This window comes from Oryctolagus cuniculus, chromosome 9 (genome assembly GCF_051225735.1).
Source record: "Oryctolagus cuniculus isolate XC-2025 breed Fujian yellow rabbit chromosome 9, ASM5122573v1, whole genome shotgun sequence".
NCBI classification, from domain to species: Eukaryota; Metazoa; Chordata; class Mammalia; order Lagomorpha; family Leporidae; genus Oryctolagus; species Oryctolagus cuniculus.
In genome coordinates, this window is record NC_142875.1 from 92,670,170 (window position 1) to 92,741,319 (window position 71,150).

At 46.1% G+C, this 71,150-nt stretch overlaps 1 protein-coding gene and 1 non-coding gene across 13 annotated transcripts; one reads left to right on the forward strand and one right to left on the reverse strand.

The window, feature by feature from the left end:
• Window positions 1–10,235: 10,235 nt before the first annotated feature.
• Window positions 10,236–51,313, forward strand: FGF9 (fibroblast growth factor 9). 12 transcript variants are annotated; one of them, XM_089303722.1, is made up of 4 exons: window positions 14,372–14,494; window positions 16,878–16,976; window positions 20,494–20,597; window positions 47,910–51,313. In XM_089303722.1, the coding sequence occupies exons 3-4, from the start codon at window positions 20,568–20,570 to the stop codon at window positions 48,153–48,155; spliced, it is 276 nt and encodes a 91-aa protein (XP_089159848.1). In that variant the 5' UTR covers window positions 14,372–14,494; window positions 16,878–16,976; window positions 20,494–20,567; the 3' UTR covers window positions 48,156–51,313. The 12 variants fall into 12 exon arrangements, with proteins under 12 accessions (XP_002712845.1, XP_089159855.1, XP_089159846.1 ...); XM_089303725.1 differs by having other exon boundaries at window positions 16,881–16,976; XM_089303723.1 differs by lacking the exon at window positions 14,372–14,494 and adding an exon at window positions 14,898–15,024.
• A 17,484-nt stretch (window positions 51,314–68,797) lies between these two features.
• On the reverse strand, window positions 68,798–68,919 carry LOC127492216 (small nucleolar RNA SNORA31). Its single transcript, XR_007921376.1, has one exon. It is a non-coding gene; the product is annotated as a small nucleolar RNA SNORA31 (small nucleolar RNA).
• Window positions 68,920–71,150: the final 2,231 nt, after the last annotated feature.

Consider the following 71,150-nt stretch of genomic DNA (forward strand, 5'->3'; position numbering starts at 1 on the left):
CTATGGAAGCCTAAGTTGAAGTATGGAAAAAAATTACAGAAGAAAAATGTTTAACATACACCTAAGTGTAGTCCCAGGAAAAGAGATGAGAGAGAACAGAGACAAAGCAATATTCAAAAACATGACTAAGAATTTTCCAAAGCTGGATGACATTAATTATAGATTTAAGATATTCAGCAAGCTCCTAGCAAAATAAACACGAAGAAAAATGTAACTAGAAACAAGATAATAAAGCTGATGAAAAATCAAATGCTAGCTTAAAATCTTAAAAGCATCCATAGATAAAAGACATATTATGTACAAAGTAGCAACAATATGACTTATAGCTACTCTTCAACCAAAATTACAGAAGCTGGAGGACAATAAAATGACACATTTAAAACTGTAAAATAAAATAAGTGGAGTGGTACTGTGGTTTGAATGTCCCCCCCAAAATTGGTGTTGAAATTTAACTGTCAGTGCATGGAGGGCACCACCCACATGAATGGATTAAGGTTGTTATCTAGGGACTGGATTAACTATAAATGTGATGAATCCAACCTCCTTGTCCTCTCCCTCTCTCATGTGCTGCTTCTATCCTGAGTGAACTTGTTTGCCCTTCTGCCACATGGCACAAAGGCCCTTGCCAGATGCCAGCATTCTTAGACTTCCCAGCTTCTAGAGCATGAATCAAATAAACTTCTGTGGCTTATAATGTTCCCAGTCTTGGATATTGTGTAACAACAGCAAAAAATAGCAATAGTCAACCAGGTATTCTATACCCAGCAAAAATATCATTAAAAGATGAAGTAAACACATTTCAGACAAACAAAAATAGGGAATTTATGGTGAGCAGTCCTCCCTACTAGAGAAACCTTAGAGAGTTCTTTAAAAGAAGAAAAATTGGAAGGAAAATGATTGTAGATGAAAACAGGAAAATGCAGAAAGGAATAAAGGAAAGAGCAAATAAAAATAAAAATAAAGGTAGACTATTCAAAAGCGAAAGATAAAATTCAGACCCCTACCTTGTATGAACATACATGTATGTTCCCAAATAAACTTTAGGATAATGTCTTATATGAAGTACACACTTAATATAATTTTTCTGGATATTTTCTCCTCTTCTAAAGAGATTCTAATCTAGCTAGGAAAGCAACTGTTTAATAAAAGTATGAAATGTCTGTTAGCAGAGAGATAATGGAATTAGATAATCTTACTTGATACTTTTCTTTTTCCCACCCTTCCTTGACCATATTTTATGTATGACTTCTACAAATGTAATATTATTTTATCCTTCTTAATATACTTTATGCTTCTTTTGTTTTTATGTCCTTCTTATGTCTTATGTTTTTAATTCATACTTATTGAAAAAACAGTAACTTGGTAATTGTCCATTGAATCACTAAAATATGTAGAACTAGAAGAATTGAAGTAGACAGATACTCCATTAAACTTAGTGTTCTTATTAATGGTGACAAGTAAGGACAGAGGTGTAAACAAATGGAGAAACAGAGCACATAGGGAGATAACTCAGTGGGAAGCTGAGCAGAAATTAGGCTTACATTGTGAAGTAGATGTAGAGGAATCTGGGAGGAAAAATACAGATAATTAGTGACAGAGTATTGGGAGAGGTGAAGGCTGTTCTTTTAATGGGAGAGACTAAACTTCCAGACAGAGGATTTTCATGGTTATTATTAACTACTACTTAGCATTTATTAATTGCATTGACAGCCAGTGGGTTCTTCTGCAAGAATAATTTTTAACTGCAATGTGCTCATCACACCTAGAATAACACCCAACTCCTTAACAACGGTTCCAAGGCTCAGCAGGATCTGACCCTTGTCCATCTCTCTCGCTTCATTCCGGAGGATCCCACTCCTCACTTACTCTGCCACCACCACTGGTTTCCTTTCTGTTCTGTAGTCAGTTCAAGTTCATTGCCGCCTCTCAGTCTCTGTGCTTGCTGGCCCAGTACCTGGAATTCCCTTTGCTCAGATCTTAGCAAGGCCAGCTCCTTTCTGTCTTCAAGCCTCCGTTTAAGTGTCATTTTCTTGGTAAGCACTGGAAAGCAAAGCTTCTAGTTGCTTCTACAGGACTCTACTTTATTTGTCTTGTGGTATTCACTACTGTCTAGAATTATTTTGTTTACTTGTTTGTTGTGTGTTTCTCTCCACAGAACATAAGCTCCATGGCAGCATGGGCATTGGCAGGAAAAGAAAAGCTAAAATGAGTTAGGCTGCAGTGACCCGAAGAAGGGTGAAAAGTAATGGAAATAAAAGGTGAATAAAGGAGGGGCAGGCACACCAGGAAGCTGGGAGACAGGGCATTGGTAACAGCGGGATGCAGCATTGGGACAACTATAATGGGAAGAAGATCCCAGGGCTTTGTGGGCCACATTTTGTGACAGGAGAAATAGGAAGAGGCAGGAAGGTAAAACGGACAGGATAAAAGCTGGACACAGCTAAGGAAGTGTAAGAGTTACAGTGGCAAAGACGGGAGTAGCAGAATCCTGCCAAGCTTCCCACAAGCCTGATGAGTGTGAAGTTTCACATTTTAGGGATCAATTCACACACTGAGGGGTGTGGGAGGGGGGAGTGGTCCCTAATTTCTGCAGGTGCTTACAAGATCTTTGCATTAGGCACTGTCCTTCTGTGCTTTTCAAACAGAAATGTATAATTATTAAAAGGAATTAAGCTGTTTTTTGTAAGTAAGCAACATATTCAAGAAAGTGTATAGAGTGAAAATTCTCCCTCCAACTCTTTGACCCAAGGTATACAATTTTTTTTTCCCCAAAGGCAACCGATGCCAATGTATTTGCTTTTTGTACATGTATTACTTCTATGTATAAATATGAAATGTTTCCCCATTGGACATAAATGATGGCATACTATATGTACTATTCTGGATTTTAGTTTTTCCTTAACAGTGTTCTTTGGAGATTAGTATATCAGATTCAAAATATCTTCCGTTTTTTTTTTTAACAGATGCATAAGATCCTATTTTATGGATTCCCTATAATGCATTTAAGTGGTCATTTTTGATTGTCACACAGGTTGTTTTCAATCTTTTGCCACAGCATAGCATTTTCTGCACACATGAGTTTCTACATGTATGCACAATAAACAAAATAAATTTCTAGAAGGAAGATTCTTGAGTCTGCAAGTCTATGTATTTGGGCTTTTACCAGATATAACCGAAGTACCTTTCATAAAGCCATGTCAATTAATCTCCACCAGTAATGTGTGAGTGCCTGATTCCTCAAATTCTTTTTTTTTTAAGATTTATTTATTCACTTGGAAGTCAGAGTTACACAGAGAAAGGAGAGGCAGAGAGAGGCAGAGAGAGAAAGAGAGAGAGAGAGAGGAGAGGTCTTCCATCTGATGGTTCACTCCCCAGTTGGTCACAATGGCCAGAGCTGTGCCAATCCGAAGCCAGGAGCCAGGAGCTTCTTCCGGGTCTCCCACGCAGGTGCAGGGGCCCAAGGACTTGGGCCATCTTCTACTGCCTTCCCAGGCCATAGCAGAGAGCTGGATCAGAAGTGGAGCAGCCGGGATGGGATGCTGGTGCTTCAGGCCAGGGTGTTAACCCGCTGCACTAAAGCACCAGCCCCCTGATTCCTCAAATTCTAGCACACAATGTTTTACATCACTTTTTAATACTGTGAAGTTTACAGGTTAAAATGGTATAACAGCATGGCTATATCTTGGGTTTATTTTATCATGAATGGAGTTCAGCATTGACTAATCTTTATGAACCATCTCTATTTTCTTTTCTATAAATGGGGTACTCTGTCGTTCGTATTTCTCTTTTTTCTTTCAATACTTTAAATATTTCATTCTACTCTCTCCCTGCTTGAATGGATTCTGAAAGAGAAGTCTGATGTAATTCTCACCCTTGTTCCTTCATAGGTAAGGGGTCCCCTTCCTCCATCCACTTGGCTTCTTTCAAGATTTTCTCTTTGTCTTTGATTGTGTACAGTTTGAATATGACATGGTAGGCGTAGGGTTTTGGTATTTGTCCTGCTTAATATTTTCTGAGCTTCCTAGATTAGTGTGTTGGAGTCTCTCATTAATGTTGGCAAATTGTCAACCATTATTCTAATTTTCTTCTGTTTTCTTTCTTTCTTTTCTCTCCTTCTGGTATACCCAGTCCACATTTGCTACATCTTTTGTAATTGTTCCATTGTTTTTTGATATGCTGATCCATTTTTAAATTTTTTTAAATTACTCTTTGCATTTCAATTTGAGAAATTTATATTGACAAATCTTCAAACTCATTGACTCTTTCCTAGGCTTTGTCAAAACTACAAACTCATCCAGGGCCGCCTTTATGAATGTTGCAATGGTTTTGATTGCTATATTTCTTTTAGATTATTCCCTCTCTGCATTATCATTTCATCTCTCTGTGTACATTACCCTATTCTTAGATGTTGCTCACTCTTTCCATTAGAGACCTTAACATAAAAAGTATAGTTATCTCAAGTGTTTGGAGTGATAAGTCCAAAAAAAAAAAAAAAAAAAAACAAACAAAAAAAACAGTGTCCTGCCTGAATGTGGCCCTTGTTTGCTTGGTTTCTTCAGACTGTGATTTTTGCCTTTTTAGCATGAACTGTCATTTTTTGTTGAAAGGTGGACATTATATACTGGAAAAATTTACTAAGGTAGAGAACTCTTTAGTGTGAGAGTTCGTGTTTATCGGGTCAGGAGTTAGGCTGTGTTTACTGTTTGCTGTAGCTATAGGTGTCAGAGACTAAAATTTCCTCTGGTGTCCTTAGTGTGTTGGGATTCCCTGGAGACTCCTGATAGGGTCTGAATCTTGCAGTTCTACTGCTCTAATCCTTGTTGTCCAGGAGCCCTATGGATGAGGTGCGAAGGTGTGGAAGGATAGTGTTCTCTGTAATGGTGATTAGAGCTCTTCTGTGAGCCTGGTTGGGCACTTCCTTTCCCCCCACACTGAGGGCTAGAGTTGGGAGGGGGGTTCCCTCCCCCAGCTTGCTCAGGCTTCTTGTGGGCAGGACAATAAAGGCCCTGGGTCTATTTCAAAGTGATTACTTTCCTCCTCCTGCTGGGAGAAGCAGAATTTTCTGTGACTTTCACAGTGAGAATCTGATAGGATCCTGGAAGTCTGGGCGTGTGTGTGTGTGTGTGTGTGTGTGTGTATCTATGAGAATGGGCACCCTAGGAATTCATAACTCTCAAGCTTGTCCACAATGAGTCTCCAGCAATTTTGCTTCAGTGTCCCTCCTTATGCCGGCTCCATCTGTGGCCTCTACACCTCTCTCTGAGTCTGGGTGTCTGCCTGCCTTTCCAGTTCTCAGGGCAGCAGTTTGTCCTGTGATTTTGATTCGCTGGTAAATCTGAGTTCTTGCTCTTCACTTTTCTCAGCTTTTTTTCTTGTGTGGATGAAGTGATGCCCAGACACCAGAAGCTGTATCTTCCTTGCTGATTTGTAGGAGTTCTTATACATAGTAGAACACTTAGTCCTTTATCTTGATATGAGATGAACTTTTTTCCCCCATGTCTTCATCTATCTTTTGAATTTCTAGTTTCTTCCTGTGCAGCTCAAAGACGTTTTGTATTGATACTCTCTTTAAGGTATTTGGATTATGTCATACAATTAGAAAGGCCTTCACAACTCAGATTATAAAGGACTTCTTTCTTTGTTTCTTTCAGTACTCATTATAGCCTTATTTATTACATGCTTGGATTTTAATCTCATGTAAGGTGTGAACAATAAATACTACTTATTTTTCTCCATTTGTCTATTCAGTTGTTTGAAAACTCTTTACTCAAGCTTATTTTTTCTCATTAATTGATTACCATATAGTAAACTTCAATATGTATTTGTGTCTACTTCTGTAATTTCTATTCTGTATTATTCTTTATCCTTTAGTTATATGCTAATATGAACACTTTGTATCATACTACTACTCTAGGAACATTATATGCCTTTCAATTTGCTCAAATCCTTGTATCCCTAGGGAAATTTAAAAATATTTCTTCACCTAGACCTTTCACATTTTCTTGTTAATTCCATTCCTAGGAATCTTCTCTCTCTTTTTTTTCCTTATTATATCTGGGGTCTTTTCCTTCATTATGTTTTTTTTTTTTTTTTTTTTTTTTTTTTTTTTTTTTTTGACAGGCAGAGTGGACAGTGAGAGAGAGAGACAGAGAGAGAAAGGTCTTCCTTTGCCGTTGGTTCACCCTCCAATGGCCGCCGCTGCAGCCGGCGCACCGCGCTGATCCTGGCAGGAGCCAGGAGCCAGGTGCTTTTCCTGGTCTCCCATGGGGTGCAGGGCCCAAGCACCTGGGCCATCCTCCACTGCACTCCCTGGCCATAGCAGAGAGCTGGCCTGGAAGAGGGGCAACCGGGACAGAATCCGGCGCCCCAACCGGGACTAGAACCCGGTGTGCCGGCGCCGCTAGGTGGAGGATTAGCCTATTGAGCCACGGCGCCGGCTCTCATTATGTTTTTTAATTGATTGCTTATATACACTTAATATAACTGTGAATATACCCACAAGAATACTACTCATCATTTATTTCTGTATTGTTAGCTTGTAGAAACATACTATTTACATTTTAAAAATCTCTGCCTGTTATAATAAAGGGCAAGATTGCCCAGGGAGGGGGCCTACAGTCTGTGAAGGGGGCTCTACCAACTTATTAGCACTGTGGCATTGGCATGGCAACTGCATTTCTGTAGTTACAGCTTGTCCATCTGTAAAATGGGATGAAACCGTTTTCACCTCGCCAAGAAGTTTTGAGAACCAGAAAGATGAGGCACAAAAGCCCTTAGCAATGTGCCTGAAACACAGCAAGCACTCAACAGCTGCTGCCTGCACGGGTGCTGTCCCCTCACCAAGGAAACCCAAACCCAGCCCAAGGGCTCAGTGTGGGAGCAGCCACTGGCTTCCCAAACCAAGCCCTACGGCTTGCTCCTCAGGGCGCCTCAACAGAAGCCCTTAGATAGGCTGGAAGGCAGTGCGCTGGCCTGGGGGACAGTGGAGGAAATGCGGATGGAAGGGGAGAACCCCAAATGCACTGGAGGGGAATGAAGGGATTCCATGCTGACTTGCACTTGGGGTCCAGGAAAACGGAAGGAGGAAACGAGAACAAGGAACGAGGCACCCCATCAAAGGCGGCCCCCCCCGAGTTTGTAGAGGGTCTTACAGCTGAGAGGGCACTTAGGCATACGCATACGCATATTGCACACAGATCTCAAACCAATCTTCACAGCAACTGGCTGGGCCCACGAGGAAGGGATGCATAGTCACGCAGGGCGTGGGCAGAGGGCTGGACGCCATGTTGCAGGTTGGCTGCCTCCCATCCCAGCGCGCCTACTTCTTTATAAACCCTCTGGACTTCTCCGGGCATTCATTCCCACCTGTGCCTAGGTACTAAATCGTCAGCAGCCAGTGGGCCAGCAAACACAGGCGAGGGGAAGAAGGGAAAACGAGACGGGTTGAAACGTTTTGATAAGAGGTGGTGGAAGAGAGTCCGGCTGAACACTCTGCAGACAGGAATCCAAGGGGAGGCGCTACACAGGGAAAAGTGTAAAGATGGCGACAGTGTCCTGAGCATCTCACGTGCGCTGCCTCTTTTTTTGTGCATGTTTCCTTTGATCCCTAACAACAGTCTTCCCAGGCAGGTGTTGTTAAGTCAATGACACCACGTGTCTCCAGCAAGCTAGGGCCCCAGCCCTGGGGCTTGGCATCTACAGACTAACTGAAGACTACTTGGGAAACACACCCAGAGGCCTGGCCCAGGGTCGTTCACGGTCAAGGCAGAGCAGGGAAGGAACCTTGAGGACGTCGGCCCCGGCGGGCTGAGTGCGGGAGAAATGTGATGCGGTCAGTGGCCCAAGCAAGGACGTCGCTTCTGCCGCTGTCACGAGGACACAGCCAAGCTAAAGCAGCCAGGCCAGGGGGCAAGCAAGTGGCGGTGGCTCCTGGCAGCCGGAGCTCGGGATGCAGGGGGGAAATGGTAGACTAAGCCAACTGCAGTGGAAAAAGAGACGCCCGAGCAGGAAAAGTGCTCCATCAGCGACTTCTCCCCGTCTCCCTCTGCTGCATCGCTTTTTAAAGCGACAGTCGCGACGCCGCAGGATTCGGAAGCGGAAATGGTCTCTGCTCATTGGATGATGTCTAAATTCAGATCGAAAGAATGTGGTTGGAGACAGCTGGTGGAAACGGTCCAGTGCCGTCCCCAGTGGAAATGCCCACGTGCTGCTCGTCGCTGTCCTCCCCCAGCGTCCCCAGTCTCCATCTCCTCTCTCGCTCGTCTTCCATCCGTGTGTGCTATTTTTCTTCCTTTTGTAACCGACCCGGGCGCCTTGCACCCGCGTGCTCCAGGAACTCCCCCTGCTTATCCCAGCGCAGCCGGCTGCGATGTGATTAATGCGAGCTGCTCGGCGGTTTATGAGAAATGACACTTCCTCCCCAGCTTCTTGTATCTGCCGCCGGGCAGTTAACGCGACCGCCCGCTCCCTGCAGCCGCCGAGGGGACCGCTCCCGGGCTTCGGAAGCCTCGGGAGCAGGGCGCGCAGAGCCGGCCCGCGGACGCCGAGAGAACTCGGGGCTGCGGCTGAGGGGCATGGGAGGGGTCGGGGGAGGGCCAGCCAGCCGCGCGGCAGGGGCACGCCTTCCGTCCCCGGGGGACAGGGGACTGTCTCCGCAGGCCGCCGGCGCTCCCAGCTCTCTCGAAATCTGCAAATTCATTGCTCTCCCTTTCATCTTCCGGCGAAAACCCAGCGTCCAGAGTAGGGCCAGCCCCCCAGTCTTTCACCTCCAGCCTTTAACCGACTTCAAGGCGGATTCGACTTGGGCCGCATATAAAGGGCTTTGATTTGCTTTCCCAGCGCAGGGGTCCGGGTCTCTCGGCTTCCGACTTGGCTTCGTACTCGCGCCCCGCAGTCTGGAGCTGCGCTCAAGTCTGGGCAACTTTCACCATCTTGACCCGAGAGTCGGGCCGTGGCTAAGACAATGTGAACAAAGAGGAGCGGAGGCGGGGGGGCGAGAGAGGGGCCGGCGGGTGGGCTGCAGGGCCCGTGTGCGTGCGTGTGTCGGGGGCAGCCGCGCGGGGATCGGGACGCGGGCGCCTTGCCCCCGGCGCAGAGCCCCCCCCAACGCCGGGTTCCTGGCACGACTCGGCCGCGGTAGGGCCCCTGGGCGGCCCCGGCGGCAGGTTTCTTTGTCCCTGCCTCCGGCTGGGCGCGAAGGCCGCCGGCCAAGAGCAGAAACCTGAGCCGGGGACTGGAGCTCGGGCTTCCACGTGCGGCCCCGCGAGGCAGAGCGGGAAGGAGCGGCCGCAGCCCCCGGCGCCCCGCGACCCGTCTCGCGCGCTAGGCTCTCCTGGTTCCGCGGCGGGCTTCGGGACGTGGAAGCAGACATCGGAACTCGCATTTCGGGTCCCGGAGCCAAAGCTGGGCTCGGGAGGCCCCGGGCAGTCCCAGAGAGAGGTGTTGGGGGGGGGGGGGAAGGGGGACAGAGGGAACCCACTGGCGAGCGTTCTCCACCCAGACTCCCTGAAGACGCGCGCGCGGGTCTGTGGCGCGAGTCGAACTCAGGCACCTAGGCGGTTCTCTGGCGCCCCCCGACCGACTGCGCGGCGGTCAGGGGGACCCGGGGGGCGGGGCGGGACCATCACGCAGCCCTGGCTCGGTGGACGCTGCGAATGAGACCGAGACGGTGGCTGCATTGGCGTGTGCGTGCGTGTGTGTGCGTGTCAGTGAGCGAGCGAGACTGCTCACATGCGGCCGTCTTACCTGCAATAGCGTTCGCGCTTCTGTGTCTGGCAAAAGAAGGCAAAAACTGCCTATCCATTCAAGCTCACCAACCAACAGCCCTCCCCTCCAACTCTCCCAACTAAGTTACATTTGGTAATGCCATGCGAGGCTGCAGGGTCCACGTGAAAACTAGTTGCCCAATTTCACTCCAAAGCTCCATCGATAGGCAGCGAGCTGGGTGTTAGGTGCCCGGTGTCCAACCTCCCCAAACCACCCCCACCTCCCGCCCCTGCCCCCGCTGCGGGATTCTGAGCCTCCAGGAGACTCCGGGTCCCCTTCTTCCTGCCTAGCGCATCTTTCACGGACTTTTCTCGCTAGAGCCCGGGTGCCCCGGCCCGTCAGCCCGGCTGGCCCCGCGCGCGGTCCGGCGCGCCGCGCTGGGCCTGCCGCAGAGCGCGGGCGCGGGCGGCAGGGCGGGCGCTAGGACCGCGGGGAGGCCCCGGGCGGCCGCGGCGCTACCTTAAACCCAGCCCAATGCCGCTGCCTGCGCCACTCTGCGCGCCGGCGGGGGCTGCGCAGGAGGAGCGCTCCGCCCGGCTACAACGCTCCGCGGGCCGGCGCGGCAACACCTGTTCGCGACAGCCAGGGCGGCACGCGAGCTCCCGGACGCGGCTCTCCTCGCTCGCCGCTCGCCACCCGGGCTAAAGCCAATGGACCTCTGCCGAGCTGCTGGAGCATTCTGGATACTAGCGTTGGACGCCTAAAGTTTTTCCTTCTTTTTGCTGTATTTTTTATTATTATTATTATTTTGGAGGGGGGACCGGGAGGGGAGATTGGTCGCCGCCGCCGACGAGAGATTTTTTTTTTTTTGCCCCCTTGAAGGATTCCTGCTGATGTCTGCAGTCGGTTAGAGAGTAAAAACAGCGCATGCCTTCCTGGAGTCAGGATCCGTAAATTCTGACGTAGCCCATGCATCTTAAAAATCCCTATAATAACGCCTAGGCATTTAAGTTGCTATGGTCATTCTGATCTCCAAGCAAATGGAGAAACTACGGATTTTTTTTCCTTATTACGGTCGCATGGGATGAAGACCTTCCTGCCTGCTGAGAGCTGGGGATCTATCCGTAGAGATACCTAGAAATGTTTATCAATATGTCAGTGTGTGAGTATGAAGTGGTGGTTTCTTAGACTCTCAGTGGTTTGACCTTGAACCTGTGCCAGTGAAACAGCAGATTACTTTTATTTATGCATTTAATGGATTGAAGAAAAGAACCTTTTTTTTTTCCTTCCCTCCTCTCTGTGCAACTGCAGTCAGGGGAGGGGAGTCGGAATATACCTCGCCTAATATCTCCTGGGTTGGCACCGTCATTATTGTTTATTCTTGTGCTCCGAGAGCCCAGTCCTCCGATGGCTCCCTTAGGTGAAGTTGGGAACTATTTCGGTGTGCAGGATGCGGTACCGTTTGGGAATGTGCCCGTGTTGCCGGTGGACAGCCCGGTTCTGTTAAGTGACCACCTGGGGCAGTCCGAAGCAGGGGGGCTACCCAGGGGACCCGCAGTCACGGACTTGGATCATTTGAAGGGGATTCTCAGGCGGAGGCAGCTATACTGCAGGACTGGATTTCACTTAGAAATCTTCCCCAACGGTACTATCCAGGGAACCAGGAAAGACCACAGCCGATTTGGTAGGTATACCGTTAACCCTTTCGTGTCCACGCGGTGACAGATTCGGATTATTAACTCTCGAGGAGGTGGTGGCCAGAGGAGGGGGGTGCGGGCAGGGCTCTCCACCCCCCACCCCCACCCCCACCCCCTGTCTTTCTTTTTCTCTGTGTGTGTCTTGCCAGCTCAGAAAAAAAAGCCTCCGGAATTGCAGATCTGCTGCTGGCACTGGTGCAAGTCTACACTGAAAGGCCTTTTTTTTTTTTTAAGGGGGGGCATGATTTATGAATATAATACAAGTCCTCAGTTCTTTTGCATCCGACACACGGGAAGGTCGGGTGTAGGAAGTTTCTTTTGAATGGAGGGATTCCACGAGTTTAAAGCTTTAATCATTAACTACTAAGAACTTAAAAATGCATTGAGTTTCCTGAAGGCAGTAGGTGGGTATCTTGTGCGCAAATTGAGGTTGCTTCCCCCTTGCCTTTTTTCCCTCTAGTAAGTATCCTGCTTGAATTGTAAATTAAGCGTATTGTTTATCCCCCCCCCCCCCCCCCGTGAGGGTCTGAAAGCTCCCGTAGGCGAAGATTGCCAACTGATTGTTCTGTGGGGAGGAAGACTCCAGTCCTGAGACTCGGGGAGCGGCAGGGGCAGGGGCAGAGCGCGCCCAGCGGGGGCGGCCGTCCCTCCGGCTACGGAGTCGCAACCTCTGCGTTTCCCTCTGCACAGCGTGCAGCCCGCTGTGGGTTTTCCTGGGCGGCTCTCCGGCGTGAGTGTGTGCGTGCGTGCGCGTGCAAAAGCCGCGAGCTCATTTTAAAGGGCGTTCCGAGGACTTGGTTTCCCGAGGAGGGTATTTGTGACTCAGCGAGCGAGCGCCGGTGACCCTGCCCACTGGGATGCCTGCACGCACGTGCTGGACGGGGCGCCCCTAGCCCGGCCGCGCGGAGCCCACCTGGTCGGGGGTCGGCGGGGGCTGGCGTGTGGGAGGGAAGCTGGGGCACTTTCTCTTAAAAAAAAAAAAAAAGGCCACTTTGGGCAACCAGACTGTTGGAAGGAGTTAACTTGTGAGTGAACCCACCTGACAACACTTAAACCAGGTCGTAAAAAAGCAAGGTCCTGCGGTGGATTTTCTTCCTCACGCTTTCGTGCCAGATGTTGGAACACAACCTAACTGCACGGTTAGCTTCGTGGGGGCTGCGGGTGAGGACGAGGCAGGCCTGGGGTGGGCACAGTCCCAGGTAACACGAGGCCCGGCATTTTCTTCCTAAGGCTCCCGACGGGGGCTGGAACCCAAAGCTTAAGGCAAAAACAGTTGTGGCTCTTCGCTGGTGCTGTTATTCAGCTGGGACAGAACGGCTCCCCCACCACCCCCGGAGTCAACGTGGCTCCTGATGGTTGCCAGGGAAGACTAAACTTTTACCAAAAGTGCTCCGGTCTGGCCGCTTTAAGGGCTCTGCGGCTGCCGTGCCCAGCGTTCAATACCAGCACAACAGGCGGTGGGCGGCCGTGGGTGGGAGAGCGACGAGTGTCCGGGTCCGCAGCGGCCACCCGCGGGGCGTCGACGCTCGGCCGGCCGCGGGGGAGCGGCGTGGGCGGCCGGCCTGGGCGCGCCTTGCGGCCCGGAGCCCCGGCCCTCCCGCGCTCTCGGCCGGCAGGTGCTGGCTCGGCCTCCCGGGCCCCGCGGCGCTCGCGGCGGTCGCTCGGCCGGCTCCGCGCGGTCCTAAACGCGCTCGGGTTGCGGCTCCCTTTCCGCCCGGCTCCCGTGCGCCCTTGGGTGCTGGCGGGGACCTACTGCCGAATCGGGGGCGACGGGCTGGGGGAGACACACTTCTGGCCGCGCTTGGGGAATCCTGAGTTTTCGTCCCCCCCACCCCACCCCGTTTAGTCCCTTCGCTTTCTCTTTGTGTGTGAGTGTGGGTCTGGCGGGGCTGACAGCCGCCGCCCGGGGCAGCGTGGTGGTTTCGCGTTGTGGGAACGGCTGGAGAGGCGCGCGACGCGGCAGGAGAGCCGGTGGCGGGGACCGAGCGCGGGCTGGAGGTCGGACCCCAGAGCTCCGCGTCCCGTCCCGGGCCCCTCCCCCGGTTTTCTGGAGCGCACAGCCAGCTTTCGGAGGTCCACGGGCTCCGCGGGGCCGGGGAGGTGGGTCGGGGACCCCGAGCGCGCAAGGCCGGAGCCGCCGGGGAGGGGGTGGGGGGGACAAAGGGCCGCGGAGGCGGGCGGAGGGGGCGGCGTGCTATTGTTAACCGCTTTTGGAGAGCCGAGCGGCGGCCTGCGGACCAGCTTTCCCGCGACCCCGCCTCGCGTCCGGGAGCTCCCAGGGTGCGCGCCCCAGCTCCAGGGGCGCTACGATGGGCTAGCGCCAGCCTCATTGTGTGAATTGTGGGGTCGGAACCCCGGGCGCAGCACAACTGGACCCCGGCGTGCAGACATTGTGGGATGTTGCGGTCGGGCTTCCTCCACGAACCCCATCATCCACCCCTCACACGCCCCGGGCTTGATTTTTTTTTTTTTTTTTTTTGATGCAGTCACCTTTAGGGTAGGACATTAGCTACCACGCGCAACCGAGTCATCAGAAATTCAGCAACTCTGCCACCCGGGCGAGCCGGCATGCACGGGTCTGTGTGTGGGGGATGCTGGAGGGTGAGGGACGCGTTCTGGGGTCGGTGGACAAGGACTGAGGCAAGGCACAGCGGCTGAGTAGACACCTCAAACAAACACAAAAAGCAAGACCTCTCCCCTCCTGGAGCCTAGAGGTCGGAGAAAGGTGTCACCAAGAAGTGACATGTCTACTTCGGCTCGCCGAGCATCGTAGTGTGTGTGTGTGAGGAAGGGGAAGGCAGCGCGGGGTGGGCAAGGGAGAGGAAGCCCCTGCCCAGGCTGGGGATTGGGGACGAAGAGCCGCGAGCCGGCCGGCCGTGGGGGAAGGGCGCGCCTGGCGCTCCGCGGTGCCACTCACCCTCGCTGGGATGCAGCTGAGTGGGTGGCTGTGCGCAGTGGGGGTGGGGAAGGAGGGTTATTTAAATCTTTCATCCGGCTGCAGTGAGAAGCGGGCCCCGGGGGTGTCAGCAGTGCCGCGGTCTCCCGCTGCTCCCGCTGCGGCAGGTCCCAATATTAGCAACCTCTGCAGCTCGGTGCGTGTGTGCCGGGAGCCTCCTACCCGCGCCCTCCCAGCCCCGCCCTCAGGGCTGCAGCGGCGCTAGGACCGCGCGGCGCGCGCACGCCGAGGGCGGAGGAGCGGGCCGGCTGCGGGAGGGGGCGCGGGGCTGCGGCAGCGCGCCACACCTGGCGCTCGCGCTCGTCGCCCGCCTCACCTTCAGGCCTCCTCCCTCCGCCCGCCGCGGCCTCCCGCTGCTCTCCCCGGCTGCCCGCGGGGGACCGGGTCTTCACCTTCAGTGTCTCTTCCGATTCCCGGGGAAGAGGGTAGCTGCGGGTGGGGGGTGGGGCGGGATGGGTGTACCACCCCTCGGTTGAGACCGAAGGTGCCTGTTCGACCTGAAATGGAATGGCCGAATCAGAGATGCTGGGGGTCGTCCCCGTGCAGCCGCAGGTGACTGCAGCTGCTGGCGAGCGTGGCGGTGACACAGCAGAGGCAGTGCAGGCGACGTGGGGGCGGGGGCGGCCGGCCGAGCCTCCCGCGGGAGCTGCGGCCCTGACAACTTAGGTGGGACCTTGAGGGAGTCCTTTGTCTTTCCTTTTGGTGGGGCGTCGGGGTGGGGTGGGGGGAGGCGTGTGGAGATGTTGGTGGAGCGGAGGGGAAAGGAACTGGGAATTGTGCTTCTGGCTGGTGGAGCGAGACGTTACATCTCATGGATGCTCCTGTATATATATATATATATATTTTTTTTTTTTTTCACTTTTACAGCACTGCATCCTTGCTAGGTCGGGGGAAAAAAGCAAGTAGAAAAATCAGTTGGGAAAAATGGTCATGTGGAGTAATGAGAAAGTGAGCACTGGAGTTGATGCACTATAGCTGGGCAGGGGCTCTGACCCCAGATGAGCACCCCACTAGGGGCTGCCCACCCGAAGGCAGTCAGGCGGCGGAGGGGAGAAATAAATACTGCAGTAGGATTTTTTTTTCAATAAAAGGAGGTTACAAAACTTATTTCGAGGGTTTTGCACTTGAAATTTGGTGGGTTCTATCTCCCATTCAAGTCGTCATTTCGTAAGTGACCTCGGAGGTTTGTTCAAGTTGGGTGGACCCCCGAGTTGCCCCCCAGGAGGCGGTGCCGGAAGCTCTGCGGGAAGGGGCTTACCTCTGCATTTGCAATAGTCGCGGGTCATACATGGCTCGCTGCACCTTCTGCAGAAGTTTGTGTCCTCTGAGCTGAAGAGGGCAGCTCTGTTAAGTGTTGGGGCTCTCTGGTTAGAGGGCTGCCTAAGTGGGTCAAGGGGCGGGGGAGGAACTTCTGTGCTCCTCCCACTTCCCCCGTGGTCCGGATCGACCTTGTTCCTGCCGCCCAGGTGGTGCCCGCCTAGGTGGGCTGCAGGGGAATGGTCCATTTGAGCCGAGCTGGTGGAAGCCGCAGCAGTTTTGGGATGGTGAGGCTGGGGCAAGGACCAAGGTCAGCGAGGTCATTTTTCTGAAGTAGTCTGCTGCGGCCTGGGAATCTTGAACCACATCAGACCCCATGGGGCCCATTGAGCCCCTTCTCATCCTGAGCTAGTGGCTGTTGTGGAAGAGAATTGAGAAATGACACTTGCCACAGCACTGGGCTTTTCATGTCACTCCATCATCACCTGTTACCCTGGCTGCTCTGGGCTGAGGCTGTGTAGGTTGTGGGTGCCTAAGAGGCTACCACGCAACACCTGTTACAACCATTGTTAACATTAGGCATGGCCCCTTTCCTTCTCCCTGTTCTCCCTGTCTACCGCATTTTCCCCTTCCTCTCCTTGACTATTAGACATGCCATTGTCTCTACACAGAAGCCTTCTCCTGGGCTGCCCACCTGTGTAAGTAGATAACGTGGGGCATGTGGGCAGTTGTATTTGTGGGAAGCAGTTGGAAGCATTCGTTTGGCACCAGCTGCGGCCTAGAGAGCTTGATCAACCTGGCTGAGGTTCTAGGGTTCGTTGTGGACAGGTGGTACCAGGAATTTATGATAAGGATGCTGGGCTGGTTGGGGTGGGATCCCGCGGCCAGGTTGCCAGGTCTCCCTGACCTCAGTGCGTCAGGGCCATTCGGGTGTGGGAGAATGGCTATGATTCATACATGCGGGGTTCTCTTTGCCCTTGGGTCACCATGGTGACCTCTTAAGAAGCTGGGCTCATCTCTGGAGATGTCTGTTTTCAAGGAGCTGCAGAAATATGCGTGGTGGTTTGAGGTGATGAAATCTTTTCCACCTAGGGTCACCCGATCATTCCTCTTGCCGGGCTGGCTCCTCTGAGACTTGCTTCTGGTTTCCGGGAAGCGTCCCCTGACTTGCCTTCCCAAACCTGAGCAAACCGCTGGCCTTGGCTGGATGTCACCACATTGTCACTGAGTCAGTCTGTTCATTTGTCCTTCCTCCCTTCCAGTAGTTCCCCTTTCTGGAGGTTTCACTTTCGGAGGTTGCAATTACTCAGTCAACTGTGGTCTAAAAATGCTACGTGGAAAATTCCAGAAGTAAACAATTTGTAAGTTTTAAATAGTTTTTATTATAGTATATTGTAATTGTTCCATCTTTTCCTGAGTTATTGTTAATCTCTTATTGTTGCCTAACCTGCAAATTAAACTTTATGATAGGGGTGTGTGTGTGTGTGTGTGTGTGTAACTTACATATGTAGGTTTGGTGCTACCTGTGGTTTCAGGCATCTGTGGAACTTATGTCCTGTGGATAAGAGGGCGTCTACTGTAGATGGTGAGCAGTTTGAGGGTGTAGGGCCTAGGCTGTTGTTTATTTATTTTTATGCATGGGCTTGGGGTAGAAAAGTCCCTCAAGAATAGCTTGTTGAGAGGGTAGGGGAATGCATGTGAGTTACAGCTGCCGTGTCAGTGTCAGAAAAAGAACCAAGATGCACATCTTACTACTTTCAGTTACACATTATATAAGAATAGGGACTGCAGAAGTTGGCTATGAGAATCTCACAGAAGTCACAGGTCAGCAAAAACAAGGTAAAACCAGCTTGAAGTTGTGGATGATAGTCAAGGAAATAGACAGGAGGGGAGGGTCCAGTTGCTTGAGGGCAGGTTCAACCTCTTGAAATCTCAGTTTCCCCGATTGTACATGGTGGTGGTGATGGTGGGTGTTGAAACACCCTCATGCCCAGGGTTGAGCTGAGGATCAAATGAGAAAAGGCGTCTCATTTGGCACAGAGTGAATGCACAAGTATTTCAGTTCTTCCCGTGGTCATTGTTGTTGTTATTATGGTTGATGTGTAGAACAGCCAAATGGTTTTGAGAAATCACGTACACCCTGCGCTTTGCTGGAGCTGCAAATTCTCGTTATTAGTTCTCAGAGCTGCCGCCTCATTTTCAGGAAAACCAGACTGTCACACATGCCCTCTTGGAGGACACAAGTACCTTTTAGTTTTGCGATTTAAACTATCCCTCATTGACCCGGTAAATGAAATTGTTCAGACCTCCAAGGGGGCAAAATGTTTCCTATAGTTCATTTCCTTATGAAAATTGGATGTGGATTAGCTCCCTACGCTAATTTCAGGATGACGGTGACCTACATTGTGACTGGTGTGCTTTCAGGTAGCCAAGACAAGGTTGAGGTACGTGTGATTCCTGACTGTAATAAGATGCCACGTTTTGATGACCTTGAATCATAGAAATGGCGCAGTGAAACAAAATGGATACATCAGAAGGAGAGTGCACCTTCAGGGAGCTGAATCTGGTGGAAATATCGCTCCATTTCTCCTCCTGTTGGCTCTGTGAAGGACAGAAGGCTAATCCAAAGCTGGCTTGTTTCGGGGGTATTTCCATGTTAGAATCAGATTATCAGGTGCAAAATGTAATTTGTAGTTCTTCTTTATAATTTTTTCTATATAGTATTTCATTTTCTATTAAAACAAGACAGGTTGCATGTCCAGATGGGTACTCTGTAAACAGTAAGCATGAGATAAATGTGTTGCATTTTTTACTTATAAAACAATTAGGGATGTCCCTTTACAAGCAAGGGCTCTTCTCTTTTTGCATCACCGTGGAACAGCATTTCTTCCAGAGCTAATCCTTTGCTTTATTCGATTTATGTAGTTCATATCGTCTTTTGATTGCAGCATAGTCTACTTTGTGAGAGTTGCAAAATTAATTGTTTAAAAATCCATGTAAGTGCTTTTTTATTAGTCGCATGAGACTGACTACAGCACAGTGTTACCCTTAGCTTTTTTTCTAAACTCTTGAAAATAAGTGAATTTTTCACTATTTGAAAATATTTTTAAAGCAAGAACTCCATAGCTGGTATGCATGCACACAGGGGCTGCACAGAGCATAGCACTTTAATTTATTAACAAACATGAAAACAGGGCTGAGCAAAAGTAATATTAGCAGTGTTCTAAATATATTGTGGGATAATCATCTTTGAAACGGCAATATAGTTAGAGAAATTGAAGCTGCTGGTTTGTGGCCATAAAAGTCTGGATTTATGCCCAGCTTAGGTGTTGTTATTCTTAGTGAAGTAAGCAAGGGGAACGAACGTAAGAAAAGAAGCTCATTCTGTTGGTGTGACTTTGGAACGCAGGTAGTGTTCCATACCTTCTGCAAAGCAGCAGTGTTTTCAGAGCGCGCATTTTCCCCTGCAGAATATTGTATTATCTGAATTGCTTCGCTCTCTTTGAGGTTCAGATAAGCACAGCAAAAATCAATACTTTGTTTGAGCAGAAGTGCTTGGGCTGTGTGTGGTTTTCCAGATGGGGTACAATGAATTTATAGAATAGACAGCTGAATAATTATCTGCATAAACCAATCAAAGCTTTAGTTAGCACCTCATACGCTTATTCTGAGAGATGTAAGAGCATTTTCTCAATAGACTTTTATCTTTATGATCTTTGTTCCAAAATGAGTATTTTAATTTTTCTTTGGCGATTTGATTCTCTCAATTCTGGAGGCTAGAAAGTATAAGGTGAAGAGATGCATACACAGATTCTTAATATGTCGTTTACAAAGTGGAAGTGGATTGTTTTGCTCTTAAAATTCTGTTTTAGATGAATTAGAATAAGTGCATTGGCTTGTCTCCTATTACTTCTTTTCTTTTTTTTAAATTTTTGACAGGCAGAGTGGACAGTGAGAGAGAGAGACAGAGAGAAAGGTCTTCCTTTACCGTTGGTTCACCCTCCAGTGGCCGCTGCGGCTGGCATGTTGATCCGAAGCTGGGAGCAGGTGCTTTTCCTGGTCTCCCATGGGGTGCAGGGCCCAAGCACCCGGGCCATCCTCTACTGCCTTCCCTGGCCACAGCAGAGAGCTGTCCTAGAAGAGGGGCAACCGGGACAGAATCCGGCGCCCCGACCGGGACTAGAACCGGGTGTGCCGGCGCCGCAAGGAGGAGGATTAGTCTATTGATCTGCAGCGCCAGCCCTCCTATCACTTCTTAGCATATCTATGTAGATATAAGCTTAAAAATGTTCTTTTTTTGTCTGAGAAGTGGAGAGAGAAAGAGACAAAACAGAGATCTCCCATTTGACAAAGACACACAGAAACACACGTGGCCACGCTCCCATCTGCAGGTTCACTCCCCAGATGCCTACAATAGGCCAGGCAGGAACTCAATCCAGGTCTCCCACATGGGTGGCAGGAACTCAATTACTTGAGCCATCATGGCTACTTCCCAGAGTCTGTGCGGGTGGGAAGCCGGGGCCAGGAGCCAGAGCTGGACTTGAACCCAGGCATTCTGATGTGGGATGTGGGGCATCTTAACTGCATGCTAAAGGCCCTTTCTGGTACTAACTTTTAAATTTTTCAAAATGTTTTGTTTGCTATGTAAGTCATGTTAAGAAGGATTTTTGTATGACTATGATAAAACAGAATTGAGTTGGCCAATCTGTTCTGGTAGGCAGTGGTTTTCAGAGAGAAGACACTTGGTTAACCCCTGTGAGGTTATCACAGTTGGGAGCTGGGTTCAGTGTCACGGCCAAAGTCGCCAGGGATGCTGAGACTCTGATGATAACACCCATGCTCTAAGTTGCTCTCTGTATTCTACCTTTTGTCCTGCAGGCATCCTGGAATTTATCAGTATAGCAGTGGGCCTGGTCAGCATTCGAGGCGTGGACAGTGGACTCTACCTCGGGATGAACGAGAAGGGGGAGCTGTATGGATCAGTAAGTACTGGGAGAGACTTGGCCAAGCTGTGTTGGCTTTCAGCTGCATTTTCTCTGTGTTCAAAAGCGCAGCAGAGAAGCGAGTGTAAGTTTCTCCTTTTTGAGGAAAGCCACTTCATTGTTATTAATGGATGATCAGCTGAGCATCTTCACTAGGCCAAGATTGCTCAGAACATGCTTTATTTATATGCCAAACCGTCCTCATTATCAAGTAAATAAAAATTCACAAGTGTGAAAAATCCCATCTTCTTGCATTGAATAGGAGTTATTTTTGCAATGAATTGAAATGATCTTCCAAGCTTTGCTAAGCATTGTCATTAAAACTGGAAATAGGCCCTGCAGTAAGTCTAAACCCTTTCTCTGAACAACATAAGATTTTCATTATGCAGGGAGGTGGAAATTATTGTCAGATATTTTTGCATGTGAATAAGAATATTAACAGCATTGTAATCTTTTGAAAGTACTGTGAATTTGGTTTTTCCCATCTTCACTAGGTGTGAGGTCCTCGGGGCAGGCAGTGCTGAAGTATTGATTATGCTTCCAGGTGCCAGGCACTGTGTATGCTGAGGGACCTGGCTGAGCTATGACTGAGACCAGGTCCCTGCTCCTGCTCTATGGGCAGGTGCCCGACCTCACATCCTTGCTAGCATGGCATCTGAAACACTGTGTGTGTGGCACACAGGTGGGACTTAATACATTCTTGCTAGATGTGTGAGTATGAATAATAGATTATTAGTTACTGTATACTTCCTTGGATTGTCAGCATCAAAAGCTATAGTAAGGGGCCAGTGCTGTGGTGTAGCGGGTAAAGCTGCCACCTGCAGTGCTGGCATCCCATATGGGTGCCTGTTCGAGTTCTGGCTGCTCCACTTCTGATCCAGCTCTCTGCTATGGCCTGGAAAGGCAGTGAAAGATGGCTCAAGTCCTTGGGCTCCTGCACCCATGTGGGAGGCCTTGGCTCCTGGCTTCGGATTAGCGCAGCTCCGGCCATTGCAGTCAATTAGGGAGTAAACCAGCGGATGGAAGACCTCTCTCTCTGCCTCTCCTTTTCTCTCTGTAACTCTGACTTGCAAATAAATAAAGAAATCTTTTTTTTTTTTAAAAAAGCTCTAGTGAAATTACCCCTTAGTTTTTCATTACAATTATTGGTGGTCAAATGAGAATTTAATCTATGTTATCAGAAATATGACAGCTTTGATTAGAGACTGCCAAAAGTTAAAAATTAAAAGAACCTCAGAATCAAAAAAGTTTTGGAGTCCTAAGTCCACAGAAATGAAAGTAAAAATGTTTTCTAGGTATGTTTCTTTCCTATCTATAGTGAAAATCCTACAGACACATACACACACACATACACATGCATGAGTGTATGTGCAAACATATGTGCTGTAAGGATGCTATCTGTGGTATTAAAATTCTACTCAAAAACTCCAGATGACCATATATCATGGCTTGTGTAATTTGAATACAACACCATTTTTTTTAAAGCATTTATTTATTGAAAGAGTTACAGAACAGGGTGGGGAGAGAGAGGGAGAGATCTTCCATCTGCTGGTTCACTTCCCAAATGGTGGCACAGCCAGGACTTGTCTTCCTAGGGGTATTAGCAGGGAACTTGATTGGAAGTGGAGCAGCCGGGACTCTAACTGGTGCTCATAGGGGAGGCTGGCATAGCTGGCTGCCGGTTAACCCACTATACCACAACGCCAGCCCCTAACATGCCATTTTTAATGGCACAGATTGTGAGTTTTCTGCCTTGGTAAAATATCCTTTAGAGAATAAATTACTTTAAAATATGTTTTTAAGTTTGGCTTTGTAATTACAGCTCTTGGTTTAGGCAAAGTTCTTCAGTTCCTAAATGACTTTGGCCCACACTTTTAACTGCAAAGAATGACACATCAGATACAAATGAAGGGAACTTTTAGGCTTAAGGACTAGAAGATGATATTTTCCTTTTGTCACAAACTGCTTTTTTCACTTTTCGGTGTATGGATTTAATTGAACTTAGTAAAATGCTTTTCTTTGTGTAGAACTGAAGTTCTCAGCTTTGGTGGCTGGAAGGGATTGTGATTTATTAACATTACCCTCCCCCCCAAACTTTTTTTGAGTATGTTTCTCAACATATGCACAATAAGTTATTTAAATATATATCTCTAGAAGTATAGCTCATATATGCTTTATTGTTTTATAAAGCATGCAGGAAGTAAAAATGTTTACATGAATGAGCAAACCCAGGTAGAAGCCATAGTACTTGTTCCCACCCCTGGGATCACCCACAGGCCCCTCTGCAGTGTCCTTCCATTGGCCAGAGGAAGCTGCCAGCCTGATTCAGGGTCTTGTGTGGCTCGTTGGGTGACAAGGAGGGCACGTCTCGTTTTGTGCTCAGTGAAGTTGCCTGTGGCATTGTTGCATGAGCTGAGCCGCCTTTCCCTGTGTGGATGGTCTTAGTGGCTTCCTCAAGCCTGCATCCTTGGCACAGTGCCTAGAGCGAGGGAAAGGCACACTGAATGCCACTGGTGACAGCCAGTGACAGTGATGGGGCTGCGGGAAGTGGTGGCCAGGAGGCAGGAAGTTGGAGAGCACCATCTCGCACGTCTTCTGGGAAGCCAGACTGCCTTGCTCAAGGTTTTTGGAGCACACACGGAATGTGTGGTCAGGCGTGAGTGTCTCCTTGTGTTCCACAATGCCACACAGCTGGCTGACTGTCCCGTTCATGGTCATAGAACCCAGCACGGCAAAGCCAGGGGAAGGCGAGGGAGTGTGGTCTGGCTCTTCCTCCTTGGATGCTGGGAAATGCATGCCTTCCCTTGCAAAGAGCGTCCCTCAGCCTACAGAAAAGAGGGGCGTGTTCCCGCGTGATGTGCTTCTATGGAAACATCTTCCTCTGCTTCCCTGTGCCCAGCGTCTCCCATCTCCTCTGCACTCTGTACACCCGTCGGGGAATTGCCTTCAAAACTCAGACGTGGGGCCACTTCTCCAGCGAGATCCCTTCCGACCCTTGCCTTTGAAGGATAATTCCTGTGTTCCACCGGCACTGTGGATCTGTGCTGCTAATGTAATGTCTCATGCTTCTCTCCCATGTAACCCGAGTCCATCTATTTGCTCTTGGTTTGTGCATGTGGTCAAGTTAATCCCTCTTTCTGGAATACCTCTCTCTACCTGAGGAAGCCACTTGTCGCTTAGGATTCAGTGAAAATATTACTTCTTCTGCAAGGCCTCATCACACCCTAACTGTATGTAGCCTTAGTCGGTCTAGTTAGCATTTCTTATCTTTTCTTCTGGGCCCCGGGGAATTCTGAGTTTATATTTCCGCGATTATAGAAGTCGTAGTGTAATTTGTGTGACAGTCAAATTTTTGTATCTTTCTATTCTCTCATTATCAGGTATGGACTGTGATTTCCTTTTATACTGGCTTATTTATATTTAGAGAGGCAGAGTCTGAGAGGTGGGAGTGCTCCCTATCTGCTGGTTCACTTCCCCAAATGCCCACAGGGACCGGAAGGGAGTAGGGAGACAAAACAAGGAGCCGGCGCCTCAATTCAGGTCTCCCATGTGGGTGTCAGGGATCCAATTTTTTCAGCCATCATCTGCTGCCTCCGAAGGTGTGCATTAGCAGGAAGCTGGAATCAGAAGTGGAGCCGAGACTTGACCTTGGACACTCCTGATATAGGATGTGGGTCTCCCAAGCAGCAGTTTGGCCACTATGATGAATGCCAGCCCCATTTCTTTTTAATATTCTTTATTTTCATTTTCATTCTCCAAAGGCCCACAACAGCTGGGGCTGGGGCAGGCTGAAGCTGGTAGCCAAGAACTCCATCTGGGTCTCCTACATGGACCTTGGGCACTCCTAATGGCAAATACTTAAGCCATTACCTGCTGCTTCCCAGGGTGCATCCAAGCAAGAAGCTGGTTCAGAAGCAGAATGGCAGGGACCTGGATCAGGCACTCCAACAGGGCATGTGGGTGTCCTGAGTGACATTTCAGTGATGGCATCACACACCTGCCCCTCCCACTTTTCTTTTAAATATAGCACCCAACAGTGGCTCTTACACAGAGCTAGTACCAACAAGCACTCTTTGGATAGGAGTGAATTGCAAGTTGTGATTTATATCTACCTTTCCCCCAGCGTGTACGTGTGGTCCTGGCTGTTATCTCCACTTGTGTGCTACTGTGTTTAGGACTGTAGGTGAGGGAAGCCGCACTGTGCTTCCTGTCTCTTGTTCCTGCTCTGTGTGGCCTGAGGGGCACATGGCTGGGTTGCAGAAGAGAGAGTGCAGTGGCCAGAGCATGGTGGAGCTGTCACTGTCTCTGCTCAGCTGGGCACCAGGGCCTCACTCTCTTCATGGGCGAGATGAAGACCTTGAGGCAGGCACCCAGCATCCAGATGGGTCTCCAGAATTCTCGGGTGGATTTTTCAGTCTTCTTCCCAGGCCTCTGCGCCTTGCGTGTGGAATTCTCAGCGCACACACAGTGTTCATAGGGATGTTCACACAATGTTCTTACAGTGTTCATTCGTGCCTCTTTTGTGTGGCGCTGGGAAGAGCTCCCTGGGCAGTGATTATTCCCCTTTGGTCTGAACCTCCTGCAGGCTAAGGGGAGAGGGAGGGCCGGGGCTGGCTCCTCTGGGGCCAGAATCTCACGTTTGCCGCGGGGCTTGCAGTGATCACCCTGGCTGTGGCAGGAGGAATGAGGAGTGACCCAACTGTCTCACTCTCATTGTGCGGGGAAGGAAGGAAATGTCAGGGATTCCACCACTTGAGACACTAGCATGTGTGAAGTTGTTTAAAGCTCCATCACTAAAGGTGGAGATCTGTTGCCAAATGTGAGACAAACCTTGAAAAGATGGATATTCTTATGAAAAAAGGTAAAATCAGAGATTTGGGGAAAATAAGAGTCACTTGTATAATGTTAGGTTAATATGCAAATATAGTAAAAATCCACGTAAATGTGTGTTTTCATTTTGGGACTTTCTTTTTTCATCTATGTAGTGTTGTTTTGTCTTCAAGTTTACTTTGAGTGTAGATCTAAGAGGTCAGAGGTGAATGTGAATGATAACTTCTTTGGGAAAACACAAAGGATTCTAATGTCTTATAAGAATGTAGAACCACGTAAAAACTATGTTGCTAATCTGTATATGATTTGATAAGAACCTAAATGATTCCAGCTCAGTAGTGGAGTTTGATTATTGTGTTCCTGTGTTAATTGATTCCCCGTATCTATTCATTTATTTCACAACTGTTTGTCTCAATTGTGTGTCTAGCACTGTAGCAAGTGTATAACACTGAGACTCATAGGTCCAATTCTGGCAGGAGAAATTATACATAATTCAGTGCAATGTGAAATTCACCATGGTGGAGGAATGTACACATGCAGAGGAGTCCAAATAACTGGGGATGTCGGGTGGAAACATTTAAACTGGGTCTTGAAGGATGAATAGGAGTGGCCAAAAGGAAGTCAGACAGATTAGGGCACCTGGCCCTTGCAGTGTAGACATTAGACTCTTCCTGTGTGCTTGAGGTTTGGAGAGGATATTAGATTCCTCACAAACACACATGTGAGCAAACACATCTAGTGAATTGGAGTATTAGTTTACATTGTCATTTTGTTCTTAATCCAAGTTGTTTGAGTATTCACAAGATACTTTAAAACATCACGAATAATCAGCTATCATAAATATCTCACTAGAAATAAATGTCCTATCTCGAACTAAATAACATATGAATTGATTAGGGTGCAAAGGACAGATTAGTTTGATTAGACTAAAATATCTGAGTATGGAACTAATGGAAACAGTGGACAGACGTGGAGCTTAGATTAGATTTTACAGGACTTGGAGTGATACATAGTTTGGAACTTGATCTAGAAAATTCTACAGGGCCATTGCTTTGGATTGAATGTTGTGTCCCACCTAGGGTTCCTGCTTAGATCCTGACCCTCAGTGTGATGGTGCGGGGAGGTGATCAGTCATGACGGTGGAGCCCTTGTGCAGGGGATTAGTGCCTTCATAAAAAGGACCCCTGAGAGCTCCCTGGCTCTGTTCTCTTTACTGTGAGGACACAAGGGGTGAGCTGTCTGCACCTGGGAGAGGGTCCTCACCAGAACCCTGCCATGCTGTCTCCTGATCGTGGGCCTCCAGATGCTAGAACTGAGAAATACAGTCTGCAGTTGTTCCCAAATAGAATTACAGGAAAAAACTAGTGACCTTCAAGAAGCTTACACTTAATGTCTGTCCCTTTCATTAAGAAAAAAAAATTAAAAAAAGCAGTCACTGAAATTATCATGACATTGGACCATAGAGCCAACAGTGATGCTGAAGTGAGGGCCCTCAGGTGGGCGTGTGCTGGCACCTCTGCTGTGTGTCCCTTTCCAGAACGTACTTTATCCTGCCTGCTGTTGCCTTCGCCATGAAGGTTTTCATAGGCACAGTCTCTTCTCTATAATCTTTCTGTTTGCTGAAAACCTAGCAGTGTACTTTGTGTGTAGTTGGCGTGTGCTAAGTGTTTGTTGACCCAGTTCTCCAGGCCGTACTGAACCACGCACATGCATTGTTCTGTGTTGGAACATCATATACTGTTAGCACTGCCTACTGTGTAGTTGTCTGCTTATGGAGTCACATATTTCCACAGGAGTTATTTCATTCATTCACCAAACGCAAAATGACAGAGGGCAAGTGACTTGCTCCAAGCCTTTGAACTTGCTGATGGGGTGAGGACTCAGGTCTAGTTCTTATAGTTTCAGACTGGTACCTTGGAGCTGTCCCTGGCACCACCCTGCCACAGGGTGCTTGTAAAAAACAGCTGTTCCTACTAGGTTAGGTTATGTATTGAGATACAATGGGGCCTTGGTTAATAGGAATTTGTGTAATCAGTAATCAGGGTATTGTGGGTTACAGTTAGGTTTGCAGTGCAGGTAAACTTTCTTTTAATACAGACTTTAGTTGGGGCAGTTTTTCATACTGGGGAGAGGTATATGAGCCAAAGAAGTTTGTTTTATGGTGTTTGCATATTGTGGGGTGGGTGGAAGGAACCCTGTAGATCACCTGTCTCAGGATTGAGGAGTAAATATATCAACCTCTTTGAAAGGGAAGACCGAAGTAGTGTCTGCCATTCCTCTTAGCTTTAGAGGATTGGTTTTAGGAAACGCCTAAGATACCAAATTCCCTTATATAAAATGGGGTGATATGTTCAGAAAAGCTTTTTTTTTTTTTTAAGATTTATTTATTTGAAAGTCAGAGTTACACAGAGAGAGAGGGAGAGGCAAAAAGCAAGAGAGGTCTTCCATCCGGTGGTTCACTCCCCAATTGGCTGCAATGGCCGGAGCTTTGCTGATCCAAAGCCAGGAGCCAGGAGCTTCTTCTGGGTCTCCCACATGAATGCAGGGGCCCAGGGACTTGGGCCATCTTCTACTGCTTTCCCAGGCCATAGCAGAGAGCTGGATCAGAAGTGGAACAGCTGGGACTTGAACCGGCGTGCATATGGAATGCCGGCACTGCAGGCAGCAGCTTTACCCGATACACCACAGTGGCGGCCCTTCCTGTAGGATTGAATCATTTCTAGATGACATATAATACCTACTACTATCTCAGTACTGTGTAAATAGTTGTTAACATTGATAGGAAATAATGACAAGAAAAAAAGTCTGTGTATATATAATATGAACAGAATACTTTTTGTGAAAAAGTTTTCTTATGATTATTTATTTGAAACCCAGAGTGATGGGGAGAGGGTGAAGGAGGGAAGAAGGGAAGTGAGTAAGGGGGAAGGGAGAAAAAGAAAGAAAGAAGTCTGCTTATTCATTCTCCGGATTCCTGCAGCAACCAGGACTGGGCCAGGCTGAAGCCAGGAGACAGCGGCTCAATCAGGCTCTCCAGCGTGGGGGGCGGGAACTGTGCCATCATCTGCTGCTTCCCAGGTGCATTAGCGGGAAGCTGATTCAGAAGCTCAGACTAGCTGGGTCTGGAACTGGCACTCCTACATGCGAAGCAGGGATCCCAAGCGATGGCTCAGCCTGCTGTGCCACAATGCCCTGCCCATTTTTCTGAAGATTTTCAATGTGTGGCTGGTTAAATCTGTGCATGTAGAACCTATGGATACTGAAGACTGATTGTATCTTGGTTCCTTAGAACTCCATATTGACTTAAATTACTTTTATTATTTTTTTAAAAAAATAGATTTATTTATCTATTTGAAAGACCGACACAGAGAGAGAGATTATCTATCTATCTGTCTGTCTGTCTGTCTGTCTATCTGCTGGTTCACTCCCCAAATGGTAGCAATGGCCAGGGCTGAACTAGGCTGAAGCCAGGAGCAAGGAACTCCATCTGGTCTCCCATGTGGGTAACAGGGGCCCAAGCACTTGGGCCATCTTCTGCTGCTTTCCCAGGTACATTAGCAGGGAGCTGGGTTGGAAGTGGAACAGTTTGGACTTAACAGGTGCTCACGTGAGAAGCTGGAGTCGCAGGCAGTGGCTTAAACTCCTGGGTCACAACACTAGCCCCAATCATGTCACTTAAATATATGCAGACATAAACTACATAGGAATTCTCTGCGTTACACCTCTTTGACAACTGTAACTTACAATATATTTATATTAAAATTCAAACTAAACCATAAGACCAACAGAATCCAAATCAGCACAGTTGGTTCCATGAATAGGTGAGGTCACATGATGGGAGCTAAGACACCACCTTAAGTAAATAGAGCTCCGAGCATGGCGGCCTGGCCTCCTTGGAGCCTGGCATGGCTGTTCTTCAGAGTTTCTTCAGTGAGCCTGTTCTTAGCGTCTTCCTGTTTCAATTACTGTTAAACCAAATGGTGTCACCTGGTCTTCATATGTTTGAACCATACTCTTGATGGACCAAATTGGAGGTTTTTTTCTTTTCCTGTTAGCCCTGATGGTGTTTAAGTGGCACTACTCATGACTGGAAGTAATTTTAAACCCAAATGCAATCATCCCTCAGTACCCTTGGGGGAGATTGGCTTCAGGACCTCCCTCGGATATCAAACTCTGCAGGTGCCCAAGCCCTTCTACAAAATAATGTAGTGTTTGCATGGACCCCATGAGTATCCTCCTTTATACTTTTTTTTTTTTTAAGATTTATTTATTTATTTGAAGGAGAGGCAGAGAGAGAGGTCTTCCATCTGCTGGTTCACTCCCCAATTGGCCACAATGGCCAGAGCTGCGCCGATTTGAAGCCAGGAGCCAGGCGCTTCCTCTAGGTCTCCCAAGCAGGTGCAGGGGCCCAAGGACTTGGGCCATCTTCTACTGCTTTCCCAGGCCACAGCAGAGAGCTGGGTTAGAAGTGGAGCAGCTGGGACTTGAACTGGCGCCCATATACTTGCTTTGCCACAGTGCTGCCCCTTTATATGCTTTCAATCATCTCTAGAATAATAACATCTGATGCAGTATAAATGCTATGCAAATTGTTGTTAACTGTGATGTTTAGGGAATAATGATAAGAAAAATTCTGATTCTGTTCAGTATAGACCTAATCCCCCCCCCGCCCCCCCCGGAACATCGTTTGATCCACGGTTGGTTGAATATACAAGTGCGGAAGGTGTGGACATGCTAGGCTGACTCTCGGCTCTTGAGTGGCAGGGTGTTGCTCTGAGGAGGGTCATCTGGAGGATCCTGAATATCTTCAAAACCATATCTTTAGAATGCAAAGATACAGTGAAGACGTTTTTGTAGAGAACTTGTGGCTTCTTGGATGCGTTTGTGGAGGTCAGTAGTGGGAAACCATGGCAAGCCCTGGGCAGGAGGGAGCTGGGGCATGTGAGGCGAGGGGGTCCCAGCCTGGACTTGTTCTGCAGGGGAGATTCTGAGCCACTTTCAGCGGGCCTGATCACCTGTGTCACTGTACTGGTTCAGGTTGCTTTGCTGGGAGACATTCAGGCATGTCCTGTAAAGAAATGCCTTCAGAGAATGGAATTCATGAAAACAAAGTGGACAGATTTCATTTGTTGCGCAATCTACCTCATATCACACATGCTCTGGAAGTGGGTGGTGTTCATTGATATTTTGGGTAATAAAGTGTGACCTTATATTCCATATGTGCATGGCCAATTTTCAAAGGGTGAAGTGATGATTCTTACATGATATAGTAACAGCTCAATGGGTGTCTTCATACAGTGCCTTTTTTTAGTTTGTTGTTAATTATTTTTAAAACTTTAGAGCTAAGAGAGACAAAGAGCTTCCATCTGCTGGGTCACTCTCCAAACGTCCACAGTGGACAGGGATGTGCCACGCTGAAGCTGGAAGCTGTGAACTCAATCCAAGTCTCCCACCTGGGTGACAGAATCCAGCAACTTGAGCCACCACCACCACCTCCCCACCCCCATCCCTGGCCCCTACTAAGGAGTGCATTAGAAGGAAGTTGAAGTCGGGAGCCAGAGGTGGGAATGGAACCCAGGCCCTGCGATATGTGATGCAGGCCTCCCAACCAGTGTCGTCTTCTTTTTTTTTTTTTTTTTTTTATTTGACAGGTGGAGTTATAGACAGTGAGAGAGAGAGAGGCAGAGAGAAAGGTCTTCCTTCCGTTGGTTCACCCCCCAAATGGCCGCTACGGCCGGCGCCATGCCGATCTGAAGTCAGGAGCCAGGTGCTTCTTCCTGGTTTCCCATGCAGGTGCAAGGGGCCCAAGCACTTGGGCCATCCTCCACTGCCCTCCTGGGCCACAGCAGAGAGCTGGACTGGAAGAGGAGCAACCGGGACCAGAATCTGGCACCCATATGGGATGCCAGCGCCGCAGGCAGAGGATTAACCAAGTGAGCCACGGCGCCGGCCCCCCAACCAGCGTCTTAACTGCTTTGCCAAATGCCTGCCCTGAAACTGAAGGTTGACTTAAGTTCACATAGATAGTGACAAATCAAGATTTGAACATAGGTAACTTAGAAAATCTTGTTCAATATGTATGTTAAGAATGGCCATCTGGGCCGTAGCTGCGGCTCACTAGGCTAATCCTCCAACTGCGGTGCCGGCACCCCGGGTTCTAGTCCCGGTTGGGGCACCGGATTCTGTCCCGGTTGCTCCTCTTCCAGTCCAGTCCTCTGCTGTGGCCCATGAAGGCAGTGGAGGATGGCCCTTCCTCCTCATGGGAGACCAGGAGGAAGCACCTGGCTCCTGGCTTCGGATCGGCGCAGCGCGCCGGCCGTGTTGGCCATTTGAGGGGTGAACCAACGGAAAAAGGAGACCTTTCTCTCTGTTTCTCTCTCTCTCTCTCTCACTGTCCAACTCTGCCTGTCCAAAAAAAAAAAAAAAAAAAGGCCATCTGTTTTTGTGAATAAAAGTTTTTTTTTTTTTTCCAGAATTAACCACACAGTGGAGCAAGATTTTAGTATTTATTTCACAAATATCATTTAAATATTTTGGAGGATTATTTTTTGTTCTGGAAACTTAGCTTTTTTTTTTTTTTTTTTTTAAGTGGTTTATTTGTTTTCTTAGTTTTCTATCCTGCTGGTCATTAGTGGAAAATCATCTCTTTAATAGTGTATTTATTTAATTTTAGTTAACTTTGTCTTGTTGAGTCATATAGCCATCTGCCTTTCTTGACTGTCTAAGGCACATTTAAAACGTCCCAAGTTAGGATGGCTAAAGTCATCAAAATCATAGAACGCATAAGATCTGATTGTCGAGGGGTTGGGAAGGGTTTAGTTTTAATCATGAGTTGCCCAGTAGAGGCATTTCCCCAGGGGCCAGGAGGGTGGTGGATAATGGTTCTGTGCCCATGAAAGGAGCTGCGGCTCACTAGGCTAATCCTCTGCCTTGCGGCGCCAGCACACCGGGTTCTAGTCCCGGTTGGGGTGCTGGATTCTGTCCCGGTTGCCCCTCTTCCAGGCCAGCTCTCTGCTGTGGCCAGGGAGTGCAGTGGAGGATGGCCCAAGTGCTTGGGCCCTGCACCCGCATGGGAGACCAGGAGAAGCGCCTGGCTCCTGCCATTGGATCAGCGCGGTGCGCCGGCCGCAGCGTGCTGGCTGCGGTGGCCATTGAGGGGTGAAGCAATGGAAAAAGGAAGACCTCTCACTCTCTCACACTCTCACTCTCACTCTCTCCACTCTGCCTGGAGCTCTCTGAAACAAGGTCTCAGGTCCTCTGACCCCATGCTGGGTGTCACTCAGATTCCCTGCTCCTCATGGCTATGCTTCCCCAAGACCTCTGCTCCAGTCCCTGCCTGCGCAGCCAGAGCAGGGAGGCAGGAGCGAGCTGCCGCAGGAAGCCCCGAGTCAGCCACTTACTAGAGCTGTTGCATTTCGTGCAGTCCAAGCTCTGGGGAGAAAGTGACTTGGTTACTTCTTCTCAATGGCTGCTGTCTTGCGTGCAGTTGGCGCTTAATGCATATGGAATGAATGATTGTCAGTAGGATCCCAACACATCTGCTTCTTTCAACTGCAAAAAGACGACCAGGCAGACTGACTAATAAGCACCTGCTTTATGATAGGAGAGTTGACTTAGGGTGTTAACTTAGTGGTTTTAAGAGGCCTAAGTCCCATCAGCGTACCTGAGTTCCATTCCCAGCTCTGACTCCTGACTGGGGCTTCTGCTGATGCAGACCCCCTGGAGGCAGCATTGATGGCCCCAGGGTTGCCACCCACAGGAGAGACCAGGGTTGGGTTCCCAGCTTTTGGCTTTGCCACCTCCCCTCCTCCCCCACCATTCAGGCTGTTTTAGACTTTTGGGGTGTGAACTAGTGGATGAGAGATCTCTGTCTCCCCTTGCCTCCCAAGTAAATAAATAAATAATGAAAGCGAAACAAAACCAAAGAACCCCCAGAGTCGACAATGGACAAACCTGTGGCTCCTGATCACTCTGAGTGTAAGGATCCTTTCTGGATAACAAATGCGAGGGAGCCCATGTGATGGTAATTGTGCTTGTCAGTGCCTTTTAATGGAAAGAACTTTGTGGGACAACTCCTGTGACTTCGCCAGTGCTTGGTGTATGGGCCATACATACGCTTGAGAGGTGTGGCGTGGTGGGCTTGTGCCATGGGTGTTGCATTTCTCTGGTTTGCTGGCAGGGCTGATTCCTGCTTCCCTGGGCCCCCAGCCCTGCCGCACACTGGGGAAGTTCATTTTGCCTGCGAGCTGTGGACTGTGAGTTCAACAGGATTCAGCAGGCACCTGCTGCCCTGCTCCTACTTCCTTCTAATTCCAGAAGTCCAGGGAGTTCATGTCTCACCCTGGCCACCCCACCTCTCCTGTGTCGCCTCTTTTTCTGAGTAGACTGTCAGCCACACAGAACCCAAGCTCCCTCTCGACTGGAGTCTCAGTGTCTTAGGCTGATTTTGAATGGCAAAGCTTCCTGCTTCTCTTTTAAGTGGAGCTGTCGCTCTGAGTGCTCGAGTTAATGTTGCTGGACAGCCTGACTCAGAATTAGGGGTCACATCGGAAGCACTCTCTTTACTGGATGTGCCACTCACTTGCACACTCACTTGCTCACATATTCTGTTCACACCCTCCATCCCTCTCCCTCCCATTCACACAGTCATTCCATTCATTCACTCACTGACACATTCACACACACTCTTCTGTTTACACACCTCCTTGGTCACACACTTACTCCCTCTTGCATTCATGCACACACTTAAATACGCACTTGCTTTTCTGTTCGCAATCCACTTGCACACTTATACTCTTACTTGTTCACACCCGCTTTCTTGCTTGCTTTCACAAAGTCACCAAACATTAGTGGTGACATACTGCTCTACCTGCCAGGTGCGTTAGCAGGTGCTAGAAATACAGCCGATCCCTCATTATTCACAGATTCTGCGTTTGCACATTTGCCACTTGCTAACGTTTGCTTGGAGCTCTCGCACCAATATTCTTCTCGCTTTCTTGGTTATTTGTGGACATGGGCAGAGAAGAAAAATACTCTAGATGACTCCACACACACACGTAGCAAGGAGAGCCATGCTCTGTCCTCTTGTGGCAGCTCAGACTGGAAAGCAGTGTCCTTTCTGGATCTGTTTCGTGCCACGTGTTTCACAGCTTGTGTTCCTTGTCGGTGATATAGCTGTGTACAGAGGCTGCATGTGCGGTGCTAAGGGGTTGTCTCGTGTCCCCAGCCACAAGAAGGCTGTGCTGTGCCATGCTTTATGGAGCAAACTGTGTCATAGAGAAGCTCCATCCAGACCTCAGTTACAGTGCACTTGGCTGTGAGATCTGTGTTAATATGTCAGTTAAGGCTTACATGAAACAAAATTCTGCATGGATAGGTTGATAAAAATGTTAGAACTAGAGGCTTCTCGCAACCTAACCTCGAATTTCTCCCTGGAGCAGTGGTTCCGTGTTGGGAGACTTTATAGAACTTCACTACCACAGAGAGTGAGACTCCACTGTACCTACTCCACTGAACCACAGCTCGTGAAAGTATTTCCTCTGCGGGTGACCTTACAACTGATCCAGGAAGAGCCTGAAACCATGTGTGTGTGTGTGTGTGTGTGTAGGGGGGGACTCAGACATGTAACTCAGGAACTGATTTGATGTGATAAACGTTACAATAGAACCATGTACAAAAAGGTCCCAGAGAGCTTGTAGGAGGAAGCTTAATTGTGGGGGTGGGAGAGAATGGCACAGGCACTCACAGAGGAGAAGGAGTGAGGCGGGCAGGTGTTCTCAGCAGAGATTGGCTCACTTCGCTGCAGGCTTTGGAGACCTGGTGGCTGCTGGGTGTAACCGGATGCTGTTGTCTCTCCCCCACCCCGTGTCCCTTCTCTGCCTCTGTTTATCCCAGCTGTCGCCAGATGTGTCTTTGCTGACTTTCGGAGGCTCCTCTGCTGTCGGCCTCCGTGTTGTTCTGTGACCTGGGTGGCACGGTGCCCTGACCCTCACACCCAGAGCTGCCCTACTGGAGGGACGTGGGAGCCACTGCCCCGGGGGCCACTTCAGCAGTGTCCTGGTCACCTCATCCCTTCTGCTTCCCCACCCTGTGCCAGGGCCTGACTTGTGCAGAAGCGTCATTTGTTAGCCTGCTGGCCTTGGGGGTGCCACCTCAGCATGGGACAAGTGGCTGAGAAAATTTGCCTGCATTCCTGAGACCCCTGGGGCAGAGGGCGTCCCCCTGAGGACTGAGAGGTGGCAGCACGACTGTGATAGATGTTGCTGGGAGCTGTCTTCCTTCCTGCTCTCTCTAGGCGCCGACCTAACTGGATTCCCTCCTAATGTGTACGTAGTTTTGTAATTCTTTACTGAAATCTCGAGGGAAGTTTGCTTGTGCTTTGTGATGGAGTGCCCGAAGCCCTGTGCAGTACTTTAAGAACACACCCGCCAAGGTCATGCCAAAGACAGCCCCCTCCCCGTGGTGCCTGATGTGATTGCTTTGCTGTGGCGCTGAATCATTTGTTGCATTGTGAATTCTCATCTAATCTGCTGGTGCTCTCAGCTCTGGGGTGCCTTTGCATTCTCACCCCTCCCTTCTCCTCCACTCTCTTCCTTTCTACCTCTTTCCCTCTCCTCTCCTCTTCCCTTTCTCTCTCTCTCTTTTTTTTTTTTTTTTTTCCACTTTCCATACGAATTGCTGTGTTTCAGGTACTTTTCCACAGCTCCTATTGTCCTGGCTTGCATTCTTTTCTATCTTTTAAGCTGATTTCCAATTTGCTGTGTTCTGATGGAAGATACCACTCTATGCTTGCATTCTGAGCCGTTTGAACTTGGAGATAGAGTATGAAGCGGAGGATAGACAGGGCTTAGAGGCTCAGCCTTGTCTCTGCGGAGTCTTTCTCCATCTTGCCGAGGTCTGGCCATCGCGAGGGACAGTTGCTGGCATTGCCGTGAGGACCGGAGGAGATTGAGGGCAGGGGAGACCTTGGCTCATGTGGCTGCCCGGCGCCCACTTGCTCTCTAACATTCTTCATGGATGTGTGTGACAGGCATGGAGACCCTGAACTTGTGCGACCTCCCGTGGTCCCGACTGTGTGGGAGATACACTGATACTGTATTTCCCAAATTCTGAAATGAAGACTCATCACACAGTCTCTGAAAATAAATTAAAATTTTTTCTACAGATGAAAACATGGCATCCCTTGAATTATACTTTTATATGTCAACAGTTAAATCTGTTTATCCAGGTCAGTTTTATATAATTTATTCCCATATGCCCTTCATTTTTTAATCCACATAACTAAAGACATTTCTTTCATTAGGGATTTCACTTTCTTTGTGATTATTATTATAATTACTTCAGTGTTCACATACTCATGTTTGTGAATTCTCTAGGCCACCACAGCAGCCAGAATGCCTTCCATCAGAATTGAGGTTTTAGACTTAACGCATATATATATATATATATATTTTTTTTTTAATTTGAGAGACAGAGAGAGCTCCTATCTCCTGGGTCATTCCCCAAATGCCCACAGTAGTCAAGGGGTTGGTTGGAACCAAAGCTGAGAGCTGGGGAAATCAATCTGGGTCTCTTACATGGGTGGTGGGAACCCGGATGCTGGAGCCATCACCTGCTGCCTCCTGGGGTGCACGTTAGCAGAGAGCTGGAGTCAGGAATGGAGCTGGAAGTGGAACCCAAGCACTCGGATATGGGATGCAGGTTAGGACTCGCAAGGCTGTACACTCACAAGGCATGTTTTCACGAAAGCCCATGTCAGCATATTTACTTGGTATCTTGATAGAGTACACTGACTCCTGGCTGGTCTTAGTATCCCTGATTAGCCTTGGAAGTAAGCAGCTATGCTGTGGCGGGAGAGGGTTCTGAAAGAATTAGACACTCCTGTAAGTGTTAAGGAGAGGCAGGGCCATTTATGTGTACAAGGTGGGCTTGGGAGGAAGAGATGGGTTCTGGAGAGATTTGGTCAGACATGCACAGTGGGCTCTGGGGCTGGGGATGCAGGCAGGAAGGGAAGGTGCCAGAGGCAGGTCTTATCTTCTTCGCACCTGACTTAGGATTCCTCTGTGGATGTTGGGTGGAAAAGGAGTGCCCCAGGGGAACACAGGGTCAGCTGGAGGTATTTGTGAAGCACAGGGGTCTCACTGAAGTACCAGTTACTGAGGAAGTCCTGGTGTCATTTCTCTGTGATGTTGCCTTTTCTCTACCTTATGTGCAAACATCCAAATTTCCACCCAGATTTGAGTGTTCTATTGCCTTTTTGTTTGCTTACAGGATTAGCTTTTTTTTTTTTTTCTTCTGAATAAATCCTCTTAGGGAAGTTCACGAAGTAGGGTTTATTGGTCAGGCAGATAGTTCATCCACAAGCCACGTTTATTGAGGCCAAGGTTGTGAAGGGGATGCGGCAAGCCCCACAAGCGAGGAAGCAGTCAGGCCATGGAGTGGCTGTCTGCTCCCCTGTCCTTTCCTTCCCAGAATAGCAACCTCGTTCTCTTGGACTGCACCGGAAGCACAGGCTGCATTTCCCCTCCGCCGCTTCCTCCCCACCGCGGCGGGCGGGCGACTCCGACTCGTGCAGCACGCTTTATTTGGTTTCTTTCCTTAGTTTCCAGCTCCATGGCAGTTTCTTTTTTCATTTCCTGTTCAATATGTCCTTCCAGAGTTATTGTGGATAATTTCACTTTCCACGTTTTGATGTGTCCAAGACTGAATTGCTACGATTGAGATTCAAAGGGACCTCAGAAATCTCTTTGTCCGAAGTCCCATTTACAGAGAAGGAAATAGGGGTCTGGGCGGGTTAGTCAGGCTGCCCCCACAGTTACCACGTTACGTGTGTCTCTCTGTAAGGCTGGCATACCTCTCTGAAGGGAGTCGAGTAAGTAGTTCTGTCTTTGGGCAGATACTGTCACTGTACAAGAGAACTTCACAAAGTTCATGGAAAATAGAATTCAAAGTTTATTGTGGTACAAGATTTTTTGAAATTCATGCCTCATTTGTTTCATAATATGCATTTCCCACGAACTTTTTGAAGACCCCATGTTAATTTTTCAGTTTCTCTCGTTTTATTTCTGCAAACCATTTAGTGAATTTTGCCTCTTTGTTTATCATAGAAACTCGGGCACCTGTTTCTTCTTCTTCTTCTTTAATCCCCACCCCCCTCTAATATGCCCAATGATTTTCATGGAAACAAAGTAGTTGTCTTCAATTTTCTTTGTCCAGGATCCTTGAATCCCAATTGTGTTAATTTTACTTCTCAGTCTTTTAGTTTTCCATGTCTCTTCCACTGCCTGTTCTGTTCTGTTCTCGGTTTTTAATGGCTGATATTTAATTTGAAGTATTTTCAGCTCTTGCTTATCTTTGATGTGCATTTTAAGTGGTCATTGTATGACATTACTGCTCTTATCAGTAATAGTAGGCTCTTGTAGGAAAAGTTACATGTGATTTTTCTCAACTAGATCTTCTAAGATCCTGCATGAAATCTGATGAATTTTCTCTCTAGTTTTGTTCATGGAACAGTTAAGTGTACATGGCTGCCCCTTCACACGTGCCAAGATATTTCTTAAAGTGAATATGGATCTTTTCAAACTTGGATTCTGTTAGACCTTGAACAAGATTTTCTTTCCCCTGTGGGAATCCACCTCTATAAATGTATGGAAAGTTTCTGAGCTATGATTTGCTAAGCAGATATTCATTTTTATAGGCAGCTTCTAAGGACGGACTCTAAGTGGCCCCAGCTTGTCCTGTGGTACCTTTGGCAGGCTCTGTACCTGCTGCGTATTTAGTGCCACGTAGCTGGTGAGCATGCAGCCTAGAAGATGTGTGTGTGTGTGTGTGTGTGTGTGCATGCGTGTGTAGAAGCATATGTGAGCACACAGAAGCATGTGTAACTTTATGTGTGAACACGTGTGTTGTGCATGTGTGTATGTGATTGGTTGTGTCTGTGTTCGCATGTATGTCTCTGTGTCTTTGTGGGTGTGAGCCTGGATTGGGAGCAGGACCCCAGCCTTTGAAAGTTCAGACGCTTCGGGGGGAGAAGGTGTTTCAAATGGAGAGAAGGTGGGGATTCTTACTGTCCTGTGTGTCTTGATGACACAGAATGAAAACTGGCTCTGTTGCCCCCACAATTCCAGTGGCAGTATCGATAGCCTAGAGCAGGTGTATAAGGGCAGGCTCACCTCATTTGTGGAGAATTTAGGGTGATTTTGGGGAACTGGACTCCAGGTGAGCACATGGAGGGCACGGGGGTTAGAGCTGATCAGAGCTTGGAATGCAGTGAGAAACAGTGCCCTCCCTCCTCTTCTCTCTGCGCATGTTGCCTTCTGTCTAGTTGGGGACTTCTCCCCAGAGGCGAGAGTTAAAAGATCTTGCTTCTTCTTAATGGTCCTGTAGTCATTATATTTAATCACCCTGGTCCTTGCAACAACTCCCATTAAGGCTTTCCTGCTAGATTATTAATGAGGAAGAGTACACCTGTACAAGCGACTGTGGTTAAGGGACGTTTAAATACCATGACTGTGATAAACAGTAGCATTGAGAATGAATGATTGCGTGAAAATCATTAACTCATTAACTATTTGGGTTCTCTAACAGCTAAGTCGACCTTAGTATAGTCACAGACCGTGACCATGAGTTTACACATTCCCGTAGTTTATGTTGAAGTAGCAGGGAGTTTCAGCAATCCGTTGGATGGAAAAAATGCAACCATTGGGGTGGTATGGTTAAAGGGACACTTTATGTTCATTACTACGGGAATAATGATTTAAAATGGCAGCATGATGTGAGTCTATACTTCTCAGTGGGAACTACTGCTGACTTTTGAGTTTTGAAACCATACTGCTTTCATTTTTAAATGACAGTAGATCTCATTGGGCATAACACTGCCCGTGTGGATGACATATTTTCAAATTAGTATTTTAGGTCAGTATCTGTTTGTATGTCTTAGAACATTCCTAAGCATTCTTTGGACCACACTGTCATTTTCACATTGTTATCTCATACTTTGGTTTTTAAAAGGATTGGTAATAGTTTTGAAGTTGTAATTTCAGTTTTTCCCACTGCTCAGAAGTTGATGTTTAAAGTGAAAAGGGGTTTCCATAGTTGCTAACCGTCACCAGATTTTGTTCCAAAGCATGGACTTTAGTAGGCTTTTGAATTAAATCCACATTCTCCACCCAAACCTAGTGATATAATCTATCAGTTCAAAGATAGGTATGCCATAAACAGCTATAGTTAAATAATCTTAAAAAAATTAAAACATGGAAATACAATAAAACAAAAATTGATCACTTTATAGTGGAATACTCTATAAAGTGTCTGCATTGGAAACATGTGCTGAGTTGTAAAACATCTGCGTTCTATAATTCCAAAGTGTGTAGTTTATTTTCAGGCACATGATTCTCCTAGTCCTGCACATATGTAGTAAGACAGGTTAATATATTTTTTGCTGACCTAATTTGCATTCATTTACTTATTTTTTATTTAGAAAAATAATTTTGTAGTAGAAATGTCAGGGATGTTTAAAAAAGTTTGTGGAAAAATGTGTATTATGAAAAAACTACATAGATTTTGAAATTGTTCATGCCACAATCTTTTAATTCTGTTTTCTACAAGTTCTTTGAAGTGCTATTGTGTGTAACAACAGCACATTTACCTCAGTTAAGTATTTTATCACTGAGTATTGATGTATAGTCATAAAAATATTAGTTCCATAAATTTTGCTATTCTGACTATGTAAACCAAAAATCACAAATTGACATAATCCCAAATAAGAGGAAAAAACTATTTAAAAGCATGTATATGGTATGGAAAAGTAATATAATCTTTAATCTTTTAAAAATATTCTAATAGACATAGCAGTTGTGCATATTTATGGGCTACTATGTGATGTTTCAGTACATGTATACATTGTATCATGTCCAGTCAGAGTAAATATATTTATCATTTCAAACATTTAACATTTATTTATGATAAAAACATACAAATCCTATAATTTTTAATGATAATTCCCATTTTTGAGTTATGCAGAGTTATCGGAGTGGCATAACTGATGTAATTACAGGAGCTGGATTGTACCAGTGGTTGTGCGCGTGTTGTCTGCACAATCTCATTTAACTTGCTCACTGAAGTTATATAGCCCATTGTGTATGAAACCTTTGAACTCTTAACCATCATAAAAAAATGCTGCTGTGGATTATGCTGTCTTCAGTGGAATGATTCACTTTATTTTCTGGCTGGCCTGGAAATTTGTATGATGTGTGAATAAATGATGTTGCCACGGCCTGCTAGAGAAACAGGGCCGTGACCACTGAGCAGTGGAAAAAGCCAGCTCAATTTCTAAACTTATTCAACTTTTTTTTTAAAGGATTATTTAATGTTCTTTTAAACAATTTTTATTCGAGAAGAAAAGGGAGAGAAAAAAGAGAGAGCAAGTGCTCCCATCTGCCAGTTCACTCCTCAGATGCCTACAATGGCTGGGGTGTAGGGGGTTGGTTCCCACGCTGGGAGCTGGCAACGCAGGCCAGGCCATGGGATGGCAGGAACCTAGTTACTTGAGCCATCACAGCCGCTTCTCAGGGTCCACACTAACAGGAAGCCGGAGTCAAGAATTGGAGCTGGGGGTTGAACCCATGTGCTTCAGTGTGAAGCCCAGGTGTCCTAACTGGTGTCTCAACGAGCCATTTTTTTTTTTTTTTTTTTTTTTTGACAGGCAGAGTGGACAGTGAGAGAGAGAAAGACAGAGAGAAAGGTCTTCCTTTGCCGTTGGTTCACCCTCCAATGGCTGCCGCGGCCAGTACACCACGCTGATCCGAAGCCAGGAGCCAGGTGCTTCTCCTGGTCTCCCATGGGGTGCAAGGCCCAAGCACCGGCCTTTTTTTGGTATTCTTTAAAAACAATGTAGAATGAAGGCTGGCACCGCGGCTCAATAGGCTAATCCTCTGCCTTGCGGCGCCGGCACACTGGGTTCTAGTCCCGGTCAGGGCGCCGGATTCTGTCCCGGTTGCCCCTCTTCCAGGCCTGCTCTCTGCTGTGGCCAGGGAGTGCAGTGGAGGATGGCCCAAGTGCTTGGACCCTGCACCCCATGGGAGACCAGGAGAAGCACCTGGCTCCTGGCTTTGGATCAGCGCGGTGCGCTGGCCGCAGCATACCGGCTGCAGCGGCCATTGGAGGGTGAACCAACGGCAAAGGAAGACCTTTCTCTCTGTCTCTCTTTCTCACTGTCCACTCTGCCTGTCAAAAAAAAAAAAAAAAAAAAGTTTAAAAACAATGTAGAATGAGAGTCCTTTTGAAAACACTGAAGACAAATTCGTGTTCCATTTTAAGATGATGCCTCCACCACTGCTGAATTTTCTCATGCTTTTTATTTTTCTTCCCACTTTGCCTCCTGTAGAATGAAAAGTGGCTCACTCCTTTCCTTCCTTCCTTCCTTCCTTCCTTCCTTCCTTCCTTGGCAACACAAAAGGAAGCATATATGAGGATGCTTCCAAAATTCCTGGAAAAAAAAAAAGGCACTTTAAAGATATTTATTTTGGTGCCAAAAAATTCTGAAATCCACGCACTATGTTTTCACATTACTCACTCTCCACTAACTTCCAGAGGCCCCCTCATGTGACTCTGAGAAGGGTCACTGCCCTTCATTCGTGATTGTAGCCTGCAAATTCGACCCTCCCCAGAGCCTCCCCAAGGGAGACCCCCTCCCCAGCCTCACTGGGTGGGTGGGGAGAAATGGAAGGCTCCTTCGTGTGTGGCTGCCGCAGGAGGGAGCCTCCATGCCCGGTGTATTTAACTGGAGGTGTGTTCCGGTACTGGGATGGCATTCCCTATCAAGAGGACTCGGCTGTTTCCCACGGGCTTCCCTGGCACTCAGCCCCGTTCCCTGAGGATCACAACCCTGTCCCGACATGCGTATTACAGACAGATCCCTCATCCCGAAAGGGTCAGGACAGAAGCGGTTCAGACTTTGTGGTGTCTGTGTAGCCCTTCCTAGCTGAGCATCCAGAATCTGAAAATTGGCAATCCCAAATGCTCTGATAGCTTAAAAGGCGTGGGTTGTGACACCTTCGGATTTCCTGACTCGGGACGTGTGCTCCACACTAACCTGTGTGTAGGATGAGGCGTGTGAGATGCGGCGAGGTGACACACGCAGCTGTAAATGTCCTCCCTTGAGCAAGGGGTGAAGCTGGCCTCTGGGAAGGCTTCTCCCTCCACAGCCAACCCCTTTGCGCCCTGTAACCCGGCCTTCCTCTGCTGAGGTGTCCCTGGCTCAAGAAAGGCTGCCTTGCTACAGGTGTGCTCTAGATACAAAGGAAATACTAATAGCGCCTAACTCTCGGCTCCACAGAAAGGAGCGAATGCTCTCGTTTTTAAGAGTAGAAACACATTTCCTAGTGTTGATCTAGAGACACGATTCCCTGACGAGAAAAGGGAATCTTAAAGCTGAGTTAGCTTTTCCTGTCCTTTCTCCAACTGAAGGCTCAGCATCCAGTCCCCTACTTTGGCCCATTTCATTAATGGAAAACGAAATGCACATTAATTTGTTTAGAAAATGTATTTAATGATGGCAAACCCAAAGCAGCCATTTCTAGCCAGGAATACTCTTGCCAGTGCGGGGGACTATGTGTTATGTAGATGGAAGTAAAGAGTGAAATAGCCTGTAATGCCTTTAACATGCTTTGTAAGTTTCCTCAGGGTGGGAGAGAGGAGAGAAATCCCTCGGGGCGAGGGGGCGGGTTCTTTCCGCGTGCACAGAGGAGGACAAGGGTTGCCCCCTGCTCTGCAGGGTGGCTTCTCTTAGTCCTTCCAACTGGCCATAGTAGTCCAGGTGCACGTGGAACTGTGGAATAACTTCAGGTTCTCTGCGTTTTGTCCCTGTGGACCCAGCAGCAGCAGTGTAAAGTTTCCACCTCATTGTGGTTCTTGACTCATGAATTGCTGTTTCCCTCTGCTTTCCCCTGCTGCAGCAAAAGTGTGTCCAGTGAGGTGCTATTTTGTTGAAAACCTGCTTGGTGCTTTAACCCGTTGGAAGAGCACCTACCTGAGATGTGCAGGAGCCCCTGAGCTGTGGAGTGTGTTTGAAGCCTTTTAAGGGAAGAGACAGAGACATCAGCCCTGTGCTGGACAATCGATTGGTTTTGTCAAATGTTCCTCCTTTCTCCTCTTTGCCCTCTTGACTTAGTCCATAAGCAGAGGGAGATGACAGGTGGTTACCCAAGTGACAGCTGTGAATTCAGCATACTAAAGTGTGTTCTCTATTGCGTACACGTTAAAAGGACATCTATATTTTGGGGATGTAGAAAGCTTTCTGAGCGAGAGAAATGGAAGAAGGTCAGCTGCCCTTGTGAGCGTTTGTTTGCAGTAATCTCTTGTGGTTTGGTTCCAGGATTCCCAGATACCCAAATGCAGATAGATACTCAAGTCCCTTGTAGAAAATGGTGTAATACTGTGCATAGAAGCTTAGCACATCTTCCCCTACTTATTTTTTTTTAAGATTTATTTATTTGAAAGTCAGAGTTACACAGAGAGAGAAGGAGAGGCAGAGAGAGAGATGTTTTCCATCTGCTGGCTCACTCCCTAATTGGCTGTAATGGCCAGAGCTGTGCTGATTCGAAACCAGGAGCCAGGAGCTTCTTCCGGTCTCCCACTTGGGCTTGGGCCATCTTCCACTGCTTTCCCAGGCCATAGCAGAGAGCTGTATCGGAAGTGGAGTTGGTGGGATTTGAACCGATGCCCATATGGGATGCTGGCACTGCAGGCAGTGGCTTTACCCACTATGCCACAGTGCTGGTCCCTTTCCCCTATATTTTAAATTATCTTCAGATTACTTATTCCTAATAAAATGAAAATTGTATGCAAATAGTTGCTACACTGTCTTGTTTAGGGAATAAATGACAAAGAAAAAAGTCTACATGTTCACCACGACAGACACAATTTTTCTTTCTTGATTATTTTCAATCCAAGATAGCTTAAAACCCCAGATGCATGGATATGGAAGGCCAATGGCATTTGTTTTCTTATTCATGTAAAGTGCCATAGCAAAGTCCATGTTTGTCATTTTACTGTTTTTTTTTTTTTTTTTTTTTTTAAGATTTATTTATTTATTTATTTGGAAGCCAGAGTTACAGAGAGGCAGAGGCAGAAAAAGAGAGAGAGAGGTCTTCCATCTGCTGGTTCACTCCCTGGATCACAACGGCCGGAGCTGAACTGATCTGAAGCCAGGAGCCAGGAGTTTCCTTTGGGTCTCCCACTCAGGTGCAGGGGCCCAAGGACTTGGGCCATCTTCTACTGCTTTCCCAGGCCATAGCAGAGAGCTAGATTGGAAGTAGAGCAGCTGGGTCTCAAACTGGTGCCCATATGGGATGCTGGCACTGCAGGCGGCGGCTTTACTCTCTATGCCACAGTGCCAGGGTGCTAGTGTCATTTTTTAAAAGCACCATCTAGGAAGGTATTGACTTTGGAAGTTTCAGTTGAGTGTTGAGTAGAGCACCAAGGGCAGTAAATCCTGTTGCCTTGTTCCTCCAGGGGTCACCTCAGACACATTCATTTCTGCCTGGCCTGTGCTCCTGGCTTTGGGCTGTGGCATGCATATCATTTCTGGTCATTCCTGCCTGCAGGTAGCACAGCTGCAGGAGCCCTGGGCTGTGGGGTTAAGTGTTAGGGTCCCTGGCTTTCGTACAGCTCAGTTGGAGAAGTGTAAGATGCTTTGGAAGATGGAAAACCTTCTGGCTCTTGGAATGTGAGAACAAGTGTGGCTTTCCTCTTGTGGCTGTGTGCCCGAGAAAGTGGCGGGCTCTTCACCTTTATAGCTTGAAGGGAATTATGGGGCCTGAATATTTGTTTTATTTCTTTGTATTCAAGGAAATCCACTCAGTCATCGGAAATATTACAGGTGGCCCTTTCTGTCCATGGCTCCGAATCTGTGGATTCAACCAACTGAGGATGGAAATTTCAGTTGAAATTTGAGGAAAAATGTCATCTGTACTAAACATGTGCAGACTTTCTTTCCTTGTCGTTATCCCCTAAACAGTACTGTCTAACAATTTCTATGCAGCCTTTGCATTGTGTCAGCTACTGTAAGTCATCTAGAAATGACCTACATTCTATGGGAAGATATGTGTGGATTCTGTTTCAATACTAGGTCATTTTTCTATAAGGGACTTTTATAATGTGGCTTTTGGTATCTGTGGGGGAGGAAGGTTCTGGGGGTTCTAGAATCAGTCCCTGCAGGGTTCTGAGGGACAACAGTGTCCTTTAAAATGTAGACTGAGGGGCAGGCATTGTGGCTCAGCAGGTTAAGCTGCCACTGGAATGCCTGCCTCCCAGAGTCCTGCTCCTGCTAAGGTAACTTCCCAGGAGGCAGCAGGGGAGGGGTCAGATACTGAGTCCCTGCCACCCACCTGGGAGACCTGCATGGAGTTCTTGGCTCCTGACTTTGGCTTGGCCCAGCCCTGGCTGTTGTAGGCACTTGGGGAGTGAACCAGCAGAGAGATGATCTGGCACGCTCTCTCTCTCTGTCACCTAGCCTTTTAAAGAAATAAAAATGAATGAATAAATATTAAAAAAGGTACACTGATCATTCTATGCGCCAGGATTCTCCCAGGGGCCTGCTAAAAATGCAGGAATTTCTGGATCAGAATTTGAAAGCGTTGGAGGTCAGAAATATGCATTTTGAAAAAAACCACCTTGGGTAATTCTACTGCACACTGAAGCCTGAAATCTGCTCTCAGAGAGCAGAAGGGCAGAAGGCCCCGGCATCCCTGGCGGTACTGCTTGTGTCGGTCTACGGAGAAGCATTTGGAAAAAACGCTTTAAAGATGAAGCATTACCTGAGCCTTTGGCTTTGGCACAGAGGTGCCCGTCCAGATCACCAGCTAATTGCCACAGTAAAACCGAGAATGACCCAGCGCCTTCCTCGTCCTTTGCGCGTGCCTCACCCCATCATTGGCATCTGGAAGCGTTCCATGGGAAAGTGTGGAGAAGAGTGATTATAAAAGGGGAGTTACAACGCTGTTAGATTGGTCGAGTTCAGAAGTGTTTGCAAAATGTGTTTAAGGGACTAAAGTGGGTTACAAATCAGCATTTTCTCATGAGGGTTATATAGGTTGATCATCTCTAGTCCAGAAACCTGAGACCTAAAATGTTCCCAAGTCTGAATGTTTGAGCACTGATTTGACATCTCAGGTGGACAGTTCCACTCCAGGAAACTTTGTGTCATGCACAAAAACTATTAAAAGTACCGTATAGAGTTACCTTCATGGTGTGTATACAAGGTGTCTATGAAATGCAAATGAATTTCATATTAAAACTTGGGTCCCCTGCCCAAGATATCTCATTACTTATAGGCAAACTCTTCAAAATGAAAAAATACCAGAGATCTACAATGGTTCTGGCATTTCAGATAAGGGATCCTCAACCTGTCCTACGTTGCAGCTAATTGCAGAAAGTAGCTAATTTTGCAGGGTACTTATTTCTGTTCTTTTCTTTTCTTAACAGGAAAAACTAACCCAAGAGTGTGTATTCAGAGAACAGTTTGAAGAAAACTGGTATAACACCTACTCATCGAACCTGTACAAACACGTGGACACTGGAAGGCGATACTATGTTGCATTAAATAAAGACGGCACCCCTCGAGAAGGCACGAGGACTAAACGGCACCAGAAATTCACCCATTTTTTACCTAGACCAGTGGACCCCGACAAAGTACCTGAACTATATAAGGATATTCTAAGCCAAAGTTGACAAAGACAATTTCTTCACTTGAGCCCTTAAAAAAAAAAAAAGTAACCACTATAAAGGTTTCATGCAGTGGGTTCTTATTGATTAGCTGTGTCGTCACCTCAGCTCCACTGTTGCCAAACTTTGTCGCATGCGTAATGTCTGATGGAGCATTGGATGGGAACATGCTGATTTTGTTCTGCACTTAAAGGCTCATCCCCCCGGAGGGCTGCCGAGGGCCCCCTGCTTGATTTAGTGTGCAAGAAGGCGTGAGTGTGAGGGGTGTGTGTGTGTGTGTGTGTGAGTGAATGGGTGCGTGGGTGAGGCGCAGGGGGAGAGCAGAGAGGACCACGGCCTGATGCATGCTGGGAAATAGACACGCTTTTAAATTTTTGATCAGTTGTACTTCATCCTATATCAGCACAGCTGCCATACTTCGACTCATCAGGATGCTGGCTGGTGGCCTGCGCAAGGGTCTGCTGCATTTTCAAAGGCATGGAGGGTGCAGTTCTTACGTAAAAGACTTTTTTCAGTTAATTCTCACTGGTGTCATCCCAGTGAACTTAAAGCAAAGACCTCTTAGTAAAAAAAAAAAAAAAAAAGAAAAAAAAGTTAAATTTATTTATAGAAATTCCAAAGGCAACATTTTATTTATTTTATATATTTATTTATTATATAGAGTTTATTTTTAATGAAATATGTACAGGCCAGATAGGCATTTTGGAAGCTTTAGGCTCTGTAAGCATTAAATGGAAAAGTCCGCTATGAACCTGTGGTCAGTTCATGCGAGGAGGTCTCACGGTGCATGGATACGAGGAGCTCTGACGACCCCCAATGTACTAAAGGCGACAATCTATTTTGTGCCCGTATTATTGTAAACTTATGCACATCGCTCATGACACTGAGTATTCACTCTTCAGACTGCTTGTTTCATAGCTTATCCCAGAGGATTAAAGATAAACTGGGTCTCAACCTTTTATTCTGTGTGTGTAATATTTCCTCTCTCCTAAGGGACTCCATCATTGTAACTTCACGGTTGGAAAATCTGAGGGTTGGGGCAGTCACAGAATAGACCAAAGCTAAACAGTAACTGCACTTCTCTTTCAGCCCACCTCCAGAGTGGCGGGACTCCCATCAAACCTCCTACTGATTTAAAATTCTCAAGAAAAGAGAGAGAGAGAGAGAGAAAAAAGCTTACACATAGTGCAAGCTTTTTTTTTTTTTTTTTTTTTTTTTTTTTTTTTTTTTTTTAAGAGGGAATGGGGAAAGACAAGAGATTAATAGGATCATTCTTGTAAACTTTTTATTTGTGCAGTTGGCTATCAAATATGAAATTATGCAAGTACCGTAGGGGTTCATTGTAACATCTTTTATAGAGAATGGCTTTTGGTGTGAACTGTCGTAATTATGTAATAGCACCCGTCAAGTGCTATTGCTTACATTCTTAAAATAAATGTTGCAAAATGAAACTAATAAATCTATATCAATAATGACAATGAGGGGGAACATATTATAGTTGTTGGATGTGTTGTGTTTTTAAACATGGTCTTCATAAGCACTCTCTTTTTTTTTTATTTTTAAGAGGGGAGGTCACTGTGTAGAATATCTTCTACAAGGCTTTTATAAGACTTTATGCTGAGAAGCCTAAGAAAACATATTTCCTTTGAAGCAATAATTTTGGACCTTGCTCTGGAGCAAGGGACACGATTTCTTACTAAAGGTGAAAAGAGCCAAATTCTTAAAGCAATATTTAAGAGAAAAGAATTTCAAACAAATTGTTGCCCATTTATAACGCACACTCTCCGGTTATGTTGGGGAATTGAAAGTGACAGTTAAAAATGTGTTGGGATTTGTGTAACTAATTTTAAAATTTAATCTTCCAATTTTGTTTTGCTCTGATGCACATTCTCTACGACAAATAAAAGTGTGTCACTGGTGAGTTAAAGTGGTTATGAACCAGGAGCGCATGACTAACTGCCGTGAGCGCATACACGTAGCCTTTCCGTGGTGAAGGTGGACTACGTGGGAGTGCTGTCCTACTGATACGCATTAAGGAAAACTAACTCTAAGATTTGGAATTAAGAAATATTTTGGGTGGAGGGGACAGAAGCAATATGAAACAGTTGATTTATGATAAAGGGCAGAATGTCCTCTTCATTTACTTTCTGGATTTTCTTTCTTCTCTCTCTCCCTCTCTCTCTCTCTCTCTCTCTTTTTTTTTTTTTGCTTTCTGAACAGAAACTGCTTTTAATTCTGAATTCTGAGAAGTACTCTTATTTATTATTTAACCTTTTGCTGCTGCTACAGACATATTCAGGCTTTAGTTTTTTTTTTTTTTTTTTTCTAAAAGGCATCTAAGTTTTTTGCCAGAAAACCATTAAACATTTGACCACAGGGATGAATCAAGTTTCTAGGATGTCCTAGGTATACTATTTAGCACTGAAGAAATTCATTTTAGAAGACAGCCAAAAGTAATCTTAAAGTAGCACGAGTCTCTGGATAATCAGTCTAAAAGGAAAAGAATTGTGACAAAGACTAAAATCTCTGTGCATTCCTAGCAAATGCTACTTTAACGTCTACTTTTGGAGTTATTTTGTTTTGAGACCTTTTATTTTTTTTTTAAAGAAGAGCAAAAATGTTATATGCTTTTGGCAGTTGATACAATAAATTGTAATGATTGTAAATAAATAAATATTGACTTATGCAATTTGTGTAAATAGGTGTTCTGAGAGAGTAGGTGGCTCAGGGTCCAGGCACGGGCTTTGTGCTGTTGGGCAGTAGAGTGAGTCGTCCCCAGCCCATGGCTTCACATCAGGTTCGTGTCCTAATGAGACCCAAAGTCTGTTGGATGGCAGCCGGAGCCACTGTGGAGCTGGTAGTTCCAGCTTCATAGACAGACGCCCAGAGAGCCAAACCATGATCTTCTTGGTGCCAGCATTGGCACTGCAAAAGTTGACTGGGCATGGACCGAACCCCCTTCCCATCTGTCATGCAGTGTGGAAGGATTTGAGAGGTCAGTGTTGGGGGCCTGCCCTGCCAGGTCCTGTTGATGGTATTCTCATTCTATTTCATCTCGTTAACACTACAAGCTTGTGTTATTTTGCTTGATAATCTGTAATTGTATGTAAATACATACAGGATTATGTAATTTGTGTAAATACATAATTACAGACTTTTGAAAATTGGTATTTTTTTTTTAACTTGATGTCCATTTTGGAACTGCTTTAGGTGCTGTGCCTACAGGAACCACTGGAAATTGAAAAGCACACTTTCCTTGCTCTTACAGCTGTGTGTGTGTTGAGGGCTTGTGGTTTCTGTAGGCATTGGGGAAGGAGCGAGTAATCCTCTGGGATGAAGATTTCTGAACTTGCAGCAAGCAAAATGTGGTGGGTGTGTGTTGTGTGCATCTTTATGTGGATGGGAGAATGGACAGAGACATATCGTTTGCGGTCACATTCTGTTTGCAGCATCACCTGACCTTGAGACGTGCCAAATTTCAGTGCACTGCTCATCCCTTGGATGAAAGAGCAGTGAAATAAATGGTGGGGATGGGGGGGGGGATGCCAGATGGATTCAGAAGCTCCCCTCGTGTGTGTGTGTGTGTGTGTGTGTGTGTGCGCCACACTACACGATGCCCACATGTATCTGTAGGCATTTCACATGTGAACACTGATATTTTCTTAGAGGTGTTGTGAGGAGGAATGATAATAAATTGCCCCTGCCTATTCCAATACACAGCCCCAAATTCAGGGACTCAGGTTTGTAAAATGACCCTGGCCACAGAGTTTGGGGGCAAACATATGGACAGTGTGATTTTTTGTGTGTTTTACTCGGTGTACCTCTGTGTTCCTGTGTATGTTTAGCAAGTTTTTGATGTGATCTTTTCCTCACCAGAGAGAAACATGCAGAAATGAGAAATAGTCTTCTGTAATCTTCTTTGAGAAGAAAGGGAAAATGAGTATCCCAGGGAAGATGCATATTATGAAAGACTGCATGGCTTTCACATTTTTTTGTGTGTATACCCAAATAAACATATAGTTTCCTTCCACTTCCATGAATGTTTTTGAAGTCCTCTGGAAGCCTCCCTTGCTAAATTGTCCACTAGCTGTGGAAATGAGGACATCTGGTGCTTGGGTCAAACTGTTCTGAAGCCTCTTGGCTATTTTGGTTAATGGTAAAAGAGAAAATTCTTAGAATTCTCATTATACTCCACCTAAATTCCAGCTTCTATCCTAGAAACTTAATTTTAATTAAAACAGTTTGTGGCATACTGTATATCTGAATTGCCCAAGGCACTGGCACTTTCTGTTTTTTTTTTTTTTTCCTCCTGTCCCCTGTGGAAGGTCTTTTATGTTTATGTTTTTAGTTATGATTTCCATTGGTATTAGTAGACTTAGCCAGGAATTCCGGGAGCTAAGGAGTTAAAAGTAAACATTGGTTCTGCTCTCCCCATGCATCATGGCCAATGTTCATGGCCCAGCTTGGAGAGACTTATTTTGAAAGCCACTCATGCGGGCTTTTCCTTCACCATTTTGTGGGATGTTGCAAAGCAGTCTGTAAGCTCCACCTGGCTGTCGCCTCTGGCTGCTAGCATACGCATGTGCACAGCATTTGTGACAGCTCTTAGGATTTCTGGTTCTTACTAATAATGAGAAGGCTTTTCATAGGCTGTGAAGATAGTGGAATTACAACTGCTCTTTGAGAGGGAGGCTTTATTCTAAAGGTCTCTGTGTGGCTGAGCACGCTCATCCTCCCCTCCCTTCTTCCCTTCTGGTTTTTCTTCTCTTCACCCTCCCCCCTGCTCCCTTTATTCTATCACACGGAGCTGGAGCTGGCATCAGAGATGAAGAAGATGGGTACTCACAGAGGTGAAGCAAACAGGCATCATGGGATATTGTGATGGACAATATTGGAGAGGACCAGGGCAGGGGAATGTAAGACACACACAGTCCAGATGAGGATGTGCAGAGTAGCACTGTCTCAGGTGAAATGCAAAGAATCAGTAGGACTTTTGGACAAATGAGATGTGGATTTTCTGGAATTGTCCAAGTAGCAAGAAAATGCTTTGTCGTTTTACCGATGTTTGCCAGGTGACCGAGGCAGAGCTGGAGGGCGTAGAAGGAGGTGGCCGACTGGCCAGTTCTGGTCTTGCAGGGTTTCCTGCCTTGTGGAGGGGCATTGGTTCATGGAGATGATCAGAACCGCAGACTTGAAGTCAGAGCAGCCCTCTCGCCCTGATCTTAACCTGTGGCCTCATTCACAATATTCACTTGTTACTCTTGGTTTCTCTCCAGAGGAAGTGATGCTACTGTTTTTTTGTTAAAACTATTCAGTTTTTATTTTTCCTCTCACATTTACCACATCATAGGCAAAATCCGCAACACAAGAACAAAAGAAGTGGAGATATAATTGTGGAAATGTCCAGTTCATTCTTTTGGTAAACATGTACTGGGAGAGTGCTGTGAAGGTTTGTCAAAAAGTTTATGGAAAATGAAAGTTTATTTTGGCACAGCAAATCCTTGCATATGAGGGTCTAAGAAGTTCACAGAAAATGTATATTATGAAAAAATGCACAGATTTCACAATTTTTTGCACCAAAATAAGCTTTTATTATTTTCCCACAAGTTTTTTTTAAGTACTCTCACATATAACATGAGGTGGTGCTTGTGCAGAGAAAATAAAGTTGGAGAACGTGTGTCTTAAACCCTGGGACTAGTTGGGTGTCCATGATTCTATGGGCATGGCATACACTACCTACTGAAGACAATTTTGGACTAGAAGCCCCATATTCTAAGGCAATCAGGACAACTTTGGCAATTTTCCATGAACGTCACTATTATTCAACTGCTCATTTTACTCATCTTAATGTATGAGGACACATATATTAAGCAGGTCCTATTATTTAGTTCCTATTATTTTAAGTATTTTAAGCATTTTGAAGGGATGTCCTTCAATCTGATGATGCAGTTTAGGTAAATGGGCTCAATTTTAGTGCTAAATAAGTTTTGCATTTTTTTTTTAAACTAACAGAATGGAGACCACCATGTTTCCTCTCCTCCCCTCTGGAGAGTCCAAGGGAACAGACAATGGAATTCCAGAAGTTGATCTATTGTGGACTTGTGACATATTTCAAGGGTCCAACAGCTTAGTGACGATGTCATTCACTGGGCTAAAAGAACAAATGATGCTTAGAAAATGTCTTGTGTCCTATTGAATCCTCTTTACTGGGACATAAATGGGTGTATACCCATAGATTTAATACCTGAGAGGTCTTTGTAAGAGCAATCAAACCTTCTCCTCCTCCTCCTCCTCCTCCTCCTCCTCCTCCTCCTCCTCCTCCTCCTCCTTCTTTTTTGTCTTCTTTGGTTAATCAGCTTCTGTTCCGGCTTCCTTGTGGCTTGCTTTTATTTCCTTTTTTCAGTTTTGGGGGTCCCATGGATTCTCAGCCTCTTGAACTCCCTCTGTCTATGCCACATCTAGGGAGTAGACATGGTTAGATGCATGTTACCGAATGAGTAGGATTGATAAAATGTGATGGAGTCTTAACTGTTTCCCCAGAAGAGTTTTGCGATCTTATGTTTGGCTTAGGAAATGAGAGCCAATTGTTATCAGAGCAGTAGTCAATGCAGGGCATATTGGCAAAAAGAGATGCTCTCCAGCCCTTAGGAGATGGTTCACAAGTGACTCTGGTTGGGTAAAGCCTAGGGGCCGAATGGTTCCACGATGCTGCCACTCACCCAGCATCCCAGTAACATCTGGAGAGAGAAGAACCTTATGAAAGGCACTTTGGTCAGCAGGCTACCCCAAAATATCTTTTTGAAAAAAAATTAAGTCATTTACTTGAAGGGCAGAGTTACCGGGGAGAGAGGGTGAGACAGAGACTGAGAGAGCGAGAGAGAGCGAGAGAGAATGAGCTTCCATCCTCTGGTACACTACCCAAATGTCTGCAATGGCAAGGGTGGGGCCAGACCAAAGCCAGGAGCCTGGAACTCTATCTGGGGCTTCCCCATGGTTGTCAGGGGACCCTAAACACTTGGGCCATCTTCTACTGCTTTCCCAGGTGCATTAGCAGGGAGCTGGACTAGTAGTGGAGCAGTCGGGACTTGAATTGGTGCTCATGTGAGATGCTGATGTCGCAGGCAACGGCTTAATCCACTTTGCCACAATGCTGGCCCACATTGAATATATTTTTTAAAATCTTAATTAAATTATTCAAGAACCAGAGGGAGACAGAGAGTGCTTCCATCTGCTGGTTCATGTCTCCAATGTCCACAGTTGTGGATGCTGGGCTGGGCAGGAGCTGGGAGTGGAGATCTCAGTCTGGGTCTCCCAGATGGATGGCAGTGACCCAGCTACTTGTGCCGTCACCTCTGGCTCCTAAGGTCTGCATTAGCAAAGCTAGGGATTAAACCCAGGTATTCTGTCTGATGTGGGGCATGGACATTTTTTTTAAAAAAGATTTATTTATTTTGAAAGTCAGTTACAGAGAGAGAGAGAGAAAGAGACACAATGGCTAGAGCTGGGCCAGGCTGAAGCCAGGAGCCAGGAGCTTCATCTGGGTCTCCCATGTGGGTGGGAAGGACCCAGCATTTGGGCCATCCTCCACTGCTTTTCCCAGGCAATTAGCAGGGAGCTGGATTGGAAGTGGAGCAACCGGGACAGGAACTGGTGCCCATATGGGATGCTGGCATCTCAGGTGGTGGCTTTACCTGCTACACCACAACGCTGGCCTCAGTATGGGCATGTTACCAGCATTTCAATAGTTAGGCCAAATGCCTGCTCCTGACGCTTATATTGGGGAAAAAAGCTGTTAAAAATTGACCACCAACATTTTTTTAAAGATTTATTTTTCTTATTTGAAAGGCAGAGTTACAAAGAGAGAGAGAGAGGGAGACATACACACACACACACACACACACAGCGAAAGTGAGAGCAAGAGCGAGAGCGAGAGAGAATCTTTTATCTGCTGGGTCACTCCCCAAATGGCCACAACCGGAGCTGGGCTGATCCAAAGCAAAGCTTCCTCCAGGTCTCCCACCTGGGTGCAGCAGCCCAAGCACTTCAGCCATTTTCCACTGCTTTCCCAGGCCATAAGCAAAGAGCTGGATCAGAAATGGAGCAGGCTGGAGCCGCGGATCACTAGGCTAATCCTCCGCCCGGTTGGGGCACTGGATTCTGTCCTGGTTGCTCCTCTTCCAGTCCAGTTCTCTGCTGTGGCCCGGAAGTGCAATGGAGGATGGTCCAGGTCCTTGGGCTCTGCACCAGCATGGGAGACCAGGAGGAAGCACCTGGCTCCTGGCTTTGGATCGGTGCAGTGCACCGGCCGCAACGCACTGGCCGTAGCGGCCACTTTGGGGGTGAACCAACAGAAAAAGGAAGACCTTTCTCTCTGCCTCATTCTCTCTCTCTCACTGTCTCACTCTGCCTGTCAAAAATAAAATAAAATAAAATAAAATAAAATAAAAAAAGAAATGGAGCAGTTGGGACTTGAACCAGCACACGTATGGGATGCTGGCAGCACAGGCGGAGGTTTAACCTACTATGCCACAGTGCTGGCCCCCCAATAACAAACTATATTCTTAAGTAAACTCATGATATTTCATCATGTCTGTAATATTCAATGACTACAATTCAAGTGAAGAGAACTTTTCTTTGATACTTATTTATTTATAGTTTTTATTTAAAAATTTTGTTTATTTATTTGATAGGCAGAGTTACAGAGAAGTAGAGAGAGAGAGAGAGAGAGAGAGAATCTTCCATCCATTGGTTTACTCCCCAGATGGCCACAATTGCCGGAGCTGTGCTGATTCAAAGCCGGGAGCCAGGAGCTTCCTCCTGGTCTCCCACGTGGGTGCAGGAGCCCAAGGACTTGGGCCATCTTCTACTGCTTTTCCGGGCCACAGCAGAGAGCTGGATCAGAAGTGGAGCAGCCAGGACTCGAACTGGTACCCATGAGGGATGCCAGCACTGAACGTGATGGCTTTACCTGCTATGCTACAGCACCGGCTCCCTGATAACTTATTAATTTATTGAACAAACAATTGTCGATACACACTATGCTGCAGAGATTATGCAAATAGAAACAGAATTACTATAATTTGTTTTCTTTTAAAAATTTTTAATTTATTTTATTTATTTAACAGAGAGTTAGACAGTAAGAGAGAGACAGAGAGAAAGGTCTTCCTTCTGCTGATTCACCTCCCAGATGGCTGTTACGGCCAGAATTATGCTGATCCGAAGCCAGGAGCCAGGGGCTTCCTCCTGGTCTCCCATGGGTGCAGGGCCCAAGTACTTAGGCCATCCTCCACTGCACTCCCGGGCCACAGCAGAGAGCTGGACTGGAAGAGGAGCAACTGGGACTAGAACCCGATGCCCATATGGGATGCTGGCGCTGCAGGCGGAGGATTAACCAAGTGAGCCATGGTGCCGGCCCCTATAATTTGTTTTCAAATATAGTCTGAATACATATTGACCCATTTGGCTTATGTTCATCTCTTGTGGAAGGGTCAGGAGCTAATTGTGAGCTTTTAATCTTATCTCCCTTATGGAAAATATTACTTCTTCCTGGCTAAGGGAACTGGGATGTGGTTTAAAGCAGAGTGCCATCTTTTAAGTAAGTACTTTAAATAATAGGCTTAGGCCATTTGGAAATTTTATGGTTCCCATTCATCTGGGTGTTTAAAATTATTCCCAAAAGGATTCCTTCTTGATTTGACTTTGAAATCAAAAGTGTGTCTGAAAAAACTGAAGCACATATAAAGCCCATATGAAATAATTTATCTTTTTGGTGTGATTTATAATGATTAGTTTTGTATTTTTAGTGTAGAACAGGAGTGAAGCTTCAAGATTCCTGTGTGACTGTTTTTGTCCTGGAGACATGTGGCAACTTGTCATAGGGCTATCTTATTTGGGAATCACACCCAGCGGTTCTGCATACGCTCAGGGAACTATAATAAGGAACATGTGACAAATGTATGAACAACTTATAAATATATTTCATTAGTTACTACTGTCTAGAAAGGGACTGTGTACTGATTAGTGCATGAGGATAAAGAGAGAATGACCCCAAAGGACGAAAGGCAACAGTGCTTGGCACCGCCAGTCCTACCAGCCAGATGAGAAGATCTTCAAAATCAAGAAGCATTTAGTAGCGCACCCCAGAGGATCTTGCCTCACTGTGAATAATTAGCTCTAGACTAAAACTGTCCCAGTTGTCTCACCTCGCATTATAAAAGCAGCACCAAAAGTGAACAAACTATTTTCAAGTAACTTAATTTCACCCTAGCACACAGCTCAATAATATTTGTAGAAATAATAATTTTAAAAATCCAGTATCAAGGTTAAATACACAGTGTCTGACATCCAATAAAACATCACCATACATGCAAAGAGGCAAGTAAATACAACTCATGGTGAGTGCAAAAAAAAATTATCAATTCGACTTGACCTGAAACTACAAAGGTTTTAAGATGACCAGAAAAATATATCCAAACATTCATAACTATATCCTACATTTTCAAAAAGTTAGATACATGGAATATAAAAGGAAAGATACTAATTGAACTTCTAGAGATGAAATTTACAACTTGTGAAATGAAAATCACAGAATGGATTAATGGAAATTTAGACATTGTGGTAGAAAAGATGAATTCTTTTGAATTACAGCATTAGAGACTACCTAAAATTAAAGACAGAGAGAAAAGGGAATTAAAAACACTTGAACACAGCATTAGTGAGCTGTGGAACAACTTCAAGCAATTTAATATATATGTAATTGGAGTCCCCCACAGAGAAGAGAGAGAGGCAGGCTCTGTGGCACAGTGGGTTAGGCACATGTCTGCAGTGCCAGCATCCCATATGAGCACTGGTTTGAGTCCCAGCTGCTCCACTTCTGATCCAGCTCCCTGCTGATGTGCCTAGGAAGGCAGTGGAAGATGGCCCAAGTGCTCCCACCCGGGTGGGAGACCTGGAGGAAGCTCTTGGCTCCTGGTTTTGGCCTGGCCCAGCCCACAGTCCACCTAACAAAGTGCATAAAGAACATATACCAATGTATTTTGAGTCATAAAATGTCTCTATATATACTTTTTTAAAGGTTTATTTTATTTATTTGAAAGACAAAGTTACATAGAGGCAGAGCCAATGAGAGAGAGAGGTCTTCCATCTGATGGTTCACTCCCCAAATGACCACAGGGCCAGAGCTTCGCCAATCTGAAGCCAAGAGCCAGGAGCTTCTTCCAGGTTCCCCATGTGTGTGCAGAGGCCCAAGGTCTTCTACTGCTTTCCCAGGCCATAGCAGAGAGCTGGATGGGAAGAGGAGCAGCTGGTACTCCAACCGGCGAACATATGGGATGCCAGTGCTGCAGGCTGGGGCTTTAACCTGCTGTGCCACAGAGCTGGCCCGATCAATATATTTAAAAACATTCAATTCACACAAGTGTGTTCTCTGGTATTGGAATTCAATTTGCAGGAAGGTTGATGGATCATCTCCAAACTGGAAAAGAAATAATGTATTTTAATGAATGGCTCAAAGTGAAATTAGGAAGTTTGAACTTAATAAAATTCAACATTTAAAAAATTCTGGAGCACTGTTAAATTAATGTTTGGGAAACTTATAGCACCAAATTCCCATACTGGAAAAGAAGAATGTTCTTAAATTGGTAACTTCAACTTTCATCTTAAGAAGCTAGAAAAAGAAGAGAAAGTTGGCATTAAAGTAAGCTTCATAAAAGAAATAAAAGGTTCTGAACAGACATCTAGGAAGTAGGAAAAAAGACCGAAGAAACAAAAATTTGGACAGTCAATAAAACTGATAACACACAGTCAAGTTAATTAGGAAAGAAAAAGGAATACATATATTACAAATATTCAGAGGTGGACGTGTCATCAGTATGGGTATTAAAATGAGGAATCTTCAAGAACAAATGATGCCTTCATGCTGAATTGTTCAATAGTTTAGATGAATGGAGAAATTCCTTGAATAACACAAACTACTGAATACCCAGCTCACTTAAGAATACAGATGGAAGAAATTGAGTTTGTAATTAAAAATCTTCCCACAAATAAAATGATAAGCTCAGAAGGTATCACTTTTAAATTCTGCCAAACATTTAAAGGAAAATAAATAGTATTTGAAAATAAACTCAAAAAATTGAAGAGAAGGTAATGCTTTTAAATTCACTTTGTAGACTAAACCAAAGAGAGACATTATAAGAAAAGTACAGATCAATATCCATTATGAACACAGATACAAAAATTCTAAACATAATCTAAGCAAATTGAGTCTAACTATATAAAAAGAGTAACTCATTATGTCCAAGTTGGGTTTATCTTAAGTTTGACTTAACAGTCAAAAATCAGCGAAATTCATGCTATTATTACAATGTTAAGGAAAAAGAGTTTATCACTTTAATAAAAATAGAAAAAGCATTTGACAAATCCAAAACATTCCTGAGAAAACTTAACAGACTAGAAATGGAAGCAAAACTCCTCAACCTGATAGAGACTGTCTGAGAAACCTACTGCCAGCATCATACCTGGAAAGACAGAGAGCTTTACTCCAAACTCAGGAACAAGGCAAGGGTTTCCACTTCTATTCAAGATTGTATGAACCTCCTAGGCCATAATGTAGGGAAGAGAAAGCGATAAAAGACATTCAGACTGGAAAGTATGAAAAATTATGGGGTGTGTGTGTGTTTACAGATTCTGATCTCCTATGTAGGACATTTGATGAGATCTGCAGAAAAGACACTGAAATGAAAAAGCGACTGTAGATGCAAGAGCAATACATGAAATTAATTGCATCTCTACATAATTACTAATTAACAATCATGTATTGGAATAAAAGTGCCATCTAACAGGACAAAATATAAAATATTTAGGGTCAAAAATGACAAAAGTGTTTATGCTGCAGACTGCAAAACATGGCTGAGAGAAATCAAAGTTCTGAATAAATGTAGAGATACACCATGTTCTTGTGTTTCTGATAGAAATGTATCACAAACTGATCAATCATGATCAAAATCTCACAAGCACTTTATAATTTTCGAAATGAATGAACTGATTCTGAAATTTATATGGCAACGCAGCAGATCCAGAATAACTGAAATAACTCTGAAAAGAGGTTGGAGGATGGACGCTACACGAAGTCAAGATTTAATACAAAGCTACTGTCATTACGATGATGTGGTATTCATAAACCATCTGCATGGTTTTGATGTGGTTGGTTGCACAGGTTTGTGTGTTGGAAGCTTGGTCCAGGATCCCTGGAGTGCTGCTGTTAGAAGGGATTGATACAATTCCCATAGGACTCCAGTTAGTTGCTATGAAAAGAGCAAGACTGGCCCCTCCCTGGCACTTGCCTTCTTGTTTCAACATGGGATCTTAGCCTCCCACACACGCTATTGCCACTGTGAGACAGCCACTATGAGTCCCTCACCAGAGCTGAGCGGAAGCTGACTCCATGTTCTTGAACTTCCAGAACTAGGAGTTAAATACATTTCTTTTCTTTAAACTCTATCCAGCCTCAGGTCTTTAGTTATAGCAATGGAAAACAGACTAATACAGTATCCAATAAGGATTTATATCCAGAATATAAAAAGGGCTCTAAAACTCAAGAAAATAAGCAACCCGAGTGAAAAAGCAGGCTGAAGATATGAACAGATCTTCACCAAGGGTTGTACAAATAATAAACAAACATCTGGAAAGTTGTTCAACAACTGAGCTCACTGGGGATATGCAAGATAAAACAACAGTGAGATAGCCTGATGCTCCTATTAAAATGACCAAAGTTAAAATTGACTATATTAAGAGTTGGTGAGGATTTGGAGGAACTAGGACTCTCACAGAAGAATTTAAATTTGTGCAGCTTTGGAAAACAGTTTGCCAGTTTCTTAGAAAGTTAAGCAACTGGGGCTGGCACTATGGTGCAGGGGGTTAAAGTCCTGGCCTGAAGTGCCGGCATCCCATATGGGTGCTGATTCGAGTCCCGGCTGCTCTGCTTCCGATCCAGCTCCCTGCTGATGCACCTAGGAAACCAGTGGAGGATGGCCCAAGCCCTTGGGCCCCTGCACCCACGTGGGAGACCCAGAAGAGGCTCCTGGCTCCTGACTTCAGATCGGCTCAGCTCTGGCCATTGCAGCCATTTGGGGAGTGAACCAGCGGATGGAAGACTTCGCCTCCCACACCCCCGTCTCTACCTCTCTGTAGCTCTGTCTTTCAAATAAATAAAATAAATCTTAAAAAAAAAAAGTTAAGCAGCTACCTACCATATGATCCAGCTATTCCATTCCTACCTCTGTATCCAAAAAAATAAAAGCATATGTTCACATGAAGACATACAGCTTTATTAATAATAGCTGAAAACTGTGAAAACTCCAAAGTACACGACAGGGAAATGAATAAACAAACTATGGTGCATCCGTGTATACAGCAGAACACTACTTATCAATACAGCAATGACGAAGAATGAATTACCAAATCACATGGCTGAATTGAGGAATCTCAAGACAATTGTGAAGAATGAAAGATGCTAGACCATCACCACCACCACCAACAAAAGCGTACATACTATGTGCTTCCGTTTCAGTAAAATTTCAGAACATTGAAGCTAATGCGGAGTTTTGGAATATCAGTGATTGCTTGGGGTTGAGTGGATAGAAGAGGTGGGAGGAGGGGTGCTTAGGGGCATGGGGAGAGAGACTTTGGGAATGATGAATGTATAATGATCTTGATTGATTGGGTGCAAATATAACATATTTATCAAATCATATACTGTGTGTGGCTTATCGTAGGCCAATTATACCATAATAGCAAAATAAAAATAAGATATAAAATGACTACAAATAGTACTGACCTCCCAGATCATTGAGTACATAAAATGGCATAGTTGATACTGGCTGGATCCTGGCAAGGGAGATATTCCACATATAAGTCAGCTGCCTTTTCTTACACTACAGCCTAATTTTTTTTTTCCATCAAGGAAGACTTCCTCATATTTGCTAGAGGGAAACTGTATTAGGATATTTATTCTTGATTGCCATTTTCTGAAATTCAGTGGTGAGGACTGGGGGATCTACCAGAGAGAGGCAGGCAGATGAATCCGAGGGTTGGCGGAATGCAAAGGCTACAGGAGTCCTCCATCCGGATTCTAACCCAGCCTTCCTCACTGGAATCCACACCCTTCCTGAGAGCAAGTGGCTTGATTTACAAAATGCAATAAAGAAGAGTTGGGAGCAACACCAAGAGTGAGAAAGTCAAGTCACGTATGTGATGTCACATAGAACATCTTCTTTGACATGCTCTGTGATGGCTAGCTCTGTATTTTTAGTTCAGAACAGCAGTTAGCTTTCAAAATTCCTGGGTGGCTGTTTTTATCTCAAAATCACGTGACTGTCAGGAGGCTAAGTTGGGAGCCACGCCTGATGGTTCTGAGCACACTCAAGGAACTATATTAAGGGCCATGTGACAAATGTAGGAACCAACTACAGACCCATAGGATTGGTTCCTGCTCTCGCTTAGGGCTGAGCGTTGGAAGCCCATGCCAGAACTTGGGCATAGGCTGTGAGTTTCCTGAGTGAATAGAAAGAATTGAATCAACACACCTAATGCAGTGACTGAATTACCCTCCTGAGGACTCTAGGACATTATATATAAGATACGATGTAAAGCTTAAGGCTGGAGGAAAATGGATGAATGGTCTGAGAAATAGTTACGTGTAAGGGAGGTCTAGCCATAGGAATATTTTTGCTTTCTATAGCTGGATATGGAAACTTTTTATTTGGAGGGTAGCAAATAAATCAGCTGTGCTGTGTACCAAAGGGAATGAGGCCATTTTGTGACTTGTGGGATACAGTGTTGAGCCTAACACTAAATGGAAGATACCAGACTAAACTTACATGTTCCTGAAGGATCTCTGTGAGTGAGATCCCAGTGGAAAGAAGGGGCCATCAAAGAAGGAGGTACTTTTCTCTGAAGGGAAGAGAGAACTTCCACTTTGCTTACGGCCCTGTCTAAATACTGACGAAGTTTGTGGACTCAAAAGGCTTCCATAGCCTTGGCAGCTCATGACAAGAGCCTCGGGTGATCACTGACATCATAAATAAGAGTGTCAATTGTTAAATCAACAACAGGAGTCACTGTGCACTTTTTTTGTTTTTTTTTTTTTTTTATTTTATTTTATTTAATGAACATAAATTTCCAAAGTACAGCTTATGGATTATAATAGCTTCCCCTCCCCCCATAACTTCCCTCCCACCCACAACACTCCCCTCTCCCACTCCCTCTCCTCTTCCATTCACATCAAGATTAATTTTCAATTGTCTTTATATACAGAAGATCAATTTAGCATATATTAAGTAAAGATTTCAACAGTTTGCACCCACAAACACAAAATGTAAAATACTATTTCAGTACTAGTTATAGCATTAATTAAACACCTAAGAGTAATTGTGTATTAATTACAGAGTTCAACCAATAGTTTTAAGTAGAACATAAAAAATACTAAAAGGGTAAAGTATTAAGTTCGTCATTGTGCACTTACTCCTCATGTAGGACCGCTGTCCTTAATGAGTTATACTATGAGAATTAACAGTAAAACTTGTCTTCAAACAGTACTTTATACTTTGTGTGTCTGTGTGGGTGCAAACTGTTGAACTCTTAGTACAGAGTTGATCTTCTGTATATAAAGATAATTAAAAATGAATCTTAATGAAGAATGCGATGGGAGAGGGAGTAGGAGGTGGCATGGGAGTAGGGGTGGGGGTGGGGCGGGTATAGGAGGAAGAACTGCTATATTCCTAAAGCTGTACCTATGAAATTTGTATTAATTAAATAAAAGCTTTCTAAAAAAAGTTACATGTTCCAGCTGTGCTCTTTATTTAGAAAGGAAAATTGAACCAATAAAAATTAATCAATCATTTGGACTGATGCTAATTCACATTTGTTTGATAAAAGTTTGTGAAGGCTGTCTATTTGCATTTCCTCATGGGATGCTGAATTGATGAAGATCCACGAGACATCAATATTCCAAGAACTGTGCGAGTTACAATGAAGAATTACTCTTCAACATTTGTTAAGCATCTTTTCTTCTCCAGGTAGTTTAGCATGAGTGCTGAAATCAGGTCATCTGGATTTGAATCCCATCCCTGGTGTTTCGTTGAACTGTGACCAGGGACACAATTACTTCCCTCTTTGTGCCTCTGCTTAATCCCCTGTCCCAACCTCTGTGGGAGCTGCTGTCAGAATCAAGTAAGTGAAGCTTTTGTAGCATTTTGAAGAGCGCCTGGTGCACAGTAAGAAGTCATCAAATCTTGGCTATCCTTTGAGTTCTTCCATTTAAACCCCCCAAATAACAGGAGCAGGGCTTTGTTTATCATTGTTTATAGATATCAAACTGTCTACATCTTGCAGCATCCCTAGCTTTTCTCTTCTCTACTGTCTTACAACACCAGAGGGGTGTGACCCACTGGAAACTCTACTCTCTGGGAATGCCACCTAGCATTTTTCTTAAATCGTAATGGATGTCTGGGTTCCCCTCCTGACTCTGCTCTGGCCATTCCAATGTGGAATCCTTAATGCCCTTTGCAAGCTGTAGTGCCTCTTGGAATGCAGAGTGGCAGGGAGGCACGATGTCCTTTACCTTCACCACATTCAGGAAGGTGGTACAGTGGCCTGGCATTAGCCTAGGATGTTTTTCTCCCCTCCCAACTGGAAACAGATGAAAGAGAAATGAAGTGACTTTGATTTGGTTCAGTTTGCACTGAGAGTGAGAAACTATCCATCCTCAAAGCCTGATGGTCTACTTTTCCCTTTCTGTGTCCCAATAACATGCCCTCTCCCTGTGTTCAATCTGCTAAACTCCTTGATTCCATCCTCCTGCAGAAGAAACCTGGTCAGACAGACAGTCCAGGAGTCCTGAGGCAGGGCTGACCTGGGCCAAACTTGTTGAAGTAGCTAGGCCCTCAGAACATATATGACCTTAAGATTCAACTTGACAAAGAAGACAAGCCTAGTGTCCTAAAGGCTAGTGGGATGGTGGAGATGTGAGAGAGGAAACTTTATAGTTTCTCAAATGTCCTCATGCAATAGAGCATCTGGCCCACCTGTCTCTGGGCTGCTATACAAGAGAGGAAGGAGGGGCTGGCGCTGTGGCACAGTGGGTTAAGGCCCTGGTCTGAGCGCTGGCATCCCATATGGGTGCCGGTTCTAGTCCTGGCTGTTCCTCTTCCCATCCAGCTCTCTGCTATGGCCTGGGAAAGCAGTAGAGGAAGGCCCAGGTCCTTGGGCCCCTGTACCCACGTGGGAAACTCGGAGGAAGCTCCTGGCTTTGGATCGGCGCAGCTCTGGCTGTTGCAATCTGGGGATTGAACCAGTGGATGGAAGACCTTTCTCTGTCTCTACCTTTCTGTAACTCTGTATTTCAAATAAATAAAATAAAACTTAAAAAAAAAAAAAAGAAAGAGAGGAAAGAACAATGGCGTGTATTGGAAATCATAGAAGCAGAAAGCAGAATGGTGGTTACCAGAGGCTGAGTGAGAGCTGGGGTAAGGGAGACGTTGGTCAAATTTCAGTTGAATGAGAGAAATCAGTTCAAGACAACCATTGAACAGCATGGCGACTGTAGTTAATAACCATGTTCAAGGATCTTCAAAAAGTTTGTGGGAAATGTGTATTATGAAGAAATTATGCATAGATTTCAGTTTTTTTTAAATTTATGTATTTATTTGAAAGGCAGAGTTACAGAGAGGCAGAGAGAGAGAGAGAGAGAGAGAGAGAGGTCTTCCATTTGCTGGTTCACTCCCCAAATGGCTGCAACAGCTGGAGTTGCACCCATCCAAAGCCAGGAGCCAGGAGCTTCTTCTGGGTCTCCCACATGTGTGCAAGGGCCCAAGGAATTGGGCTATTCTCTACTGCTTTCCCAGGCCATAGCAGAGAGCTGGATCCGAAGTGGAGCAGCCAGGTCTTGAACCAGTGTCCATATGGGATGCTGGCACTGCAGGCAGCAGCTTTACCAGCTATGCCACAGTGCCAGTCCCTCAACTTTTTTTTTTTACACCAAAATAAACTTACCTTTTAACTCCATTTTCCATGAACTTTTTGAAATTCCTTCATATTGTGGACTCAGAAATTACTAAGAGAGTAGATTGTAAGTATTCTCACCACAAGAACATATGTGAAGTAATGAGTGTTAGTTAGCTTCCACAGTTTACACATATTTCAAAACATCATTTTATACCAATGCATGCAGTTTTTTTATTTGTCTGTTGAAAAATAAAGACCAAGGGAACCCCCAGGGATGTATTATTGTGACTATATGAATATTATTGCTTTTTAAAATTTCATGTTTGCAGGGCCAGCGCTGTGGCATAGTGGGTAAAAGCTGCCGCCTATAGTGCTGGCATCCCATATTGGCGCCGGTTTGAGTCCGGGCTGCTCCCCTTCCAATCCAGCTCTCTGTTAAGGTCTGGGAAAGCAATAGAAGATGGCCCAAGTGCTTGGACCTTTGCACCCGCGTGGAAGACCTGGAAGAAGCTCCTGGCTCCTGGCTTCGGATTGGCACAGCTCTGGCTATGTGGCCAGTTGGGGAGCGAACCAGCAGATGGAAGATCTTGTTCTCTCTCTCTTTCTCTCTCTCTCTCTCTATTTCTCTCTCTCTCTGCCTCTCCTTCTCTCTCTGTGTAACTCTGTCTTTCAAATAAATAAACAAATCTTAAAAAAAAAAGATTTGTTTATTTATTTGAAAGTCAGTGTTACAGAGAGAGGTAGAAACAGAGAGAGAGAGGTCTTCCATCTGCTGGTTCACTCCCCTGATGGCCGCAATGGCCAGAGCTACGCTGATCCAAAGCCAGGAGCCCCGAGCTTCTTTTGGGTCTCTCACATGGGAGCAGGGGCCCGGGGACTTGGGCCATCTTCTATTGCTTTCCCAGGCCATAGCAGAGAGCTGGATCAGAAGAGGAGCAGCCAGAACTTGAACCAGCTCCCGTATGGGATGCTGGCGCTTCAGGCCAGCGTGTTATCCCACTGCGTCACAGCGCCAGCCCCAAATAAAGAAATTAAAAAAAAAAAATTATTGTTTGCCTTCTCCCCTAAGACAGGGCCCTGAGGGTCTCCATTTCAAGCTGCTTCATGCGAGTCCTTTGTAATGGGATTTTGCCTGCTTTAAGTAGGTAACAATTTCTAAAGACAAAAGCAGCCGGCGCCACCACTCACTAGGCTAACCCTTCACCTTGCGGCGCCGGCACACTGGGTTTTAGTCCTGGTCGGGGCGCCGGATTCTGTCCCGGTTGCCCCTCTTCCAGGCCAGCTCTCTGCTATGGCCAGGGAGTGCAGTGGAGGATGGCCCGAGTACTTGGGCCCTGCACCCCATGGGAGACTAGGATGAGTACCTGGCTCCTGTCATTGGATCAGCGCAGTGCAACGGCCGGGGCAGCCATTGGAGGGTGAACCAACGGCAAAGGAAAACCTTTCTCTCTGTCTCTCTCTCTCACTGTCCACTCTGCCTGTCAAAAAAAAAAAAGGGGGGGGGGCAAAAAGCCCATAAGCAGGGCTGCAGGCCTAGTTTCATTGTGTGAGCAGAACTTGTTTCCCAGAAAATGAATTTGCAAGTTTTGGTAAATCTACTGTGTTTTCCCTCCAGAACTACACCTTTTGAGTTTTTTTCTTTACTTTACAAATGTATCCCCCAATTCAATCTGGGCTGCCACAAAGACAGAAAGCGCAAGGATTTCTCTTCCGCATCCTAGTGCAAACCAAAAGAACAACAGCGAATTGTAGAATTACACTTTAAATAAAGCCACTTTGGCAGCGGCTGTTTGCCAGGTGTGTTGTTCTGCATCTCTTCCTGTTTGGCATTCATGCCAAGGATCATTTGTAAATGCAGAAAAGTGCCCATGTTTTATACATGACGTTTGATCTGGAGATGTGTTAAAGATCTGTATTCGAGGGTTAAAACATCAGTAGAATTAAGGTGCTGGGAGAGTATAGGGCTGTCTTATCATTATGTATGCCTAGGCGAACGTCATAAAAAAATCAGTGTAGAAGACAGTGTAATCCCTTCCTGTACCAGTTTGAAAAGATTAAGGAATTGGCCCAAGCCCACATTCTTCTGTAACAAAACAAAACAAACACCAAACAAAACAAAACTCCCCAGAGTGGGAGCTAGCAATGTGGTTTTATTGTCTTGCTGTGTAACGGTGCTTGGATTGATAAGTATGTACATTACTTGCCTAATAACTTATTTGTCTCTCTGAAATTAACAAGAGAGAGCATGAGCGGTGACAGCCAGGTAGTGGAGGCTCCAAGAAGAGGTGTTTGGGTGCTAACCTGGTTTGACAGGAGCAAGCACCTTTGTGATCAGGCAGAACAGGGCAGGCAGTGGGGACAGATCAGTTTGAATCTTTCCCCTGCCTTCTGGCAGCTGCCTGAGCTGGACATGGCTCACCTTCTTTAGGGAGTGGCTGGAGAGCCTGGCTGAGGACTCTCTGCCTTCTTGCTCTGCTGCTTGGAAAAGAATCCCAGAAGCCTCTCCACTCCCTACTATCCTTTTGCTCGGGATAAATCTATGCAATTTTAATTTACCACCATGCATTGCCAGACATCTCCCTGAGCTGGCATGAAAGTTGTGCAACCAGCTCCTGGGTGATGGCTCTGTCTGGATGTCTCATTGGTACTTCCCACCCAGCATCCACAGCTGAACCCATTGTGTTACTCTCTGCACCTGCTCCACCTCCTGGGAGCATCAGCTGGACTAGGACACAACCATGTGCTCTAGCAGACAGGCCTTATCACCAACCGCGGCCCCGACCCTGCAGGTTAGAATCAACAAGTTCTATTGACATATCTCCAAATTAGTTTTCAAAAATCATTTCGTTCTCTCTATCCCTTCTGCCATGCCACGGTTTAAACTTTTGCCCTCTTCGTTTGAATTGGACACCCCACCTGAGCTCATGGTCCACATCCAATATCCACAGAGCTGCCAGGATGGTGCAAGGCTGTGTCCTAACCACTGGGGACCACTGTGTTTCAGAATGTTCCAGATTTTAGACAGGTGATATGGCATATGTGCCATACATTATGTAACACCCCCAGAGGGTCTGAAGTAGCAGCACATTATCCCAATGCATTAATTTTTCTGCACAGAAAAAATTTGTCACAGAAAATGGATACGTCTATACTTTAAAAGCTATAGCTCCAAATTGTCAGTGTGAGTCAGCTTTGGCATAAGTCCTACGTTCAGACTGGGTCTGTTTTTGCTGCCAAATGTGTTAGGCTCAATGTTTCATGTTCTCGACATCTGGGGTTCCAAGTTGTGCTCCCTCAGTTAAATCTGATCATGGCTGTGCCAATCTCTCTGCTTGAGGAATCTTACGGTTCCCCTTGTCCTGCAGGACAAATTCTAATAGAACTTTCTAGCTGTCATCACCCAGTACAAGGTTCCCCAGGTTCGTCCATGTTGTCACAAAGGGTGGGATTTCCTTCAAGTTTTTGAATATAGTCTCTCATTGTATATATCATTACATCTCCTTAGTCCTTTTACTCACGCACTAATAAACATTAAAAATATGTTTGTTGTAGCTGGTGTTGTGGTGAAATGGTGAAGCCACTGCTTACAGTGCCAATAACCAATATGAACGCAGGTCTGAGTCCTGGCTGCTCTGCTTTTGACCCAGCTTCCTGCTAGTGCACCTGGGAAAGCAGAGGAAGATGGCCCAAGTATTTGGGACCCTAGTGTCCATGTGGGAAACCTGGAGGGAGTTTCAGGCTCCTGATTTCAGTGTGGCTCGGACCTGGCTGCTGCGCCATTTGGGGAGTGACCCAAAATGGAAGATGTCTTTCTCTTTGAATCGCTGTAACTCTGCCTTTCAAATAAGTAAATAAGTCTTTTTTAAAATATTTATTTATTTATTTGAAAGTCAGTGTTACACAGAAAGAGGAGAGGCAGAGAGAGAGAGAGAGAGAGAGAGAGAGGTCTTCCATCCGCTGGTTCACTCCCCAATTGGCTGCAACAGCCGGAGCTGCACCGAT

Coding starts and splice junctions, on each gene's coding strand:
- FGF9 (XM_002712799.6), top strand. CDS start 11,113: ATGGCTCCCTTAGGTGAAGTTGGGAACTATTTCGGTGTGCAGGATGCG. Junction 11,390..20,493: donor GAAAGACCACAGCCGATTTG/GTAGGTATACCG, acceptor TTTGTCCTGCAG/GCATCCTGGAATTTATCAGT. Junction 20,598..47,909: donor AGGGGGAGCTGTATGGATCA/GTAAGTACTGGG, acceptor TTTTCTTAACAG/GAAAAACTAACCCAAGAGTG.